At 35.7% G+C, this 72089-nt stretch overlaps 2 protein-coding genes across 7 annotated transcripts; one reads left to right on the forward strand and one right to left on the reverse strand.

Moving 5' to 3' along the window:
- Positions 1 to 6878: 6878 nt before the first annotated feature.
- On the reverse strand, positions 6879 to 26238 carry LOC112750564 (protein SRG1). 6 transcript variants are annotated; one of them, XM_025799353.3, is made up of 5 exons: positions 25986 to 26238; positions 25638 to 25902; positions 24063 to 24310; positions 7785 to 8109; positions 6879 to 7228 (listed from the first exon to the last, which is right to left on the reverse strand). In XM_025799353.3, the coding sequence occupies exons 2-5, from the start codon at positions 25866 to 25868 to the stop codon at positions 6956 to 6958; spliced, it is 1077 nt and encodes a 358-aa protein (XP_025655138.1). In that variant the 5' UTR covers positions 25869 to 25902; positions 25986 to 26238; the 3' UTR covers positions 6879 to 6955. The 6 variants fall into 6 exon arrangements, with proteins under 6 accessions (XP_025655138.1, XP_025655139.1, XP_025655141.1 ...); XM_025799354.3 differs by having other exon boundaries at positions 25638 to 25898; positions 26017 to 26166; XM_025799356.3 differs by having other exon boundaries at positions 25638 to 25891; positions 26017 to 26153.
- A 3690-nt stretch (positions 26239 to 29928) lies between these two features.
- On the forward strand, positions 29929 to 31416 carry LOC140179302 (uncharacterized). Its single transcript, XM_072218016.1, has 3 exons — positions 29929 to 30222; positions 30571 to 31036; positions 31283 to 31416. Exons 1-3 carry the CDS (start codon positions 29929 to 29931, stop codon positions 31414 to 31416), a joined length of 894 nt encoding a protein of 297 aa, XP_072074117.1.
- Positions 31417 to 72089: the final 40673 nt, after the last annotated feature.

A 72089-nucleotide genomic window follows, 5' to 3' on the forward strand; every position in this document is an offset into this window, starting at 1 on the left:
TACAGTATATATATATATATATATATATATATATATATATATGTATATATGCATTTTATTAATAGAGTTTAGGTTGAGGTGGAGCTATCTTATAACTTGTATGAATAAATTTATTCTCTGTATGTTTATATGAGGTCTTCACAACATATTGTGTTATAATTTGTTTATCTCTGTGTTTATGATTACTGCAAATTTTTACCTACTTTACTAACTCAGGTTAACATACAACAAGTCACATATTAGAAGTGTAATAGGCTCAATATTATATAACTAAATACAGAGTCTAGAGCATCACAGATTGACTGGTGAGTAACACCCGATGATTAGCAGAACCCGATGGTTAGTATTTGTCATGATAAGCTAAATATTGGGTCGTTACAAGCAAGCTAGTAGTCTTTTGTATCTTCTAGGTCTTTGTGCTCAAATTCTTCATTGACCATTAATATCTTTTCCCTTTCCGAGATTTAATGCAAAGACTTGATCTTTTTAGTAACCTCACCTAGAAGTATTGCTAGCACATATTCATGTACTTTTAATGAGTCAAAGAGTTCGTCAAGGCTTAGGATTTTTAGATTCTTTTCTTGCTTTATAGTTGTTGTCATGGGTACCTTTTCATATATAAACTTTTTAGAATGTTCTAAACCAGTCGAATATTAGTGAAGGTGTGGCCGAATCATATTCAAAATTCTAGTTGACATTTTGTTAATAATTTTACCTTCTTTTTTATTTTTTTACCTCTCTTGTTCCTTCATTTAGTATTTTAATTATGTCCCAGTTCTACTTGGTAGTATTACAAAAAATAATCTTATCATGCTTAGATTCATTGATGACATAAATTAGAAACTATTAAGCTTTGGAGTTTATTTGACTTTGGTTTTATGATTGTTAGTCCAACTTTTTCTAGAAACCACTATTTTAGTTATCTTTCCATTTTTTCTAGTGATTGTGTTAGTTGAAATGTAGTTTTCATTCTCAGATATGTCCTACATGTCAAGATTTGTGAACTCAATCAAGAGTCTCATCTTGTCTTTACAATAGGGACAACTATCACCATTAAACAATGGTGGTCTATTAAGACTTGTGAGCAATAAAAGAGATTTAGTCGGATACAATTTAAAAAATTTAGATTTAGTTTTAAACTATTTATGAGGTCTATGGCAAAAAATAAAGATAAGCTCTTGTTCAAATAAACAACTTCTATGGTTCTAAATAGATATAGAAAATGAAAAGAAAAAAAAGGTTCAAAAGACTGGACATCATCAAGTATGTTAGTTTGGCTAATAATGTCTATGTCTAGATCTCAATAAAAATTTATTTAAAAAATTTTACTATTGAATAAGTGTTTGCAACATATTTTTTTCTCAAATTTTATTTGACTAATACTGACTTAGATTATCAAGAATCTAAGAATTTTAGATACTATTACTCAAATCTTATAAAGCTTAATTTTGATCTGGACAGGATCTAAGAATTTTAGATATTCTTATTTCAAGTCTTCTCAACTTATAATTAATGTCTACAACATTAAAGTACAAAGAGTATAATAAATATGCGTACGAGATAGATACACAAAATATGATATTCTTGTTCTAATAAAATATAAAATGTAAGAACTACTCAAATATGTGTTTACTAATCTGGTATGAGATATAAAAAGTGTAACCTAGATTACTCTAATGTAAGAAGACTATATAAAAAATGAAAGAAAATAAAAAAAATAAAAATTAAATAACTTACAATTAACACTTGTAGAAAATATTAAGTAATACATTCAATCTTTTTTTTGTATGGTCCCCTAACTTGTATTACTACTACATACTTGACTTTTACTAATATTTAGAAAATGTTGCCAAATCATATTAAAATGTTATCTATGTATATTAGTAACATTTTAACAAATATTAAACATACTCTATGTCACTAAAGAGTTTTACTAATATTTTTCTTAAGATTTAATAATATTCAATAAAAATATTACAAAAGATATTCTATAGTAATATTATGAGAAATATTACAATAGACTATTCATGGTAACACTTAGAGAAATGTTATAAAAGATATTTTTGTAACACTTAAAAAAATGTTACTATAGACAATTTTGTAACACTTAAAAAATAGGTTTAATTACTCTGTTGGTCCCTATAGTTTCACAAAATTTTCAATTAGGTCCCTATACTTTTTTTCTTCTTTTTAATTGAGTCCTTGCACTAAATTTTTTTTAATTGGTCCATACACTTTTTTTTCTTTTATTTAGGTCCCTGCACCAATTTTTTTTTTAGTTAGGTCCCTATAAAATTAAGCCGATTACTGCTAAGAGGGACTTAATTGAAAAAAAATTAGTGCAGGGACCCAATTAAAAGGAAAAAAAGTATAGAGACCTAATTGAAAATTTCGCAAAACTATAGGGACCAATAGAGTAATTAAACCTAAAAAATATTACTATAGATATTTTTTGTAACATTTTAAAAAATATTACCATAGATATTTTCTGTAACACTTAGAAAAATGTTACTATAAATATTTTTTGTAACATTTAGAAAATGTTACCATAGATCTTCTATAACAATACTCTAATAAATGTTACAAAAGATTTTCTTTGCTAACAATAAAAAAAATATTACAATAGATCTTTAGTAACATTTAAATGCACAAAATATTGAATTAATTTTTTTTTCTTCAACTACATATTCTACATCCACTTTACAAATTAAGCCCAAGATATTTAAACATTAAAATTGGTCCAATAAGTCAATTTTTCTATTTCTTCAATATGCTTACATGATTAAATACAAAATTAAAATGTGAAAATGGCCTATTACAGTAAAACAAATGTAAAAATTGCCTAATTTCTTTGAGATCTAGAATGTATTGATTGTCAACAAATTCAATGTAACTCCAGTCGATCTCCTCCTTCTTGTTCCACTTTGAAAACATGCTCGAGAACAAATATTTGAGACCATGAGTACATGTTTAAATTGAAGCAGAACAAAAATAGATTTAAGAACTAAACTTTTTCCAAGAGAACATATTATCAATCCATAATTTCCATCGCTTTCAGTTTTAGTAAATAAGCAGACTATTTGCCGTATGATAGCTATGAACCAACAAAATATCCTTTCAGTTTTGAAGATACAATACAACATTATTTGGATTGACTTCACATTAAATCTTATGAATTCTCAAGGGTAAACACTGATACTATTCGTTTCTTTAAAGAAAGACAATAGTATCACATAAGAGAAAGGGACAGATTATGGTATTGAATTAGTAAATGATAAAAGTGAAGAAAGTGAACTCTTTATATAGAATTACAGAAATCCATAAAAAATTATTGAATTTATATTTCAGAGTCAAAATTAAGCTACATAAAATAAGATAACATAAAGCCAATAGGGTGTTCCACATGACACTTTTGGAATAGCTCAATAATATGCCCAAAAATGTTATTTCTAGCAACAATTAATTAACACAACCTCAAATATAATTCCTGGCAACACACAAAATATAAACTTTCTCTTGCTCTCCTAGCAGGTAAGAATTTACTTACACTACATATTAAGCAACTGAAGTCTTGTGTTTAGGAACAAAAGTCCTACAACTAACTAGCTATTATCCATGTTAATGGAAAATTAACACATATCAAATCATAATACCCATACTAGTAATACATACAATACAATATCTTAAACACACGACCAAAAATAACAACTGATTAGCAAATAAACTCACTTCAGTGCACATTGGGTGCTTGTGCAACGTTAAAGGAGGATGCATCTTCCCACAAGACTAGTATTTGAATTACAAGTAGCTACTCCAAATTATTTTAGAAATTGCGATGCATGATGCTAGCAATAACTACCATATATTTAGGAACCAAATCATCAAAATAGAAAATATACATTTAATCAGTGAGCAGAAAAAAGATAACTGCAGGGAACCAAATTAAATTATACATAGACGCAATCATTTTCATAGGCTTAAGGATGTAAAGGCCATAACAAAAAACTGAGTGTAAACTTTTGTTTAGAAAATGTGATGAGATCTACAATTATAGTAACTTAACAGTAGACAATTATATTATTTATCCAGATCACAGACCTACCTAGAGAAAGAAGCATATTTTAGTTTAAGATGTGAAATCAATAATGCCTTGAGCTGATAGGTGACTTACTAAAATATTTTCAAGTAACTATATGTATGCTATAGGTTATTATCTAACAGATCTTAGTAACTTTATGTGCATGCTAACATCAACAGTAGGACATGAATCCCCTATGGGTAAAATTAGAATAAAGGAGACCTGTGTAGTGGTGCTCTTTCATCAAGGATTGATTACAACTACCTTAGTGGCACTGGAACCCTCATTAAAGGTGCAAGAATCCCACATTCTCATTATATATAAAGAAAACTTGCTAACAGAAATGCTAAAGTTTGGGGAAGATTAATCACCAAATTCCAGGATCATCCATCATTTGGTATGTAAATTCACATTATGTAAATATATGTGCATCGACTAAAACTAATAGTTGAATTGTTGTTAATGGTGTGTCTATATTATTCTTAGGAATCATTTGCGCAATATAAGTCTTAAACTCGTCAATCAGAAGAGTTGTGAGTTTTAACCCCATAGTTTGATAACCTTCTATAGGAGGATTTATTTAGAAAGATAATCAATAATTTAATTAGAAATAGAATAAATTTCCAAAAAATGCAACAAACAAGTATCGCATTCTGCAACCTATGAGTAATAGTATATGAAACATGAAGGCTTTTCAAAAACAGAATCGGTGTAAAATCAGAACTTATGTGGTAAAAATTGAAAAGGAGTAACTGAAATTAAATACTAGAACTGTTATAGTCAAATGGAAAAATAGAATGAATAATAATTAAAAAGATAGTGTAACTAAACTAATTTATACCTAAATTCAAATAAACAACTTAATTAAAACCTAAATTCAAAACCTAACTACTAAGTAAGCAATTAAAAACCTAAATTAACTAATAATTATACATCAAATTAATTATAGATTAATTATCAAGTAAAGATTAAGGAGGATTGAAGGAGCAAGATAACTGAACAAGAGAACTGGAACTCACCAAGCCTTGGGATGAGCAAATGATAGAACTGGCAAGAAGACAATTGCGCAGGGAGAACACGATGGCGCAAGCGAGAAGAGGACAGCGCAACGACAGTGCATGCGACAAGAAGATGAACTAGAGGCGAGAAATTACATATGCACGATTCAGATCTGAATCAAAATCAGTAAGAGAAGAAAGAACACGAAAGGAGGTTCTTCTTCTCCTCCATTAGACTCACCTCAAAACAAAAAATAACAAACCCAACCCTAGAATTTGTTGAAATGAGAGAGAGATTCAAGGAGCGGAGAAGCACGATCGAGAGCGCCAATGAGATTGAAAGCAAGAGTGCGAAGGAGAACAACATTTGGAGTGAGATTGAGAGTGCTAGCAGGTTCCCCGATCTTTCTTCTGTCCCAACCATTAGGTTAGGTCTCTGATTTGATTTCCAGTGTTTTAGGAATAGGTAATATTTTTAAAGTTTTTTAAAAAAATTATATATATTTACTAACATTTGATTATAAATGTTACTTTATATATAAATTTATAATAATCACTAACACTTACCAAATGTTCAAAATGTAGTAATGTATATAATGTGAGAGTGTATTAACAATGTTAGAAACATTTTCTTCTTTCAGTATGTGCTTAGTTCCTTAAAAGAATGCAAGATGTACACACGATTTTCTCTAGTACAATATTTTTAACATAAATGAAGTAACACCTTATACTTGTTGTAGTACAATGAAAATAGTTTGTTTTTCAAATAGTTTGAATTGATCTACATATTCATATTTTGAAACCAAAAGATATTCATTACTTTTGAATGCTTATCTAAGGTCTTGTAAGGATATGGAAAATAAATTTTTGTAGTTTTTGAGATGGATTAGTAACTTAGAATTACATTCTGAGATGCGTTCACAATAAATGTGTCAATTTCAAGTCTTATATATGATTTTAATTTGCAATAAATGACTTAAATAATACTTCTCTAATGTTTTATAAATTGAGCATAAGAGAAATAATAAAATTTTTAAATTATGAAAAGATCAATTAAATAAAAATTTCTAAATTAAAGTACCTTTGTTTGGTATTAAACTTAAACTGAATAGTTAAATTATTCAATTATTCGTAAAAATATAACTTAATCTCTTAGCTAATATATAAAGTTAGCTATAAAGGTAACATAACATAGTCAATTATTATTTTCAATAAAAAATAAACATGCTTAAATTAGACATTTCTGTTTGTACTACTTTAAATATATCGACTCAGTATCGTGAGGCCTAAATTGAATGCTAGTTGTTTTTGAATAAAATTCACATGTAAAAGTAAATAAATATATAATTGATGAAGAAAAGCAACTTAAACATTAGTAGAAAACAAGTTACTTCATTTGAGGTATTTTAGAATCCTTTTTGTATCTTAAAATTCTAAAGTGACAAAGTTTAAAGCTTAATTCTCACTTTGTCACCTAATATGACAAGTGAAGTAGCTAACTACTTGATAAATTCTTTGAAAGACTTCGATAGATTATATGAAAATAAAAGTAGACACTTTCTTTTATATCCGTGATTTTTTTCTTTCTTTTTTCTTAAATAAAAAGTACATATATATTACACAACGTTTCTCTAGCACAAATAAGCCAAGTAGCTAGTTCAAGTATTTCAAATTCATGACACAAATTTGCTACTTATTACTTAATACATTATATATATATATATATATATATATATATATATATATATATATATATATATATATATATATATATATATATATCATGTCTTTGACCCAAAGTCTTGAACAAATGAGCATATACTTATTGCTAGTTATTGATGAACATAATTATTATTAATTGTTTTGTTCTTATTCTATCCTATAAAATCTTGTGAACACAACTATTACTTTTGATCCTGACATCATTGAGTACTGATTTTTCTTGGAGTTGGCGTGAGAAGTATTTTTTGTAGTAATCTGCTACGTTGATTCTCCTAAACAGTGCAGGTCTTTCGGAGGTAACCAAGCTTTCTATTGGGCTTATAACTTTGTTCATTTGAGGTTTGTGAAATGTAGCAATAGAAATTCTTTCTTTCTTTGAGTTAACTGTTACACGGTGTTCGATGCTCCGATAAATTTCATTGGTCAGTATCTGCAATAAAATCATAATTAAAGAAGACAAAAAAAATTTCTCAAAGAAAAATATTTTAAAGGTTTACATAGTGTACTAATAAGACACTTTTTGAGATTCCAAAAAGTGTAAATATAATATTTTTGTTAACTTTAGAATGATCAGTGTCGAGTATGTTAAAAGATTTTAAGGATTTCACTAATATATAAACATTCAGTAGTGTCCTTAGGTATTCATGTTGGATCGAGTTGATTCGAGTTGATTGCTAAAAAAATAAAAACATGTCACACATAGACTATAATTATTGATGGCTAGGTGACAATGACCTAAGCAATATATATTCTATGGATTCAAGTTATTTGTTTTATTGTAAACCAAAAAGAGACACTTTTAAGCTTGTGCTCTACTCTCTAAATTGATAAAGTTACTCTATCTATTTTTATGACTTATTGTTGTTGATTTTCTCCAAATCTTTAGTGCATATTAACTTTTATGTTGTGATTATTTTCTTACAATATGTTATTTGTTGTTCTTCATGTAGCTTAGCATGAGAAAAAAAATAATTTTCTCAAATTACCTCCAATATGTCTCCAACATTAATGATGAATGCATTAGAGACTAGTATAATAGGCATCCACATTCCATCTTTTCTTATTTGCAAGCCATCTACTTCATTTGCTTGGAGAAGAATGGTAAGGGAACCAGCATCAGAATGAGGCTTCAGTCCAATTACATTTTCTGGTTGGGGACATGGAGGATAATAATTTAATCTCATTGATTGACTTACATCTTCAAATAAATTTAACAGTTCATTTGGTTTGGTTTTGAGAGCCATTTCCATATACCTAATGATTTCCATGAAAAGTTTTTCGAGTTGCAAGGAATAATTATCAAGATTGTCTCTGCATTGATACAGGAGATGTTAGAATTTCCTAGTTGCATTTATTATCACATAATGTGATTATTTTATAATGATGAATACTTTACTTCATTTGATGAGTTCTACAAAAAAAAATTATATATTAATGGGCAATTTTTCATACACCATGAAAGTAGAAAGGCACAAATACAACAATAGATACAAAATAGAGAGCACATGCTGAAAATTTATTCGGTTATTTATGATTACATATTATGGAATATCATGTAGTTTGATGACTAATATGAGATTAATAATATGAAAATTTATGTAGTTTAAGCCATCTCGTTAAGTATGGACTTGTTATATATGTCTAGATATCATATGGCTTAGTTATTATGAATGAATTTAATGATGAGTTGAAATAGAAACTAAGGTTACATAATAGAGTTATAGTCCCAAAAGTATGTATATGCCTCATATTTCCTAATATAGTGAAGCTACTGCATAGAACACCTTCGTTGCTCCATTTAAATAAGAGTGCTTGGTATATTTGACCTCAAAATTCTCATTTTTTGAAAATGTAAATAGTTATAAATTTTGGAAGAATAAAAAAAGTAGTTATTATGATGAAGGAGAGTAAGACTTTTATAATACTCTTTTTTAAGCATTAATCTTCAATGTGCGATTCTTTTTCAAGTATTGATTCCTCCAGAATCATAATATAGCATTCCCTTTAAGAGTTAGCATCTCAATAGCTCCATTCCAATCTTAGGAACATCAATCCACCTTTTACTGTAATATCCTCACTATGTGGCCTATAATGCTTAAGTCACAGTAGATTGATAACAAAAGTATTATAACATATCCTAACATGTCACCACACTATCATACATGTAACTAATGATAATATTTGCATGAATAAGAGCCTGTAAATATCCACGCAAGTAATCATAGAGTGAATGACACAAGTGAGAGAAAGTCGAATTCTTGTCATCGATCTCATGATTAGCATTAATGTAACAAAGAAAATCTTAAGGTTGGTTACAAGTTTAATTCATCTACAAATGATTATCTCTAAAAGGAGAGGAACATGACTAGCCTAGTTAAAACAACCAATGTATTGACATAAATCCTCCATATGTGACTCCATCTATCCATACAATCCACTATGATCCGTATTAGAAAAAATGTTAAAAGCAATGGATGAAAACCTAATAATGGTTTCTAGTATGATAAAAAAAAAGGATAAATATTATATAAAGATGCTTAAATTTGTAAGAGTCTCTAATTTCTACACCAAGTCTCAATTTTCTAAAGTTTAATTAATCTATAAATCAAGTATATTTCTTCTGTCACAACCCAGATCAATAGCCTAGGATTTTACTAACATCTGACATTACCCATTACCTTTAATACCTACACAGGTTAAGACAATCATGAATAAGGCATACATTTCAATAACAACAAAATCACAATTATTTCAAACATAATTATCACATGAATAATCAAGTAGAAAATTATGAACAATTATACACATCTATGAATCAAACAATTCATACGACAAATGCTTATTCTATTGGTCATAAGCTCACATGTCAGTTATCTGCCAGAATCAACACATCTAGTATCTAACACTAGACATAGTCTTCTAGTCGTCCTTCTCATAAGGGATGTAATAGAACTTTCCAGAAGCATGTAAGAATCAGGAAAATTTTTCTGTCACTTTTTCTTAGAGAAAAACTATCTAAGGATTGTATACTCGAATACCCTTACGATCTAGAATAAAATCATATACAATCCAAATATTATATATCCCAAAATATCTATAATAAAAATGTCCAAATTATCGTATAAGTAGGATGAAAACACCATTGCCAAGTCTGAAACCATAAATCAAGCAAGCAGCATAAAACTCTCTCCCTTGCTAAAATCATTAACCATAATCACTATCATAAACCTCAAATTAATATCCTCTTATAGTACCACTTCCATTCTACTCATAAATTGAAGATCATATAACATGTTGTATCATATCACAATCATAAACACATTCTTACTTTCCTAATCTCTCATTTAAGATCCAACGGGATTTGGCTTAAGCAATTCTATGGGCTTGCAAGTCAAAGGCCTCTATAAACAATTTTGCTAGACCTAAGGTAGAGGTTTCAAATTACTTTAAAACTTGCAAAAATAACTTTCTCCTGTGTTTGTGGACTTTCATTCATTGCCCTACTCATTGTGTACATGAACACCTGCCTCAAAAGTAGTTTAATTCTTAGTTCAATTCCACGTGTATTGAGAAGTGAAATTCTTGCTAGTGGTATCGCATACACGAACTCGCTTCGCATACGCAAAGGTACATTCATTGTTGAGTTCCCTTCACTTCTTCTTTCAACATCCCAATGTAAAAAAGAAAAAGAAAAAATCATAACTTACTCTATAAAACTTGTAGTTAGCCTTCACTCTTTGAAATCATAAAATTAGACACATAAAACTTTCTAATATAACAAACTCCACCTTAATCAATACACTAAAGGTCATGTTCTTGCCGTTCAAACTTTGCCTATTTTCTGAAGAATTTTGCTTTTCCTCCTCCCATTCTCTTCTTTTCTTCCCTAATACATACCCCAATTCATAGAACTTAAAATCAACTCTTTCATTCACATTTACACTACAAACATCCACCTTAAATCCTCCAATCATATACCTCAAAACATCAAACCTTCAATTAACCAAAATTATACAGACAACTTAAGAATCTTAATATCATAATACTTTAATATTTGACCTAATCAAAATCTCATAACCATATATCTCAATCCAAAATGCACACCAACATAAAACATCATCCAGCATCATTTTCTATTTAATCCATATGTTCATAACAAAAAATCCATCAACACAAATTATATGTGTGTCCATCACCATATATAAACCTAGGTTCCCCAATAAACATAATCATCACAAAATTAATTTTCAACCAATATATAACTAATTAACTTTTCACGTATCAATTCAACATCAACAATATTATTCAGTAAACCCTCAAATCCCAATTTGTCAGAGCCTCTAACTCAGGATTTGATAAACCCCAATTTTGTAATTTATCTTGTTTTGAATTTAGTGGATTTTATCAACTTTTCTCACATTTATTCAATGAAATAGCATGGTTTTGTGAATTTCTCCTAAATTGTGCTTAAGAGTGAAAACATGCTTTTTAGGCCTTAACATTGTTAAATTTAATTCACTTTAATTCCATTCGATGTCTTGATATGTTTGTTGAGGGATTCCAGGTTTATAAGGCAAGGATTGGATTGAAGAAGTGAAGAAAAAGCATGCAAAGTGGAGAATTCATAAAGAAATGAGGATTTGTGAAAATTATAGCGACGCGCACACGTGACCCATGCATATGCGTGACCAAGAAATTTTGCCAAGCGACGCGCACGCGTCAGCCACGCGTACGTGTGACACTGGTCACGTGACCTCATTAAAGGAATATGCTGGGGGCAATTTCTGAGCTGCTACAGGCCCAAATCTAACTCATTTCTGAAGTATTTGAGGCCAAAATCAAGAAGGAACAAGGGGAGAGCAATTAGGATAGTTTAGTAACATGCTTTAGGTCATATTTTAGAGAGAGAAGCTCTCTCTTCTCTCTAGAATTAGGGTAGATTAGGTTAGATTTCTCTTGGGTTTAGGCTTTAATTCTTGTTTAATTTAGTTTTTCTTTCAATCTCTTATTCTTATATCTTGGTTCTCTTAATTTCATTTGTTATTTCCTTTATTTTGTTGCTTTTATGTTATTGAACTCTTGTTTATTTTAAATTCTATTTAATGCAATTTTGATGTTTCTTTGTTTATTATTGCTTAATTGAGTTGCTATTATTGTTATTTTGTATTTTGTAGTTGTAGATTTTATATTTCTTGCTAATTTATTATGCCTTCCTTTTATATCTTTTAAGTGTTTGATAAAATACTTGGTTATGTTTTAGAGTAGAATTTCATACTCTTGGCTTGTGATTGAGGATTTAGGTCTCTTAAGATCATTGATGTCCAGTTTTATTGGTGATTTAGGGTTATTAGTTGGTTCTAGGACCAATTATGTCTACTTGACTTACCTCTCCGATGTTAGAGGACAACTAAGTGGAATTAATCCTTTGTAATCACCATGTTGTGGTCAATGGTCCAAGATAGAAAATCTTGACTATTGATTCTTGCCATGAGTATATTTTAGTATTTATAATTTCTTTCTTTGATATTTAATTTCTTGTTTATCCAACACAAAACCCCCCCCCCAAAATATACCCCATAACCAATAATATGCACACTTCCTTGCAATTTCTTTGAAAGACGACCCGATGTTTAAAAACTCTCGGTTTTTATTGAGTTTGACTTAAGTGACGAACAAATTAAACTTTGATTGAGGGTTGTCTATCGTTTGGATCTATACTTCGACGGAATTATTTTGTAAAAATTCCTAACCGACGATTTCCTTATATCAGGATTTAATATGAAATTAAAAAATATTTATCAAAGAACAAACATGTACCTTAACTTTTTCAAAGTTCTTTAAAGCTCTAAATCTACAAATCAATTGCCAAGAACTCCTAACAATACACAATATTTACCCAAGAATAATCATTTAGCTCCAGGGTTTAGGAACTTTAAATTTCTTAAAACTTTGGGATTTTGATCATAGGCACCTTAAATCTCAAAAATCAAGCTTTCTAACAATATCAAACTAAGAAATATAATTTTCTTAAATTTCTCTATGAAACTAGAAAATACTTAGAGAAGGAGAGGAAAAAATTCTTTATAATCATCTAGTGAAACTGATATGGTTGCATAGATGGAAAGGAGAAAAACCTTTTAATTGGAGAGAAGTTTTTATTAGAGATCCAAATAGTGCTTTAGGGTTTCTTTCTTTTCCCTCTCTCTTTATGTTTTTCTTCTTTGAGAAAAGAAGAAATTTAAAATTGAACAGAGATAAGGACCATATGTAAATCCCACGAAATTAATACATAATTAGCCAACAAATTAATTATTATCCAACAAAATTAGGAAAATAAATTATTATAATTCAAAGAAGTAGAAATATTGTTTTTTTATTTGGTCATGAGAAGTAGAAATATTTAAAATACAAATTTTAACACTAATTTTAAAGATTTTGGCCCAAAACCGGTCCAACGGACCGAGCCGATTAGACCAGGTCCAAACCAGATCCAAAGGCCCTTTATATAAATTATGAGACGCAGCCATTTCACGCTGAGACTTGGGGGGTGAGGGGACCAACAAGAACCAAAACCTTATCTCAAACTTCAATTCCACATATCTCTCAATCCGCCACGCGACCACTGCGCCAAGCTCTACAAAACCATCTGAACAAAGTGGTAAAAAATTTACAATTTCTCACTCATCCTTCCTCTCCTCATTTTTGAAAGTTTTGGGTTTGGATTTTGAGATATTATGGGATTTTGATGTTCTAGGATTGAATTAGCTTGAGGAAATTGTTGGGTTGTGTCAAATTGATTCGTGGGTAAGGTAAGAATCCTCAAATACTTTGTGAATTGATTGATTAGTGAGCCCTTATATTGATTTTAGTGATATTTTGTGGAATTAGACTAAATTATGTGTTTTGAAGACAAATTGGTTATATTGGAGGCTTGACATTGGACTTTGGTAGCTGGAAATCCATTTTTGGTGTGGTCTTGGAGAGGTGAAAGCTTGAGAAATGGTGGAATTTGAGGGGTTCCGGGCTTAGGGAGGAATCGACCAATGTATGATTTTGTTTTCTCGTAGTTAATGTATAATGTCATGTGAAAACTTAGGCTAGTTGACCATAGAATAAGTTGAATTATATGAATTATTGAGGATTAATGATTATTGTTGGTTATTGTAAATAGTTTGAATGGTTAGAATGAGGAACTTAATGTATACATATTCATATAGGTGATATTGTGTTGAATGAGTTAATGTATCAAGTGGTTGGAATGTTGATTATGTAAGTAAATGAATGTTTGATACAGAGTAGGAATGATTGTGTTGGTTTGGATATGACTTGGTTGATTTTGGATTGAGGTTTTGGAAAGAATAAGGTTTTGAACTCTTTGGTAAAAACTTATTTTTGACCAACTTCAGCAAGCCATTACTTGGCTTCCGGAATCCAAATTTTGTAAAAGTTATTTTGAATGAAAATTGGATCTGTGAAGTTTATACCATTCGAAGAACAGACAAAATATGAATTTCAACAAAAATATTATGCGCGTTCGAAATTGGGTGTGTAAAACTGATTTTCTGGAAACTTAGCAGCTTTTTGCAAATTCTGATGGGCATGCGTGCACAAACATGCATGCGATGCAGACCCTGGGCTCTGCCCAGATGTCCTGCGTATGCGGGCATGGTTTGCGTACGCGAATATGTCAAAAATTCACTCATGTGTATGCAGGGGCGTGCGTGCGTACGCGAAAATGTTATATTTACACTCACGCATACGTGACTAAAGGTCTGCGTATACTGGGACCCCATTTTGTTTCATGAGCTCGCATATGTGGACAGTTCTCACATACGCGACTTTGGCATTTTTACACCCATGCGTACGAGAGCATGGGCATGGGTATGAATGACCCCTGTGTTTCTAAAAAGTGTGTTTTTAAGTTTTTTAAACCTATTCTCTAGCTTTCCAAATGTCTTTAACATCTGTTTAAGGTCGCTTACCGAGTCTTTAAGCTTTAGAACAAGGGTGAATGTGTTGAATGAGTTAGATAGAGAATTGAGGAAGAGATTGATGAGTGAATGGTCAAATTGTTGAAGCGACGAAGTGGTGAATGAAACATGATATGTAACTGATAATGATGATGATGATAATAATGATGATTTAGAGATGGAATGAGACGTGAATTCATGATAACAATGAAAATGATAAATAACGAATTAAAAAGCTTAACTTGACTTGTATAATTGAGACAAATTATTGATCCTCTGTACGTAAGATGTGACCAAGCACTTTAACTCCCCGAGTTCCCCATGGACATGCATATATATATGAATTTTTGCTTGGGGTATCCCCCCATGTATAAATTTGAGCTTGGAGTTTTGTCTCCCCTATGGATGAGCTTGGGATTTTTTCCATAGATATTATTGAGCTTGGGAATCTGCGTACAGAGAGACCGTCCAAGGTCTACTAGGACATGTCGGGTTGGCTGTATAATCGATAGTTGAGCTCAACAGCCGTAGGACAGGCATACATCATATGCATTTGAATGCTTTGCTTGGGTTTATACTTGTTTTGGTTTGTCTAACTATTTTACCATGTTTATCTGCTACTTGTTTACTTGCAGTATCTGAATTTTATCTGTGTTTTTTTTTGTTTGACTTGTTTGCGTATGTACCTAATAGACCCCTCTTTTGATAGAGGAGTGATGAACGTTGTTCCACTGGTGTTTAGGAGGTTTTTTTGAGGCAGGAGATGTAGAGTTAGACTAGGCTAGAATCCCTTAGACAGATTACCGATAATATGGATTTAGAATCAATTTTAAGATTAATTTGAATGTCAAAGTCCTAGGAATGCCTCTGCTTTTCCGGGACCTTATATATTACTTATGTGGACACCATTAACATAATAAGAACCCTCAGTTCCCATTCCATACATATTTTTGCTATTTTTTAGATGCAAGTCGAGATGCACCTTGGTTAGCGTCTGGAGGTCTCTTTGCAAATGAAGATATCACTTTGGGATGTTATATTTTGGTTTTAGGCTATATACTCATGTATATAGATTCTCCGTAAGTGTATCTTATATATCATCCCTCTTAGAGGTTGCTTTTGGAGAAACATGAGTTTTGTTTATATTTTGGGAAAACTTTGGGTTGTATATTTATGTATATATGTATACTTTGGCTGCCCTTGGCTTTGCAGATCGAGTATGGAGCTTGATATCTGTATTTTGGAACTTTGATCCATATTTATCTATATATATATATTAGTTTTCTTACGATCTTACGTATTCGTCTGTGTTTATCTTTCATGAGTGATGCTTTTTTTGTTTCGATTTTGTTTAGCTTCTTCTTCAAGGACCTCGTTATGATTTTCTTTCAACTATATTTATATGTACATCTTTTCTTTTAGAGGTCATAATACCATGCCACCTCTGCTTTACGACTTAAGTGTAAGGCTTTGTGTGGTAGGGTGTTACATTATGGTATCAGAGCATTTCGTTCTTGTAGTGCCTGAGGGATGGACTGACTATGCTTCTGGACATACTCTAGGTTTTTGTAAATGCTAATTAGGATATATAACTGATATATGTGGCATACTTGTTCATGAGCATACATTTGGGACTTTGAATCACTAGACTTGAGATATTGAGACTAATCACCTTGATATCACTTGTTTGGTGTGAACAAGGACCAGATGACGTCTCCTGGACGCACTCGTGGTTGAGGGTGAGGTCAGAATAGTAATGCAAAATCTGAAACAACTGCAAATGATCCCGTGAACTTCATGAATGCCCTGGAAAATATGGCGGCTGCTATGCAGGCAACGACTGAGGTCCTTGGTCAGCAAATTAACAATGGAAACGAGGGTAATGTCAAAATGGGCCGATGACCTTAGCGATCTTCATGAAGATAAATCCACCGATCTTTTGAGGAACCACAAATCTCACAGAGGCTGATAATTGGTTTCAGACGATAGAACGAGCTTTGCAAGCACAGCAAGTGCCTGAGGACTAGTGTGTTGAGTTTGCCACTTACAAGATGGTGGGTGAAGCCCAGCATTAGTGGCAGGAAACCCGACGCCTTTTGCTTTTCAATATGAGTTTTATAAGAAGTATTTTCCTAATTCAGTCAGGACGACGAAGGAGCTTGAGTTGTTACCGTTGAAGCAGGGTCTTATGTCAGTAGCGGAGTACACCAGTCGGTTTGAGGAACTATGCCGGTTCTCTAGAATTTGTCAGGGTGATCCAGAGTATTTTGAAGAGTGGAACTGCATAAAGTGTGGGGGTGGTCTATAGAGTTACATTTTGAGCACTATGGGCCCAATGGAGATCAGAACCTTCTCTAAGCACTGGCTAAGCTTAAGGCTCAGCTGGAGGAATTAATGAGTAAGAACTTCATTCGTCCAAGTGTTTCTCCATGGGGAGCACCAGTGTTGGTGAAAAAGAAGGATGGAAGTATGAGACTATACATAGATTACAGACAACTAAATAAAGTAACTGTAAAGAATAAATATCTATTGCCGAGAGTTGATGATCCGATGGACCAATTGCTGGGAGCTGGTGTCATTTCCAAGATTTTGAGGTCTAGTTACCACCAAATAAGGGTGAGAGATGAAGATATCCCAAAAACCACTTTTAGAACTCGTTACGGCCACTACGAGTATACTGTAATGACCTTTGGGTTAACCAACGCCCTCGTGGTGTTTATGGATTATATGAACCGGATATTCCATCCTTTCTTGGACAAATTTGTCGTCGTCTTCATTGATGACATCCTAATCTACTCTAAGACCGAGGAGGAACACGCGAAAAACTTATGGATCGTGCTGCAGATTTTGAAAGAGAGGAAGTTGTACGCTAAAATTTCTAATTGTGAATTCTTGAAGAATGAAGTGAAATTTCTAGGTCACATGGTAAGTCAGCAAGGAATAGTTGTAGATCCTTCTAAAGTTGAGGCAGTGATGGATTAGGGACGGCCAACATCAGTAACGGAAATCAGGAGCTTCTTAGCTTTGGAGGGATATTATCGGAGGTTTATCAAGGGTTTTTCATAAATTGCGTTGCCTTTGACAAAGTTAACTCAGAAGAATGCGCCGTTTGTTTGGACATCAGAATGTGAGGAGAGCTTTCAAGCCTTGAAGTAGAAACTGACTGCAGCACATGTACTTGTGTTACCCGAACCTAATGAACCTTTTGAGGTGTATTGCGATGCTTCGTTGAAGGGATTAGTGTGTGTGTTGAAGCAACCCGCAATATCGTGGCGTATGCTTCTCGATAATTTATACCTCACGAAGTAAATTACCCAACTCACGACCTGAAACTCACTGTGATTGTGTTTGCGCTAAAGGTCTGGAGACATTACCTGTATGGGGTTAAATTACAAGTTTTCTCTAATCACAAGAGTTTCAAATATCTCTTTGATCAGAAGGAACTGAATATGCGCCAGAGGAGGTGGATGGAGTTGCTGAAGGACTATGATTTCAAATTGAGTTACCATTCAAGAAAAGCTAATGTCGTGGTAGATACGTTGAGCCGAAATCATTATACGTTGCTTGGATGATGGTTAAGGAAGAGGAGCTATTAAGAGAGTTTGAGAACCTCAATTTGGGCGTCAAAGAAGTAGCAGCCAATATGGTTTTGAACCAGTTGCATGTCTCTAGTGATTTTAAAGCTGAGATTCAGAAGGCTTAGCGGAATGATCAGGAGCTACAGAAAATGCTACAAGTAACTGAAAAAAAAAAAGAAATAAGGAGAGGTTACCCAGGACAGAAAGGAAGTTTGGAGGTACAAGGGAAGGATTTGTGTACCGAATGTGGGAGACTTAAGGCAAGATATGTTAACTGAAGCTCACCGAAGTAAGTTTTCAATTCATCCAGGAAGTACTAAAATGTATCATGACCTGAAGATGATGTTCTGGTGGCCAGGAATGAAGAACAATGTGGCATTGCACATTTCAAAGTGCTTAACCTATCAAAAGGTAAAAATTGAGCACCAAAGATCGTTCGGGACCCTGCAACTGATGCATAGTATCATTTACTTTAATTTCTTAGTGAATTCTTGTTAGAAATAAGCAATTCTTGACCTACATTGCTTGATATTGAAGAAATTATAGATATTGTGAGGACACTACTTTGAGTACTTTAATTTCGTGAATTGCAGAAAAAGGGACACAAAAAGTAGCACAAATGAGATAAGGGTTATTGGTGTGTCCCCAACGTGCTATTGGCGTGTCTCCAAGCTTGGCATGCCATTGGCGTGCCTTCAAAGTGGCACGCTGGGCCAATGACACAGAGATCTCTTTAATCAAACTCAAGCCTGGTGTGCCTTGGGCGTGTGGTTGGCGTACCAAAATCCACATGCCCTCAAGCTTTCAAAATGGGCATGCCTTTGGCGTGTGGTTGGCGTGCCAAAACCACACGCCCTCAAAGATGCAACCTTGGCGTGGATAGGGCATGCCTAGGAAGTGGCACGCTGGGTCAATGGCACAGAGATATCTTCAATCAAGCTCAAAAGTGGTGTGGCATTGGCGCTTCATTGGTGTGCCCTTAGCGTGTGGTTGGCGTGCCAAAATCACACGCCCCCAAGCTCAGAAGTTGGCGTGGCATTGGCGCTTTATTGGCGTGTGGTTGGCGTGTGATAAACCACTATTTTATGATTCATCTTGTGCTCAATTGAGTCTTTTTATCAATTCTTCACCCACTTATTCATATAATTTGCATGGTTTTACAATTCCTTCCTTATTATGTGATACATATGAAAACATGTTTCCTAAGCCTTAAAAATGTTAATTTTAATTATCCTTTATTACTATTCGATGCCGTGATCTATGTGTTAAGTATTTTCAGGCTTCATAGGGCAGGAATGGCTTAGAGGACAGAAAGGAAACATGCAAAAATGGAAGGAACGCACAAAATGAAGTTTTGAAGAAAATGGCAGCGACGCGCACGCATGGATGACGCGGACGCGTGCCTAGCATAGAGCACGAGCGACGCGTACGCGTGACTGACGTGTACGTGTGACAAAGAAAATCTCCATATGACGCGCACGCGTGACCTACGCGTACGCGTGACTGGTGCCATGTGCAGAAAGTTGCAGAAGTCGCCCCCAGCGATTTCTGGGCTCCTTTTCGGCCCAAATACAAGCCCAGAAACACAGAATAGGGGCTGGAGAATGAGGGAATCAAATGATTATCAATCATTCAGACAATTTTAAGTTTTAAATGTAGTTTTTCTAGAGAGAGAGGCTCTCTCCTCTCTCTTAGATTTTAGGATTAGGATTTCTTCGTTTTCTCAATTCCAGGTTCAATGTTCCTTAAATTTAATTTCTCTTCTAATTTTATTCATTCTATTACTTTAGTTGTTTATTTTTCCAAATTGGTTTATGGATTCCTATGTTTAATTTGATTTTCTATTTAATACAATTCGAGATATTTCAGATTTATGGTTGCTTTCTTCTATTTATGATATAAATAATTTGGATTTTTCCCCTTTTGGCTTTGGTTGAGTAATTGGTGACACTTGAGTTGTCAAACTCAGCTGTTGATTGAAAATTAGAAATTGCTGATTGATTTGGATCCCTCTAAAGCTAGTCTTTCCATAGGAGTTGACTAGGACTTGAGGAATCAAATTGATTAGTCCACTTGACTTTCCTTTATTTAGTAAGGGTTAACTAAGTGGGAGCAATAACAACTCTCATCACACCTGATAAGGATAACTAGGATGAGATTTCCAGTTCTCATACCTTGCCAAGAGTTTTTCTAGTTATAGTTAGTTTGTTTCTATTGCCATTTACTATTGTTGCTTCTTATCTTTAAAAAACCCAAAAAGATACTTTTTTCATAACCAATAACAAACACACCTCCCTGCAATTCCTTGAGAGACGACCCGAGGTTTAAATACTTCGGTTATAAATTTTATTGGGTTTGCTTAAGTGACAACTAAAACTTTTGTACGAAAGGATTCTCTGTTGGTTTAGAAACTATACTTACAACGGGAATATATTTGTGAAAATTCTTTATTAATAGAAAATCCAGTTCGTCAGCGTGCCAAAACCACACGACCTCAAGCTTCAGCCCTTGGCGTGTCATGGGCGTGCCTGGGAAGTGGCACGCTGGGCCAACTTCCCAAAAGATGCCTCAAAGAGCAAAAGTTGGCGTGGCAAAGGCGTGTCTCAGGTGTGGGAAGAGAGACACGCCCTCGAAGCTTCATTCTTCTCCAAGTGGGCATGGGAGCTGGCGTGTCTCGGAAGTGGCACGTTGGGCCAACTTTCTAGGGAGCATAATACCCCTCTTGGCGTGAACTATGGCGTGTGGTTGACGTGTCAACCACCACGCACCCTCACAACTTGGAACAATTACATAATGGGCGTGCCAAGGGTGTGGCACGCTGAACCACCTTCACAAAACCTTCAATATTGGGTGTGCCACCAAAGTGGCACTTGCATGACATGCCATTCAATCTCAAGGCAATTTACCATCTTAGGCTCACAATCTTTGAAGAAAGAAGACTCAACTACAAGCAAGAGGACCATAAGTTGGATAGAATTGTAATTGTAGTGATTTGAATTGGATCTGGAGTGGCATTTTGGGAGTTGAGAGTAGTATATAACCCCAAGTGAACACTTAAGAAAGGGGACTTTTACTTTTGGATCTTAATTTTTACTTACCTTTACTTCTTTTTGAACTCTTCTTTTTGTACTTTTCACTTTTGATTCTTTTCTGAAAGTCATGAGTGGCTAATTCCCATTCATTGGAGTAAAGAGCTCTATTGTAATTTGATGGATCAATAATAATTTTATTTTTATCTTCAATTATTCTTTTATTAATTCTTTAGGGAGAATCTTCGTTATTCATTGCAATGATTCAATTATCTTGAGAAAGAAATTGAATCTAATTGAATTCTATGAGGAATTGAGAAAGGAATCATAGAATTAATGCTTGAAGTTCTTCCTCCCAATTGATGTGAATTTGGATTTGAGATTGATATGGTGACATATAATCAATCCATGATTTGATTCATGAAATTTTGTGGCTCTAAATCAGAGACTAACCTTCAACTCTTCTCATGAGCAATTAGATCAAGAGATTGGCAATTGATCAAGTTAAGAGAAATCAAATCACCAAGAGATTGGGGTTTGATTACTTATGATTTGCCAAGAAGTCAATAATTGAATGATTGAAGTAGAAATGAAACCCATTTTGATCCAGAGAATTCAATATTTCTAAACCCCCAATGATCCCCCTCTCATCCTCTTAATTCCCCTTCTTTGCTTTCATTTACTTAATGCTCTTTTACATTGTTGTGTTTATAATCTTGCAATTTACTATTCCTCCAATTTAGATTTCCAGCTTTTATATTTTGTCATCTTTACTTTCTAGTCTTTTAATTTCCAGCAATCTATCTTTTCAGTCATTTACTTTCTGCTTTTTACATTCAAAGTCATTTACAGCTTTTGATTGCTTTTTCTTCAAGTCATTTTACATTTCATGCTTATTTCATTACTTGTCCATCATCAAACTATGAATTGTCTAACCAGATTTCTCAATCAATCATTGTTTGCTTAATTCCTTAATCCTTGTGGGATCGACACTCACTCACCGTGAGTTTTACTACTTGATATGACCTGGTGCACTTGCCGGTAGTTCTACATAATAGTGAATTGTTTGTCAATTCTGTATCAGCAACCTTTGGAAATTTCGCAATGGAAATGGGAAAGCGTCGCAATGGACTTCATGTTTGGATTGCTGAGGATTCGGGCAGGATTTGATGCAGTTTGGATGATTGTGGATCGGTTGACGAAGTCAACTCACTTCTTGCCCGTCCGGATGAACTATACTTTGGAGGACCTGGCAGGCTTGTACATTAAGGAGATTGTATGGCTGTATAGTGTCCCTACCACCATAGTTTCTGACAGAGATCCTCATTTCACTTCGAGATTTTGGGGAGCTTTTCAGACAGCATTCGAAACTCAATTGAACTTAAGCACTGCATACCATTCTTAAATCGATGGTCAATCAGAGAGGACGATACAAACCCTAGAAAATATGCTGAGGGCTTGTGTGCTGGATTAACCGCTTAGGAAGATTCAACTTTTTCTTATGTCTAGAGGAAACTTATCTTGACAATGGAGGCATTCATCTATCTCAACAAAAGTTTGTTATGACACAACCAGACTTGTCATATTCTGTGAACAGAGTTTCTCAATTCATGCAGGATCTTACTTTAAATCATTGGAAGGTTGTAAAGCATATCCTAAGGTACTTGGTTGGCACAGTAAGTCATGGAATTACATTTTCTAAACGCACTAATTTTGGATTTTCTGGTTTTGCTGATGCAGATTGGGCAAGTGATCTAGATGATCGTCGCTTCATTACTAAATGGGGAGTAACTTGATTTTGTGAAAATGTCACAAGCAAACCAAAGTGAGTCATAGTAGTACAGAGGTAGAGTATCAAGCTTTAGCTTCAGTCGAAGAAGAATTAGTGTCAATTTGGCACTTATTGAGCGAGCTTCAATCTCTTAGTCTATAGCACCCACAATATATTGTGATAATCGGTCTGCAAGCATGCTTGCAGCTAATCCAGTGTTACACAATCACTGTAAACATTTGAAATTTGACTTACATTCGCTAAGAAAAATGGTAAACAGTCGACAACTGTATGTGGTGCATATCCCGGCAAGAGACTAAATCGCAGATGCCTTAACTAAACCTTAATCATTCAATATGTTCAACATCCTTCAGGACAAACTTAGGGTCAGTCCTAATCTTCCTTACCCTAAGAATGAAGAGGGGTTTATGAAAAGTGTACAAAGTGATAAAGGGTAGAGATATGGGAAACAGAGGGAGAGTAAGTTATTTTTCCTCCAAATTCTGTTACCTTTCTCTTTCTATTCTGTCAGGCTATTAGTGTATAAATACCATAATTCTCTCTCAATGTACTGGTACAATAACAAGCTTAATATTATGCATACGTTTAATCACAAACACTACTATTCTTTCATCTTCTTCATAGTGATAAATATAATATTTGTTCTTGGCATTTTGATTTGTGAAGTTTGGAAATTGTAGCTTCGTTTGTCTTGTGGTTGAATCAGTTTGAGTTTGTTTGTCTTTATTTTGGTAATATTGTCTTGATTCAAATTCTTTTTCAAGACATATAAAACCTACATTTATCAATTCAGTTTTAAGTCCTTCACCCGTATTTTAGTGTTAAAAATTATATATATATATATATATATATATAAAATGTGCGGTAGCAAACACTTGCAAAGAAAAAGTAAGACCTGAATGGTTGAGGAATATTGAGAAACAAGTTGAGATCCCTTGCATACGATGGAAGTGTGTTAATGATGAAAACATCTGCCCATTCTAATTTTTGTTTCTCAGACACCACAAACAATTGACCAAACCCTTCTATGTCGCCAGGTTTTTGCCATAATTTCTTTTTCTCTTCTATTGGAAGATTGAAGAAGTCTTGAAAGCCTAACTTCACACTTTCAATCAACGAAGGGTCGACTCCATGATTAATCAACTGCAGATAATTATGACATTATAAAATTTATAAAACAATAATATGTCTCACCAACCATAATCATAACTTATCATATTTTTCTTTTTAGGGAGTTAGGTATGTATTTTATGTGAAGTACTAAATTTAATACTCTTTTAATTTTGTTTCACTTCCAAATCTTTAATCCAAGACCCCTGATTAAGAAAAGTTAATATATACGCATAATATATATTTATCTTAAAATTTTATTCTTATTTAAAATTTTAAATTTAAGCTACATTATATGTAGAAAATAAATATTGTAAAGTCAAAATTAAAAGTCAAAGTATATATGCAAAACATATCGATCTAGCTATTTGTAATATTAACTAGTTATTATATGATTATATAAATAAAATATTGTTATATGTCATCAACAGTATAATTATTTTCTTAGTAAACTGCCTTTTAAGTTAGTAACATTTACCCAAAAAAATTGATGATTCATTGAAAGGCTTCCTTGCAATAATCAAATATCTATCTAATAATTTATTATTTACAACACTTAGTTAGTTTTTTTATAAATTAGGTCATGCCACAGTTTTAGTTATTTTTTTTTATAAAATTAGGTCATGCCACAGTTTTAAATGGCGTGATTTGTTACTGTGGTACCTATAATAATAATTAAACTCAAAAGCACTTGCATGATTGAAACTGATCACATCCCTTCTCTTAGGCCATTATAGTCATGCTGAGATAGTGTTCGTTTATTTTTATATTCTAAATGTTTCTAATGTATTTTATATTTTTATAGTTAAAATTCCTACTTATATATTAACAAAAGATAAATAGGTCCTTGATCTTTTACTCTGGAAATATTTAAGTATTCGAAAATTTAAAAATATATTTAAAATTTTTGACCTTTTCAAAACATAGACATATTGATCTCTCATGTTTACCTGGCTACTCAACGAAAAAATTCCTACTTATATATTAACAAAAGATAAATAGGTCCTTGATCTTTTAGTCTGGAGATATTTAAGTCTTCGAAAATTTAAAATATATTTAAAATTCTTGACCTTTTCAAAACATAGACATATTGATCTCTCATGTTTACCTGGCTATTCAACAGAAAAATCAAATGTGACTCCTGTTGTATTGATTTGGTTGATACAGATGTACACTTGGGAGAGTTTTTAAAATCAGACAAATTAAACTTAGAGATCGATATATCCAAATTTTGAAAAGGTCGGAGATTTAAATGTATTTTTAAATCTTTAAAGACTTAAATGTCCATGTTAATTACACCCAAATTCTTAAAAAATCAGTTAGCAAAAGGTCTTTAAGCTAGTGAAATTAAATTTGGAACCTGGAAAAATCCCCATTCTTTGCATGCATGGTCCAACTTGTGAAGCTCAAATGCATCTTCAGATAGCAGCTTGTTTAAGTCGATGATAGGGAATTGTAGAAAAGAAGATGTCTTAGGTATTATAAGAGTGTCTTGTTTTGGAACAAGATAGCGATCAGGAACTTGGGTGATGGATTGCTTTGCTAGCTCCTGAACAGAAGGCACCAATAGAGAGCTTCCAATCTTGGACATTATTTTTTCTTTAATTTATGCACCTATTAGCTAGCTTGATCAGAAAAAAGATTCAATAAAGACTGAAGATTCAACAGAAGAAAAGATCGATTGATATCATAAATGAAATAATTTTACCTTTTCTGGTAGCAACTATAAGAGCGTATACCTTTGAAGTGAAGAAGATGCAACTGAGAAACGGCCGGATGAAGGCAATAAAATTTGCTGCTGATTATTGGACCAACGTTCTGCCTAAATAAATCTGGTAAAGATATATGTGGGACCGGCATCCATATAAAATTATAAATTGGCACTAGATATTTTTTTTTGAAATGTTGTGTCGTACTTATAGGATGGATGAGTTAGATTGATATATGGATAAGGAAAATTCGCTCGTGCTTATTTCATTTGTTAGCATTATATATTGTCATTTTGTGTCACAAAGAGTGGACACGCGTGGAGGGGCAGGTAGGGTCTGTACGTATAGTGCAACAAGTCTCGTTCGATTTACCAGCTTGATTAGGGTCATGTTTAGTGGTTGATTTTAATGTAGATGTAACATAATTTTTGTTTAATAAAAAAATTGTGATGCGAATAGAGGTTCTGATCGATTGGATAATACAGGCCGAAAATAAAGGAGTTATAAGGGTGACATTCTTTTTTGTAGAAATAGATCACAAAATTCTATAGCAGAAACAAAGCCACAAAGGAAGCGCTGGAATTGTAATGACCCAAATGAATAGAAAAAAAAAAAATAGAAAAATAAGGGAACACTGTAACACACGTTCATGGTAATAGTATTAGAATTAGGATTAGAAGATAAATATGTGAAATTGAATGTGCTTTGTGATATGACTCTGTAGGATTAGGATTATATAAACATCTTTAGGGAATAGGAAATGATTTAAATATCTCTAGGAATTAGGTTATAACTAGCTGTTTTATTATCTAGCATGATTACCTAATGTATAGAATTTATTAGAAATATATCTTAGAATTAAACAATAAATGAAGTTATTTTATTTATTAATTTATGAGAAAAAAATTTTACCTGCGAGATGTTTAAATCACACTCTCTTCTATTTTATTTTTAAAATATACACTTCTCTATATACAAGAGTTAAATAACATACATTTTAATCTATTTGACTACAGTACTTTTAATAATTATTATTATAATTATATATTAGTAATAAAAATATAAAATATATATTTATTATTAATATAATAAATAGAAATTATTTTTAATACTTTAACTTGTTACAAAAAAATTAAATTTAAATTTTTTATATATTTCATAATTAATGATAAAATAAAAAATAAATAGAATATATAATAATAAATATATTTCATGTTATTAATTTTACTACTATAATAATATTAATAATATAAAATATATATTACTATTGAGGTAAAAAATTTTAATATTTTATTAATGATAAAATATATAAAAAAGTTTGAATTAAATATTTTATAACAAGTTAAAATATTAAAGATAAATAAAAATTATTACAATAATAATAAGTATATATTATGTATTATTATTTCTATTTTTGAAACATTAATATAATTATGACTAATTTATATGTAAAAATAATTATAAATGAGTATTTTAATCAAATCGGTTATTTAACTCTTGCAATAAAAAAAATTGTACGTTTTATAAATTAAAAAAAAAGAAAGTATCATTTTTTTTCTTTTCGATTTTTAGGAGAGTTTTCTTTCTTTAATTACTTGTTGGAAAAAAAAAACGGGTTAATTCATGCATTTTGGTTTTCAGCTAGTCATTTTGGTGATTTTTTGGGCCTATTTTTTATTTTTCATTACCCTTGGCCAACTTCACATGGGCCACTAACTTTCAGTCCATTATCCAACAATCCATAATTTGTGATTAACTGTTATTTAATCATTCTCCATCAAACAATCAAAACGGAAGCAACGAAACCATAACACGAATCCATTACCCCCTATTTAACCTCAGCTTGGCCGAGGCATTGTACCAATGGCCAATATATTGGCCTCATAGAAGCCATATCCCAGGTTTAAAACCTCAGCTTGTACGTGTCACTCTCTTAACCTGACACCACATGAAAACATGGGATGCTGACAATCACGATCAGCATCATAGAATCTCCCGATAGATAATTAATTGCTTGCAAGACAAAATAATTGAGGGGTTTACGACGCTTAAATTGGTGTTTAACTCAAATATAGTATGTGTTCAAGAATATTTTAATTTTGGCATTACGAGATAAGAGATGAACAAATTATAGAAAGATTGGGTTAGAGACGTAAAATTGTCATGATCTTCTTATTTCGAGTTTTTAATGTTTCGAAGTTGTTATTCTCATGATTGGAGTGAACTAGAAATCATACTTTAGTACTTATTTTTAGAATTAATTTCGTTAGATAATTAACAAAAATTTAACAACAAATCATCAAGTATTTTTGAACTGTACTTTATACTAATTAATTGTCATTAATTAATGATTATTTAAAATTTATTTTTAAAATTATAAAATTAATAATTATTAATTACTTGTTTATCTATACTTTTTCCTTTTAGAATAGTGCATATGTCTCAAAATTATGACGTGAGTTTTTTTTAAGGTGATTACGAGATTATGAGAGATTTTTTAAGTATAGTTGATAAGATATAGAGAATTTCTTTGATCATAAAATTATGAGAAAATATTCAATTTGGTTCTTGAAGTTACACTCGAGTCTCAATTTAGTCCTTGACGTTTCAATTACTTCTATTTAGTCCCTAAACTTTATAAATTTTAATCACCTTAGTTCCTGCAGTGATTTCCGCCACGAAGTCATTACCGAAGAGATGATGTGTACAACAGAATGCCACGCTAGACTCCACTAAAACGGCGTCGTTTTTGTTTAGCGCTCAAACAGCCCAAAACGACGTCGTATCATGTTATATGAGATGGCAAACGTTTTAGTTAAACAAGCACTACACCATATTCTCCCCCATAATAGGATTGTTCTTCTTCTTTCTCTTCTCTTCAATGGCGCTGCGAGTCTGACTTATCAGATTCGTTGAAGTTGCGATTCTCTTCTCTTCAACCACTTCATATTGCATCGGTCGTCTTCTCTTCACCTACGACTAAGTTTGAGGTAAGCAAAATAGTGAATAAAAAAACTTCTATACCCATGATGATGCTTTGTTTTTTTGCTTCACTTTTGGTTCCTCCTCTTTTTCCTTTTTATGCATTCTAGCTAAATGCATTTTGTTTTGCATGTTAGTATATGTTAGTTTTTGTGCTTATTCTCTGTTAGGGTTTATGCTTTCAGTGAATATTATTTAATTTCTTGGCTTATTAGTTAGATGTTTGATCATTCCCTGTTTCTGTACCATTAATTTGATTTTGAATAATTTAGGGGAATTTTTTTTGGGTTAGGGTTTTAACATGGGTGTGTTTGTCTGATAATCAATGGATTAAGAAATAAAAAGATGGAATTAGATTGTCGTATGTAATATGTTACATTTAATTCTTCCTCTATTTTATTTAGAAGAAAGGTGCAGTTTCATCAAAGTCTTAATCTCATTAAGTCAATTGCTTATTGCATCTTGTAACATGGAGTAATTGATCTGATTTTCTAAATGAACTCGTTTTGGTCTGTTGTTCTCATAACAACAATGCAATTTATGTTTTAGCAAGTCTAACTGAAGAGAGAAAAAATATTTTGAGGGTAACCTTATGTACTCGTTATATATTCTGTATGTACTCCTATTATAATTAATTATCATCAATATTAAACTAATAAAAAAAATAATCTAAGTAACACTAACCTCGTCAAGATATAGTAAAGAGTAGTCAAATTACATTATTTTGCTTTATTGCATCTCTCTTTCTTCAATTCAATTGAATCATTGAATAAACATTGAGGTGAATTTTGTTAGTTTCTTACATTTACAATTGAAATTATAGTGGTGGAATGAACTGAGAATTCTACTTAGTTACACTAACATAAGAACTTATATATATATATATATATATATATATATCAACCATACTAGTTCTTGTTGTTGTTGTTGTTGATGATATTTTTTAATTTTTCTGTGCAGATGAGAGATCAATTCATTAAAATTATAAATCACCATAGAGGATCATTTGTAAGAAATGAATATGGAAGCTTGACATACTGCAAGGAGCGAATTTCAGAGTTATCTGGATTAGATACAGACACATTGGATGTTTTTTCAGTCAGAGACTACTACAAACACCTTGGCTTTGATAAGGTCGAGCAATGCAGGTGGTTGGTTCCTAACATGCCCTTGACAACTGGTTTGAGGACCTTGACTCATGATGATGAGATGCAAAAATGTGCTTCTATGCTGGGAGAAACATCGGAGTTGCTCGTGTATTATGAGCATGGAGTCTCTGAACTGGATTATGTTGAGGAACAATAACCATTTACGGGAAAAGAATTGATGTATTCGGATGAGTCGAATCCTCCACCGAAATATCCACCCCTGCCACAAGTACCCACCCCTGTCCCAAATCTAACTCCCACACAAATACTCACCTCTACTCCGAAGCCAACTCCCATCCTAATACCCCCTTGCCCCAAGTCCAACACCCACCTCTTCTCCAAAATTAATTCCTACCCCAATATCCAATTTGAGTTCATTAAAATTAGTTCAGGGACCTTTTAGAGGCTCGAGAGTAACTACATTTTGTGGTTTTTTTTTTTTAACTTTGTACAGGGGCTGATTCCAGCACTTCGGGAAGTCATTCCAAATGCCCATCACAGATTTTGTGTATGGCATCTGTGGAAAAATTTTAACAAGCAATGGAAGGACAATGAACTTAGAGGATTATTGTGGGAATATGCAAGGTCAACAACACAAGAAGGGTGGATTGAGGGAATGAGAAGAATTAAGAGGCTCAATGAAGAGGCATGGTCATACTTGAGCAAGTGGCCAAAGAATGCATGGAGTAGAGCTTTTTTTAGTAATGTACCCAATATGGACAATATTTGCAACAATGCCTTTGAGATTTTTAACTCACAAATTAAGGGGGCCAGAGCCAAACCCATTATCACACTATTGGAAGAAGTTAGAATGTATGCTATGAGGACAATTAGGAATAAGGTAAAACTTAGGAGCCACATTGGAATTTTACCCCCAATACAGCATAGTTGGTTGGAGAAGATAAGGAAGGAATCAAAGAGTTAGAATCCTGTATGGTCTGGAGACGAAAAGTATGAAAGGTTTGAAGTCATTGGCCACCCAACCAATATGGTAGTTGATTTAGGAGAGAGGCTATGTTCATGTGGTTTTTGGCAACTAAGTGATAGTTAATGAATTCTTGTTTGTTACATGATCAAGATTCATCTTATATGATACTATGTTTTGGTTTTCTGATACAAATATATTTAATTATTGTTGGTTGTATCTATTATAATTCTGTTTGCAGGGATGCCTTGTGTCCATGCTTGTGCTGCGTTGGCTAGGGTCGGCAAACGTCCTGATGAATTTTGCCACAAGTGGTTGACAATGGATGCATATAATGAAACATATGCATTCCATTTAAATCCTATTCCTGGTTAACCAATGTGGGAGAAGTCTCCATACAATAGACCACAAGTTCCGAAATTCAAAAAGATGCCAGGGGTACCCAAGAAAAAATGTAGAAAGGATGCTAACGAGGACCCTGATGGAAGCGACAAGCAAAATACCAAGATGAAGAGGATTTATAAAGAAGATTCCAATTGCTATTGTGGGGAAAAAGCCCACACCAAGAGAAACTGCCCAGAAAGAAAGGATGAAGAAACGGCAGCTGGTATAGCAGCTGCAGCTGCTGCTGCTAAAAGTGGTAATTCCAATCCTATTGTTCCTACCATTGCTACTCCAGTTGTGAACCCTGCCCATGCTATTCCACCTGCTGATGTACCATCTCAAGTTGGTGCACATCAAGAAATTCAGCATCAAGGCCAAGCTGAGGTTGAACTTGGCATGAGCCAACTAATTATGTCTCAAAATGAAGATTCTCTACAAGTAATGGTATATTTTAAATTATACCTTAAATTTAACCACTATGCCAATTTATTTTTTGTTCAAATTTCACTAACTTCACACTTTTTATAGATGGATACTAGTGTAGTGCAACATAATGCAAGGCCCCCAAAGCTTGCAACCAAAAGAATGGTGTCCCAACCATCTAGTACTCCACCAGCAACCAATGTACTAGTTGATCCAATGCAAGATGCATCTTCAGGGACAGCCACACGACTAGCTAGTTTCATGAAATTTGTCCCTACTCCTGGATTCAAACCTCTAAGAAAAAAGAATTGAATTGTTGATCATTCTGTCTTTGGGAGCTTTATATGTAATAGGGCATTATACTTTTGGATTAGTTACCTTTTGGATTAGTTATCTTGTTTCTCTAAGTTTGGATAACTCTGTAATGATGGCTTTTGGTTAGTAATACTTGGAATGGTTCCTTTTGGATAATTTACTGTGTTTTGTTTGTGTGTTGCATCACACTAAATTTTTTAGTTGTGTTTGAATTCAATATCGATGTGGATGTTTCATTAATGAATTATAAATAAATTGGATGATATTTCTTATCTAAAATTATTGTTTTATTTTGTGTTGTTTGATTCATATTAACATAGGTGCAATTTTTATTCATTGAGACTTAAAATAAAAATAGATACAACAATACATATAACAACATACGTTAATTTTTCTTCAAAATATTCCTGCAATTTGAATCAAAATCATCAAAATTTGGCTATTTACCAAAAAACATCAGGCCAATCTTCACCATTTTCATAATAACATAGCAACTACAAGCAAATTTATTGAAACCAACAAAGCCCCTCCCAATTTCAAAGCCCTAACATCAGATTCCAAACTTTCAATCTTCCAAGAAAAGTTCATCCTCCATTCTTCATCATTTTTATTTTTCGGTACTACTCTGCCTCTTGATTCTCCTTCTTTATGAAATTCATTAGCCCAAATAAACAACCTACACCACCTCTTACCAACACTTTGCAAACAGATTCAATGGAGATGGAGAAAGAATTAGATACTATAAGCTTTATAAAAATTTAAGAATAATCTTGCACTTATATTGTAGTTTGGACACTCAAAAAAGGGTCTCCCTGGATTTGCATCTATTCCTGACCATCTCAGAACGGGTCTACACCCACACCCACACCACTCTGAAAATAGTTCTTCTCTGCTTCGAGTAGTTCTCCAACCTCTATTAGAGCGTTGATTGCTGGAACTCCCAACGTATTTATTGCCGCTACCCATCATGGACTTCATAAAAACGTCTCCCAAAAGAGGAGTAAGAATCAACAAAGAAGTTAAGGGGCTTCAGATGGATTTGGGGATTAGGGATTTAAATAGTTCCTAGGGACTAAATTGATGCAAAAGTTTCAAATGCCACGTAATATATCCGTTAGACGTCCAACGTGGGATTCTGTTGTACACGTCATCTCTCCGGTAATGACTCTGTGGTGGAAACCACGTAGGGACTAAGGTGTTTAAAATTTATAAAGTCTAGGGACTAAATAGAGGCAATTAAAACGTCAATGACTAAATTAAGGCTCGAGTGTAACTTCAGGGACCAAATTGAGTATTTTCTCTAAAATTATCTTTTCATGAGATAATATTCTTTTTTTTATATGTTAAGTCTCATTTCCATAATACATATATAATTAATATTGTAATGTTCTCTTTAATAAGAGAATGACGATTATTGATGAGGAGCTATTATTTTTTTTATAATCTTATTTCGAAATCGAGACAACTCCCAATCAACAAACTGGATTTTGGAGACTTTAGATACTTATGAATCTAATTCTCTGTATTCTATGACATGCCCCCAACTCATATTCAAGGTTAAAACATCGAGTTCTGAGTTCCGAGTTCTAGGGTATCAAGTTCCAAATTACCGAGATCTCCGAATCAAATTATTTCTGCGCAGAATGAATGATGGGTTGGGTGCAAAAACGGTGAGGCAATGATAGCTTTGCATATTCTTGAAGTTAGGCAGTGGTGCTCTCTCCTTTTTGCACTTTGTTAATAAGGAACAATTACCCTTTTGTCCCTAGCATTTCAAATTTTTAACGTATAGGATAGTTTAAAAACCATTTGCTTTCCATAACTATTCATTTGATTCTTTTTTGTCACCTTTTAACTGTCCCTTCTTCTCATTCTCTGCTCCACTTTGCATCCCATCACGATGTCCTAGTTTGCAGCACCTGAAAGTTGATCGTCTCCATCTTTTCCATCATCTCTTCAACACCCTTATTCATTTGGTTGGTTCTTCTTTCTCTTTTTTTTTTTGTTTCTTGTTGCCACAAACCTGGATTTTGTAGTTACACCATTTGCATGCTTGCTTCTTATTTTTATTTGTTCGTTTCATGTCCCAACTTATGGGTCATCTAGTGCTCCTTGTTTCTTTGGGGGCAATACCTTCGGAGACTCTTATTTTTTGGACTTAGCTTCCTTAGGGTGCCACTATTCATAAGCATTTAGGTTTCTTGTAACTTATGTTTTTTGGTATGTAGTGTTACTATTGGAACTTGAACTAAATCCATAGACAATTAACCTGCATAAGCTTATGAAAGAAAGACGATAAGTTGAAAAATCCAAGGAGAAAAATATATAAAATGAACCACCTAGGAAATAATGTCTGCTTAGCCAAAGTAAAGCTAAAGTTAGGAAGAGTCTAATATGATCGATCGACATCAACAAGAGAGGATAGCAGTTAATAGAGTTTATTAAATAGACATTATCCTAAAACAAAAATTACTATAAAAAAATGCTAAGTATTGTCAGATTTATTGTTGGATTTAGCGTCGTAGAGTAGCCGCGGCTTTATTAGCAGATTTACTGACAAATTAGGCATCAAATTTGTCAGGTCAAATTATTTTCGGCGAATTTACAATTCCGACAGTAAAATCGCCGATAATTATTGGAGGAAAAATTAAAAAAAAAATAGCGCGTCCTTTAGGGGTCGGATTTACCGGCAAAAAAATTTAATGGTAAACCCACTTAGTGAAATACTTCCTTTTGGAAACCCGCAATATATTACCGTCGGTTTTTTCCGATTGTAAAACCGACGGTAACTGTGCCATAAATTTAAAGCGCGAACACTCTTCCCTCTCATTTGAATTTGTCTCTCTCTCTAACTCTCTCATCTCCCACACTCTCTCTACCCCCTCTCATCTCTCTGACAACCCCCTCCTCTCCGGGAGCCATTCCTTATCGTTTTCGCCATCACTGTTGTAGCGATCAGATTCTGAACGACTTGCTACCGTTGCTATCATTGCCACCAACGTCGCCGCTTCTGCTGCTGTCTACGCCGCTACTACCGACGCTACGCCGCTGCCATCTATGTCGCTTCTTCTTCTCAGCTCTGGTGCTCTTCTTCAGGTAATGCTTCTAGACTTAAGGTTTTCTAAAATTCTGATTAGTTGATATAATTTATAAGGTTTATTTGTTGTTTTGAGACTTTTGATTATTATTGATTATTTTGTTCTGAATTTAGGGTACTGAACTTGTTTTGAACTTAGGGTTTTCTAAAATTCTAAACTTAGGGTATTGAACTTATTTAATTTCAATTTTAATTAGAACATGTTTTGATTTGTGTTCCTTATTTAATTCTGAACTTAGGATACTAAACTTGTTTTGAACTTAGAGTTTTCTAAAATTTTTAATTTAGGGTACTGAACTTGTTTAGTTTTAATTTTAATTAGAACATGTTCTAAGTTCTGTTTCTTATTTAGTTCTGAATTTAGGATACTGAACTTGTTTTGAACTTAGGATTTTCTAAAATTATGAATTTAGGGTACTGAACTTGTTTAGTTTCAATTTTAATTAGAACATGTTCCGATTTGTGTTCCTTATTTAGCTTTGATTTATTTTTATTCTAATTAAAATATGTTTTGATTACTGTTGATTTGTTCTAAACTAGTTATTATAATTTATAAGGTTGATTTGTTTTAAATTTCTGATTATTGTTGATTTGTATTGATTATTGTTGGTTTGTTCTCTTAATAAATTAAAAAAAAATCAAACATGAGATCATTTTAAATGATTTATTGATGACTTTTATTTGCATACTGATAAACCCCTATTTTATGATTCATCTTGTACTCAAATTGAGTGTTTTTATCAAATCTTCACCCACTTATTCATATGAATTGCATGGTTTTACTTTTCCTTCCTTATTTTATGATATATATGAAAACATGTTTCCTATGCTTTAAAAATATTAAATTTAATTATCCTTCATTACCATTCGATGCCGTGATCTGTGTGTTAAGCATTTTCGGACTTCATAAGGCATAAATGGCTTAGAAGACAGAAAAGAAACATACAAAGATGGAAGGAAAGCACAAAAATGGAGTTTTGAAGAAAAGACTGCGACGCGTACGCATGGACGACGCAGACGCGTGCCTTGAGCAGAACGCAAATGACGTGTACGCGTGACAAGAAAAACTCCCAGATGACGCGAACGCGTGACCCACGCGAACGCGTGACCCACGCGAACGCGTGACCCACGCGAACGCGTAACAGACACCACGTGCAGGAATCTGCAGAAAACGCCTTCAGCAATTTCTGGACCCCTTTTTGGCCCAGATTCAAGCCCAGAAACATAGAATAGAAACCAGAGAATGGAGGAATCAAAGAGAAGAAGGAATCATACATTCAGAACATACAATTTGAGGTTTTAGATGTAGTTTTTAGAGAGAGAGGCTCTCTCCTCTCTCTTAGGTCTTAGAATTAAGATTTCTCCTATTTTATGGTTATTTCCTCATATCAGGTTCAATGTTTCCAACTTTAATTTATGTTTCTATTCTACTTTTATTTATTCTAATGATTTTACTTGTATCTGATTTATGTTGCCAAATTGGCTTATGAACCTTTTCATGTTAAGATTTGAATATTCTATTTAATGCAATTTGAGGTATTTCAGATTAATGATTGTTTTATTCTATTTATGATGCTTTCAATTTAATTTAGATTTTTTTTCTTTTGGTTTTGGTTAAGTAATTGGTAACACTTGAGTTATCAGACTCAACAGTTGATTGAAAATTGGGATTGCTGATTGATTTGGATCTCTCTAAGCTAGTCTTTCTATAGAAATTGACTAAGACTTGAGAATCAAGTTAATTAGTCCACTTGACTTTCCTTTATTTAGTAAGGGTTGACTAAGTGGGAGCAACGGACAATTCTCATCACAATTGATAAGGATAACTAGGATAGGATTTCCAGTTCTCATATCTTGCCAAGAGATTTCTTTATAATTATTAATTTATTTTTCTTGCTATTTAAATTACTGGTTCCCTATTTCAAAAACCAAAAAATATACCTTTTTCCATAACCAATAATAAATCATACTTCCCTGCAATTCCTTGAGAGACGACCCAAGGTTTAAATACTTCGGTTATAAATTTTATTGGGTTTTGTTACTTGTGACAACCAAACTTTTGTACGAAAGGATTCTCTGTTGGTTTAGAAACTATACTTACAATGCAATTATTTTTATAAAATTTTTTATCGACAGAAATACGATCGTCACATACGGAAAAAATTATACATGTAGTAATATCTATTGCTAAATGTTTGTGAAGTTGGAATGTGCACTTACCTCTTTTGTTTTATTTAATTTCAACGGATAATATATTTATTTAACTAAGTTTAACGTAGTTTATTTTGATTAAGCATTTTGAATGATGTTGTGAATATCTTTAGCAAATTTTTAATTGATATGCTCTTTGCACACATGACGACAGGTAGAGGTGTTGTGGATTAGCCTAGTGGTCGTGGTAGAGGGAGGGTTTCTGCCAGAATCCCTAGGAATTCTGGATCTTTTCCCTCTACTCCGACTACCCCGGTGACGTCACAAGTTACAAGTGCATCGGACTGGCCGTTCATCATGGTCTCTAAATCCAACTACGTTCCTGCGCCTACGACAGTGACGCTGATGACAAGTCATCTTATGCTAGCTTTTCAAGCATTTTTCACTTGTTTCATTAGGTTTTATGCACTTTCTTGCATCATAAGTAAGTGATTTGGAGTGAATTTGCATCGCTATGTCAATTCAATTAACCATCATTCATTTGGCACAAAATCACATGGTTTAAGCTATAATTAGCTGGTTTTTGAATAAATTAGACATTTTGTGAATTTGGTGATACTTTGATTGGTTGTTTTGATTACTTGTAGGTGAAGAAATGATGAAAAAAAGAAAAAAGAACCTTAGAGCACGCTTTGGACCTTAGGCCACGCTTTGAAAAGCGTGACCCAAGGCACAAAAGCGTCACGCACCAAAGAAGCAAAGGCCAACCAAGGCCATAGTGCTCAAAGATTGAGCGCTGCGCTCTCTAATTGAGCGCCCAAACCAAATGCCCAGCACCAAAGTGACAAGGCCAAAGAAGCAAAAGCATAGCGCTAAGTTGGAGCACATAACGGAGCGCTCAAGAGAATCAAAGAAAGCAATAGCGCTCCGTTAACTATCCTACCTTTTTTGTGGCTCCCCCCATGAAGAAATCAAAGCACAATGTCAAGAAAAGGTGGAGCCAAGGTTCGAAATGGGGACCTTGTGCTAAGAATGAAGAAGCGCTACTTCACAAGGAAATTGGCTCAAAAGGGGCAGCCAGGGATCGAAGAGGGAGGCGCGCACAAACAAAGAAGGGTGCTACATTATGTGTTTTCACTGAGCACTAGTGTACAAGGCTTGGCATAAAAGAAATTGGCACAAATGCATCCACCGTGGTTCAAAGGGGGAGTCCCACCCAAAGCTAGTAGCGCTACGTTACTAACATTCACTGAGCGCCACTTTGCTGAAGAAATTGGCCAAATTGCAATGGCCAAGGCTCGAAAGTGGGAGCCTTACTCAAGCAAATGAAGCGCTACGTTATCTAAGTAAACTGAGCGCTATGAAGAATGCTTGTCACACATCAAATGAGCCAAGGCACAAAGCAAAGGGAGCGCTACGTTTGGTTACTTCACTGAGCGCTCCCCTGGAAGGTGTCCCCATGTTCCAATTTTAAATCAAGAACCAATTTGGATCCATTTCTTCACCAACTTAAAAAGCCCACTTCAAATTCTAAAATAAAAAATTAGAAAGTGTATAAATAGGACTTAGTTTGATTTAGAGAGGACCTTCTTTCATTTTTTTTAGTTTTACCTTTTACTTGAATTTTAGTTTTTACTAGAGCTTTCAATTTTGAACTTGGGAAATGGGATTGAGATCTGAGTTCTCTTTCTCTTTGTTCTTACTTCTACATTTCTTAATTTCTGTTTCTAAGTTTTGGATTGAGATTGAAGGAATTCTATTTCAATTCTTGATCTGAAATTCCTTTTTGTTCTTCTTCTGCATAATTCTGAGATTTGAAGAATTTGATCCAACTTTCATCCACTGCTTTCATCTACATTTCTTCTACAAATTGTTTACTGTTTGATCAAGGAAGGAATTGATATCTAGATCTATTTTCTAGTCTCTTTGATCCCCTGAAATCTTCAATTTTTTTCTACATTTCACAATTGAGCTGAGTTTACTTTTGGTTTTGTTTTTCAAGCAATTTTACTTTTTTGTTTAGATCTTCAGCAACTTAGTTCATCTTCTACTTCTCTGCTTAATCTCTCTTTACATTCTCTTTGTTAAATTCTAAATCCCAGCTCCCACATCCCTTTACTATTCAATCAATTTATATTTCTTGCATTCTAAGCTTCAGCTATTTATATTTCTTGTAATCTAAGCTTTAGTCATTTACATTACTTGCTCTTTAAGATTCAGCTCGTTTACTTTCTTGCAATTTAAGTTTCATGCAATTTACTCTTCTGCACTTTACTTTTCTGTCAATTTCCCCTCTTCCTTATATTTTCATGCAATTTAGCTTCTGCTATTCAAGTTTCACTCAAATCATCAACTGTTTGCTTAACTAAATTAACCACCTAACTAAAATTGCTCAATCTATCAATCCCTGTGGGATCAACCTCACTCTTGTGAGTAATTACTACTTGATGTGACCCGGTACACTTGCTGGTAAGTTTAGGTGTTGGAATCCATTTTCAACCCATCAAGTTTTTGGCACCATTGCCGGGGATTGATCTAGATTGACAATGATTAAGTAAGGTGGTGGTCTAGATTAAGCACTTTTTCCTTTTATTTTTACTAAGCACATTAACTGTTTGAATTTTTGCTTAAGCTAACACTAACTTCACTCTACCAGTGAGTGGATTGTTTTTGTTCCTGGTTCTGTGTTTGTTTTTCTTGCTGTTGTATGTCAGAAGCAAGGAGAGAGATCCATACCTTTTGTGACCAAGACAAAAGGACTCTTAGAAGATTAAGAAGAGAAGCAAGATGAAAGGAAATTGTTGGAGAAGAAGAGCCTTTTGAAGAAGAATTTCAAGAAATGGAGGAAAATTCAATAAATCCAACAGTGGGAGTGGCCAACAACAATGGCCAACCCCAGAGGAGAGTTTTTGCTTCATATACGTTTGCTAATCCAAGGCATTGTGGGAGTAGCATCCTTACCCCCAAATGTCAATGCAAACAACTTTGAATTGAAGCCCCAACTCATCACTTTGGTACAGAACAATTGCTCATATGGAGGAAGCCCTCTAGAAGATCCAAATCAGCATTTATCTACTTTCTTGAGGATCTGTGACACAGTGAAGTCTAATGGTGTGCATCTAGACATATACAAATTGTTGCTGTTTCCATTCTCATTGAGGGACAAGGCTGTTCAATGGCTTGAATCCTTCCCACAAGGAAGCATCACTAGCTGGGAGGATCTAGTGAATAAGTTCTCATAAACCACTATTTTATGGTTTATCTTGTGCTCATTTGAGTGGTTTTTATCAAGTCCTTACCCACTTATTCATACTATTTGCATGGTTTTACATTTGCCTTCCTAATTATGTGCTTTGATTGAAAACATGCTTCTTTGGCCTTAAGTTCCCTATGTTTAAATCCTCTCTTATTACCATTAGATGCCTTGATATGTGTGTTAAGTGATTTCAGATATCACAGGGCAAGAATGGCTCAGAGGATGGAAAGGAAGCATGCAAAAGTGGAAGGAATACAAGAAGTTGGAGAAATTGCTAAGCTGTTTAGCCTGACCTCTTCGCACTCAAACCGCTATAACTTTAGCTATAGAGGTCCAAACGATGCGGTTTCAGTTGCGTTTGAAAGCTAACGTTTGGGACTTCGATTTGATATATAATATGCCATAGTTTCCCAGACGCTAGGTGACACGAACGCGTGCTCCACGTGGACGCGTCGTAGTTCCGAAAATCAGCGTGGCAGATTTCTTCTCCAGCGATTTCTGGGCTGTTTTCGACCCAGTTTACGGCCTAGAAAACACAGATTAGAGGCTATAAAGTGGGGGAATGCATCCATACATAAAGAAGCTTTTAATATTCACAATTTGAGGATTTAGATGTAGTTTTTAGAGAGAGAGGTTCTCTCCTCTCTCTTAGGATTAGGATTTAGAATTTCTCTTAGTTTTAGGAGTGCCTCTCAATCCCAGGTTCAATGTTCTTTTTATTTATTTTCCTAATTTAATTTATGAACTCTTCCATGTTACATTTGATATCTTTATTAGTGCTAATTGAGGTAATTCAGAATTATGATTGCTTTCTTTTATTTATTATATAAATAATTTGAATTTTTCCCTTTTGGCTTTGGTTGAGTCATTGGAGACACTTGAGTTATCAAACTCATTGTTGACTGAAAATTGGAATTCTTCAAGAATTAATTCGAGTTCCAATAACTCTAGCCTTTCCCAAGGAAAGACTAGGACCTGAGGAATAAAAATTAATTCATCCACTTAACTTACCTTCATAGTTAGAGGTTAACAAAGTGGGAGAAAAATCCAATTCTCATCACAATTGATAAGGATAACCAGGATAGGACTTCCAATTCTTATACCTTGCCAAGAGCTTCGTTATTTATTATTTTAACGACTTGTTATCTTACATTACTTGCTCCTTCTTTCCAAAACCCCCAATTTATAAGACTCATAACCAATAATAAGAACACCTCCCTGCAATTCCTTGAGAAGACGACCCGAGGTTTGAATACTTCGGTTATCAATTTATTTAGGGGTTTGTTACTTGTGACAACCAAAACGTTTGTATGAAAGGACTTTTGAAGGTTTAGAAACTATACTTGCAACGAGGATTTATCCGCAAATTTCTAGACCACGCAAAAGTTCTCTCATCAAAATGGCGCCGTTGCCGGGGAATTGCAAACGTATACCTTATTATTGGTTATTATAAATATTTGCTTTTTGCTTGTTTATTTGTTTTTATTTTTGCTTTTTCATAAATTAAGAGGTTATTGTTTTTTATTTAGTTATTAAAAATTTTTTTCAAAAAAATTTGTTCTTGGTGTTCATCTTGATCATCAAGTTGTTCTTCGTGTTTATCTTGACCTTCAAGTTGTTCTTAGTTGTTTTCTTCGTTTTGATCTAAAAATTTTAAGTTTAGTGTCATTTTATTGTTTTTCTCTTTTCTCATTAAATTCAAAAAATTCAAAATTTAAAACTCAAATTTCAAATTTCAAATTTCAATTTTCAAAATTCAAATTAAAAAAAATTAAAATTAAAATTTCAAATTTCAAAATTTAAATTTAAAAATTTTAAAAATCAAACCTTTTTCAAAATTTAAATCTTTTTTCAAAACTTTATCTTATATTGTTGACTTTTACAAAAGTTTCAAATTTTAAAATTCAGAATTCAAATTTCAAAATTCAAAAATTCAAATTTCAAAAATTTAAAATTTAAATTCAAAATTTAATTTTCAAATTCAAAATTTAAATAACCTTTTAATTTAAATTTATTTTTATTTTTGTTTTTAATTTTTATTTGCTACTATGAACTCTCACCCCTTTGGCTATGAGTCTGGTTACCATTATATTTCAGGAAGAGGAAATTACAATGAGAACAGGAATCAAGGTTGGAACAATCAAAGATGGGAGGAGCCACAAGGATTTAATCAACCCTCATGGCAACAACCACCTCCAATGAACTATCAACAACCACCATCATATGCCTATAAACCCTCTCCTCAACATGACTTTGGACCACCAAACTCACAAGCCCCTTTACACCATTTACCTCCATATGACCCTAACCCACATCCACCATACCAACCACCCTATGAACCAAATGAACCATACATAGATCCACCCCAACCTCCATTGGATAACAATACACCCATCTCTAACATCATTGGTCTCACCTCTACACTCCAAAATCTTATATCCCGCATGAACCAACCCTCTACCTCCAATATTCAACCCTCAAGCTCTAGTGCACTTCCTTTTCAACCACATAATGATCTTTTCATCCCATCACCATCCTCCATGGGAGAGCACCAACATCCATCAATCCAAGAGCAAGATGATCCCAATTATGCTATTGATATAGAACAGGAAAGAAGGAGTCATCTTCGCGAATCCATACTTCATAAGGAGATAGAGGAGGCCCTACGGGTAAAGGTAAGAGAGACCCTTGAAGATGAAAGAGTAGTTGAAAGGAGCTGTCATGGAAAGAAAATCATCGAGGATGAGTACGATTTTATACTTAAACAACTGGACAAAGCAGGAATTATTAAAAAGGAAGAAGTGGTTGCAGACTTAGGAGATGCTGAACCTCCATGGGAAAGTCAAGACATAGAACCTCCTTCTAAGACGGTTGCATTTGATATTGAGGAGGGTGTACAACCTCAAAGGCATATCATAGTTGAAGACTTGGAAGAGGTTGGTCAAGAGATGGAGATTAAAGAAGAAGAAGCACAACCTCCCATGCCCTTGGTAAGTAATGAAGAAGAGATTGAATTGGAAGAAAGCTACCAAGAGGAAGAGGTTGAAATTGAAGAAGCTTACAAAGAGGTGGAAGCTGTCAAAGAGTACAAGGGAGTGGAGCTTGAAATTACCTTGCCAAAGTTATTGGAGACCACTCCCCCTAAGTTGCCATCATCCTTCACAACATTCAAGTGGGTAAAATTCATACCCCTTAGCTTTCTAATTCCACTTGAATATGGGCTACTGGAGACGGATGGTCAACTTAGAGCTCTTTGTGGCATTAAGAGTAAGAGGAAGATGGTCAGTGGTAAGAATTGTCCTGCAAGGTTCATTATGGTTGGAAGCTTTAAGTTTAAACGCAAAGGTTGGTGTAAAGCTCAATTGAATGGGTCTAGGAAGCTGTTTGGTAGCTGCAGTGAGAATTCAAATTACTTATCACCCGGCTGGAAAAATACAGATCCTGACAAAAATGGGTGTAAAAGCAAGATTTGGGATCCTAGAATCTGCTCTGACATTTGTCACCCCGGGAGCCTAAGAATCTGTTTGAAGCTTCTTAAGGGCTTTACATGCCTAGTTTGGGACCCGGGAGGTTATTGGAATTACAAACATTGGTGGAGATTCCTGGATGAATATAAGCATAAGCCACCATAACAGGGAGCTCACCAAATGTCCAATTTAAGGACTTTAACTAAAAGTGCTAGGTGGGAGACAACCCACCATGGTATGATCGTTCCTTTTTCAGTTTTCATTCTACTCTGTTTTGTTTGTTTTTAAGTTTTATTTTATTTCATTGGACCTGGAATCATGCATAACATTCATATTAGCATTGCATTCTGCATACTGCATTATTAAAAAAAAAAGAAGCACGCACGCGACACGGCAGTGTCACTGACGCGTCCGCATCGCCAGTGCATTGGGAAGAAAACAATTGAACAAAGAGTCACGCGATAGCGTGGCTGGAGGCGTGCCTTTGGCACAAATTGATCCACGCAACCGCGTTGCTGACGCGTCCGCGTCATGTGGAAACTTTGGTCTCCCACGCGACCGCGTCACCCACGCGGCCGCGTGCCCTGAAAATCGACGTAAAAAGGCTGCATGGCAGAGAGTTGAGCTGGAGTTGGGCTGGACTCGTGCTAGAAGCCCAAGTCCTCCCACACGAACACGTCACCCACGCGTCCGCGTCATATTGAAAATAAGGCCATCCACGCGATCGCGTCAACCACGCGACCGCGTCAACCACGCGACCGCGTCACCCCAAATTTTGGCAATAAGCAAACTGAATAGAGAGTTGCGTGAACGCGAGGCTGCACTCGCGCCAATCGCACAAATCAGGCCACGTGATCGCATGACCCACGCGTCCGCGTCACCTGACTTTATCGCGCACCACGCGACCGTGTCACTCACGCGTCCGCGTCACATGCAGCGCACAGATTATCCCCATTAGCCAAAATATCTTATCTTTTCTTCCCCAAATCCTTATTTTTGTTTTCCCTTATTATTATTTCTTTCTTTTCTCTTCTTTCCCTTCTCATTCTTCTTATCTGTTATTTTATTTATTTGCATATTTCATTCACTGCATCTTAACTTTATGCATATTTTTATTTTTCTTTTCTAAATTTCTTATTTCACCATTGGTGTTAAATGCTCTTATTCAACTGTTGTATCTTGAATTATTTTGGTGCTTAGTGACTTGTTTTACACTGTGGGATGATATTAATTATCTGCCAATGCCAATCTTTTATGATATTTTCACTTCAATTGCATTGACATGAACTTATATTGATACTTCATTACCCACACTCCTCCCCTTTGTTGCATATTCTGCACCACTGGTATGCCATGGCTTCTATTGTTTTCTCACGTACATGTTGAAGCTTCCATGTAAATGAGACCCTTTTCATTTGGCATTAACCCACCCATACTTCATTTATTTTCTTATCTCTATTACTGGGTTACCTTTCTTCCCTTTTTCTTTCAGGATGGCCACCCGGAAGGGAAGCGGAAGACGTTTACATGGGGAGACAGACAAGTCCATCTGCACAATCCTTAGAGAAAAGCAACAGTTGAAACAACCCGTCCACCTGCACATCTCAGCATGCACCGAGGACGGTGTAATCTTTAAGTGTGGGGAGGTCGATACCGATCTCCATGGGTTAGTTACCTTCTTTTTAACACCAATAATCTTATTTTCTTTATTTGTTCATTGTTGCATCTGCATATTTGATTGCATGTTTATTTGATTTTGTGCATTTAGTTACTACTTGGTTAAAGTAATAAATTTCTTTTTAGGACTCTATTTTTTGAAAAATTTCACAAATTTAAATTGAAAAATTTTTTAAACTTGTTTGGAAGTTGTATTTGGAACATGGTTTTTGAGCTAAAAGAACATACAACCTGTGAGATTTGAGCTTATTTATATGGTTACATTATTTAACCATAAATATTTTATTCCTGTGTGTTTCCTTCTCTATGATTGTAATCTATATTTTGTTCCAATCTATATGTCCAATATTTAGTGTATTTACATGTTTGCATATGATTGAGGCCATTATTTGATTTTAGCTTACTTATCCCAAATGAACCTACCCTTTACATCACCCTTGTTAGCCACTTTGAGCTTTTTAATCCCCATTTGTTCTATATTTTACAACATCACTAGCCTTAAGCGGAAAAACAAGTAATCACCCCAATTGAATCTTTGGTTAGCTTAAGATAGTGTGTTAATTAAGTGTGGAGAAACTGTGAGAACATGGGTTAATAAGAAAATGTGTTATATTTTTAATTTGATAAAATATTTGGAATTTGGGTACCTACTCATGTGAGACTAGAAAAATTAAAAATCTATGTGCATTGATAAGTTATGTTTATTTTTCTATTTAAAAAAAAAAGAGAAAGAGAAAAAGAAAAAAAAAAGAGCAAATTAAATAAGGGGACAAAATTACCCCAATGTTAAGTTAATAAAAGATCAATGCATATGTGATAAAATTAAAGAAAAATTGATACATGAGTATGTAATGCAAAAGTGAAGAACTTTGAGTAGCTAGGCATGAATTAGAATTATATAGAGAATATGTATGTTAGGTGAAAGCTTAGGTTAATTAAAGATTCAATTTATAGCTCACTTAACCATATATATATACCCTCACCCTTACCTTAGCCCCATTATAACCTTGAAAAGACCTCATGATGTTTGCATTGGTACATTAAATATTTGTTGATTGGTTAGATGAAGAACAAAGTTTAGAAAGCATGACTAGAGAAGAGTAGAGTGATTGACCCTAGACACTTGAGAGTTAGAGTGATATACACTACCAGTAAGGGTTCAGTGCTTAATTCTATGTTCCCTGCTTTCATGAGCTATCTTCTTACAAGTTTATTTGCTCTTTATTGTATGATTTGAATTAGTAAAATCTGATTTATGTTTGTCTTGAAGAGCTTATTTACTTTTAACCAAGTAGGTAGAAATATTTTGTATGTAGTTGCATTCATAGGTTGCATTCCATATATTCTATCATTCCTCTTCATTCTTTATAGCTTCTCTTGAGCTTAGCATGAGGACATGCTATTTTATGGTTTATCCTGTGCTCATTTGAGTGGTTTTTATCAAGTCCTTACCCACTTATTCATACTATTTGCATGGTTTTACATTTGCCTTCCTAATTATGTGCTTTGATTGAAAACATGCTTCTTTGGCCTTAAGTTTCCTATGTTTAAATCCTCTCTTATTACCATTAGATGCCTTGATATGTATGTTAAGTGATTTTAGAGATCACAGGATAGGAATGGCTCAGAGGATGGAAAGGAAGCATGCAAAAGTGGAAGGAATACAAGAAGTTGGAGAAATTGCTAAGCTGTCCAGCCTGACCTCTTCGCACTCAAATGGCTATAACTTTAGCTACAGAGGTTCAAACGACGCGGTTCCAGTTGCGTTGGAAAGCTAACTTCCGCGGCTTCAATTTAATATATAATATTCCATAGTTTCTCTGACTCTAGGTGATGCGAACGTGTGCTCCATGCGAACGCGTCGCAGTTCCGAAAATCAGCGTGACAGATTTCTTCTCCAGCGATTTCTGGGCTGTTTTCGACCCAGTTTGCGGCCCAGAAAACACAGATTAGAGGCTATAAAGTGGAGAAATGTATCCATACATAAAGAAGCTTTCAATATTCACAATTTGAAGATTTAGATGTAGTTTTTAGAGAGAGAGGTTCTCTCCTCTCTCTTAGGATTAGGATTTAGAATTTCTCTTAGTTTTATGAGTGCCTCTCAATCCTAGGTTCAATGTTCCTTTTATTTATTTTCCTAATTTAATTTATGAACTCTTCCATGTTACATTTGATATCTTTATTAGTGCTAATTGAGGTAATTCAGAATTATGATTGCTTTCTTTTATTTATTATATAAATAATTTGAATTTTTCCCTTTTGGCTTTGGTTGAGTCATTGGAGACACTTGAGTTATCAAACTCATTGTTGACTAAAAATTGGAATTCTTCAAGAATTAATTCGAGTTCCAATAACTCTAGCCTTTCCCAAGGAAAGACTAGGACCTGAGGAATAAAAGTTAATTCATCCACTTAACTTACCTTCATAGTTAGAGGTTAACAAAGTGGGAAAAAAATCCAATTCTCATCACAATTGATAAGGATAACCAGGATAGGACTTCCAGTTCTTATACCTTACCAAGAGCTTTGTTATTTATTATTTTAATGACTTGTTATCTTACATTACTTGCTCCTTCTTTCCAAAACCCCCAATTTACAAGACTCATAACTAATAATAAGAACACCTCCCTGCAATTCCTTGAGAAGACGACCCGAGGTTTGAATACTTCGGTTATCAATTTATTTAGGGGTTTGTTACTTGTGACAACCAAAACGTTTGTATGAAAGGACTTTTGAAGGTTTAGAAACTATACTTGCAACGAGAATTTATCCGCAAATTTCTAGACCACGCAAAAGTTCTCTCATCAAGTTCCTAGCCAAGTTCTACCCACCTCAAAGGATTATCAGATTGAAGACAGAGGTGCAAACCTTCACACAAATGGATGCAGAATCCCTCTATGAGGCTTGGGAGAGATACAAGGCCTTGATTAGAAAATGTCCCCCTAAAATGTTCAATGAATGGGACATCCTTCAAAACTTCTATGAAGGATTAATACTGAAGGCTCAGGAAGCACTAGACCATTCAGCAGGAGGCTCATTGCAATTAATGAAGACTATAGAGGAAGCCCAGAACCTCATAGATATGGTGGCAAACAATCAATACTTCTATGCTCATCAAAGACAACACCAACCAGCTCAAAGAAAGGGAGTACTGGAGTTGGAAGGAATGGACACTATCCTAGCTCAACACAAGGTGATGCAGCAACAAATCCAGTAACAATTTGAGCAAATGGCTAAGAGGATTGATAGCTTACAAGTTGCATCAGTGAATATCACCAATCAACCACTCATAAACCCCAATTTTATGGTTTATCTTGTGCTTAATTTGGGAGATTTTATCACCTTTTCCCACATTTATTCAATGAAATAGCATGGTTTTGTAATTCTCCCTGAATTTGTACTTAAGTGTGAAAACATGCTTTTTAGGCCTTAAAATAGCTAAATTTAATCCACTTTAATTCCATTCGATGCCTTGATATATTTGTTGAGTGATTTCAGGTTTATAAGGCAAGTATTGGATGCAAGAAGTGAGGAGAAAAGCATGCAAAGTGGGAGAACTCATGAAGAAATGAAGGAACTGCAAAGCTGTCAAGCCTGACCTCTTTGCACTTAATCGGCCATAACTTGAGCTACAAAGGTCCAAATGAGGCGGTTCTAGTGGCATTTGAAAGCTAACATCCGGGGCTTCGAAATGATATATAATTTTTCATATGTTGCTTCACGTTTAGGGGCGCACACACGCACTGTACGCGTGCATGCAGATGCTGCACGTGGCCCACTAAAGGTGAAATCACTGGGGGCAATTTCTGAAGTATTTTGGGCCCAATTCAACTCATTTCTGATGCTATTTCATGCAGAATTCAAGTTTGGGCAAGGGGGGAGAAATTGTTTGTAGTTTTGGCATCATGTAGGTTAGTTTCTAGAGAGAAGAATTATGTTAGGTTAATCTCTCTTAGATTTAGGTTCAATTACATGTTTTTATCTTGTTCTCTTTACAATTTCTTGCTTCTACTCTTTCATTCTCATGATTTGTAGTGTTAATTTCCCTTTTGTTCTCCTTTGTGATGATGAACTCATGTTGGATTTGGATCTTTTCTTTAATGCAATTTAAGCTTTGATGTTCTTTTAATTGTTGATTTGAGTTGTGATCTTACTTTCTTTGCAATTGGTAGTTGGTAGATTTTATTGGTTCTTGCAATTTATGATGTTTACTTTTCTTGCATTCTAGGTGTTTGATAAAATGTTTTCTTTAGTTTTTGAGTAGTTTTCTTTACTCTTGGTCTAGGCTAAGGGAATTGAGTGACCTTGAGTCATTGGGTCTCATTGAATTGGTGATTTGAGAACCCTTAGTAATCAATTTGATACCCATTGACACTAACCCACTACTAATCTAATTAGTAGATAGGTTGGGACTTATGGGTTGATGTGATCAAAGCCATTTGACATACTTCAAGTCTAGGAGTATATATTACGTACTTAAGGCTTTTGGAGGTAGACTTAAAGGGCTTGGTCCCTCATAATTATCAATGTATGGTTTGTTGACAAGGATGGTGATCTCAATTACCTATGTCTAGCCAAGAGTACTTTTTATTTCTTTTATTAGTTAATTGTTCATTTACTTTTCTTGCCATTTATTTTATTGCCCTTCTATCAACCAAACCCCTTATTCTTCATAGCCAATAATTGACCACTTCATTGCAATTCCTTGTGAGACGACCCGGAGTCTAAATACTTCGGTTAATTTTCATTGGGATTTGTACATGTGACAGCTCAAATTTTTGATTGGGAGGATTGTTTGTTGGTGTAGAACTATACTTGCAACGAGAATTCATTCATTTGAGGAAATTCTATACCGATACGACAATTTTCTTAAATCAAAATGGCGCCGTTGCCGGGGAGTTGCAATGGTGTTATGTTGTTGGCTATTATGAATATTGTGAATATGTTTGCCTTTTACTTATTTGTTAGTTTTTGTTAGCTTTTGGACTTTGTTGCTTATTTTTGTTAGCTTTTGTTTTTATTTGCTATTATGAATTCTCAACACTTTGGCTATGAGTTTGGCTCAAATTATGTTGTAGGTAATGGGAACTACAATGAGGATGTGCATTAAGGATGTAATAATTAAAGATGGGAGGAGCCTTAAGGGATTGATCAACCTTATTGGCAACAACCCCCTCCGGTTTCTTATGGGTATAATTCTAATCCTAATGCATATCAATCTAATGGATGTGGTGACCCTTATTGTGATTGTCAACAACCACCACCACATACCTATGAACCACTCCCTAAACATGACTTTGAACCACTTTACTCACAAGCCCCTTACCACCAAACACCTCCATATGACCCTAATCCTTACCCACCATACCAACCACCTTATGAACCATATGAAGAACCACCCCAATTCAACCCCCAATACCATCAAGAACCACCACCTCCATACTATTACCAAGATGAACCACCGCCAATGTATGAGAACTTTCAACCACAAGATGAATCACCTCCCATATTTGAAAAAATCACGGCTCAATTTGCTAACATTACCACTATCTTGGAATCATTGGACTCATGCAACAATCAAAGCATCTCCACGGATGAATGTGAGAAATCAACCGAAGAAAGGAGCATGAAGGAGATTTTAGAATCTCAACAAGAGGACAAGGAGATGGGATATATCTTGCAACAAGTGGAGAGTGAAAAGATTGTTAATGAAGAAGAAGTGGTTGAAGAGCTAAGAAAAGTTGAACAAGAGGTGGATTCCAAGTTTGAGAACATTTCCACATCAAGTGGTGTTGTTAATGACTTTGTGGAAGTTGTTGAACCTTCTTCCAATGAGCTTGAATTTGATATTAAGGAGGGTGCGCAACCTCCTAAGCATATAATGAATGATGAAGAATTGGAAGAAGGTGAGCAAGCAACAAATCTTCCTCTTGGAGATGAGCCCACACCAACACATGATCCTTTGGTATTTGAGGAATCTTCTCCTCTTGAAATTGAGGTAGATGTTGAGATAAGTCCCACATTACCTCCAAGTTGTGACGTGAAGAGTGGGGAAGAGCTAGAAGAAGTTGGTGAAGAGGTAGTTGAATATGAAGAACTTTGTCAAGAGGAAAAGATTGAAGTTGAAGAAGCTTGCGAGGAGGTGGAGGTAATCAAGAAAGAGCACAAGGGGGTAGACCTCACATTGTCTAAGTGTGGGGAGGTCCCCCTTCCTAAGTCACCATCCAACATAACATTCAAGTGGGTAAAATTCTTATCTCTAATCTTTACTTTTCCACTTGAATATGGTTCGATTGAGAATGATGGGCAACTTAGAGCTCTTTGTGGAATTAAGAGTAAGAGGGAGATGGTTAGTGGTTGGAAACATCACTTTAAGTTCATAATGGTTGCATCCTCAAGGTTGAATAGTAATGTTTGGTGTAGAACCAAATTGCATGGGTCTAGGAGAATGTTTGGAGGTCTAATTGAGAATTCACAAGCCTTGTCACCCAAATTTAACTATGGTAGTCAACGAGAAGATGGGTGCAAGAACAAGGTTTGGGACCCCGGAATCCATTTCAACATTCAACACTCTTGGGCTTTGTCATCTACCTAAGCTTACTTGAAGGCCTTGTGCGCCTAATTTGGGATCCCGGTGGACATTGGAGATGCAAACAATGGTGGGGATTCAAGGATGAATTCAAGCATAAACCACCCTAGCAAGGACCCCCACCAAATGTCCAACTTAAGGACTTAAACTAAAAGTGCTAGGTGGGAGACACCCCACCATGGTAAACTCTTTTTATTTTTCTCTTTTGTAAATATTGGTAGAATAGGTTTGATTTCATGTTTTGTTTAGTTTGTTGAGTATATTTGGTAGTTTGATATGTTAAATAAGGTTTTAGGGTGTTTTGGTAGCTATTTGGAGGTTTAGAAGGCTTAGTTTGGTGCAAGAACTTGAAAAAAAAAAATTTTGAAAAACAGAGCACCAACCCACGCGTGTACGCACCTGGCGCGTACGCGTGCCTCAAGCATTCTCGACCATCCACACGGACGCGCCATGTACGCGTACGCGTGGATGCAAAAATTCCACCCCCAGCTAAAAACCCGAGAGTTAGGTCTGCACTGTGCGAACATTGGGCTTAAGGCACAAACCAACCCGCGCATGCGCGCACCTGGCGCGTACGCACCGTTGACTCTAATTGCGCAATGCACGCGCACGCAAGCTGTGCGCGTGCGCGCCGATAGCGCCACCTACCCCTCTGGTACAAAAACCAGAAAGTTATGCCAATTTTGTGCCTATTTCGTGCCCGCGACTAACGCGTAGGCGCACTTCACGCGTCCGCGCCGATCGCCACCTTCATCAGGCACGCGCCCGTGCACTGTGCGCGTCCGCATTGCAAAAAAAAAAAGAGTTTTTTTCTCCTCTTCCATTTTCTTTTTTCCATTGCATTCGCATACTTTTATTCTTTGCATTTTCATTTTGTTTTTATAACTTGTTTTTACCTTCTTTTTTTTGAGCTTCTTATTTGAATAATGGTGTTGAATTTTCTTACTCAATTGTTGAAGATTTCTTGGTTAATCTTGGTGCTTCTTGACTTGTTTGATATTGTTGGGTGATGAAACTTTTAAATCAATGCTTAATCTTGTATGACTCTTATATTCTTTATGCATTGATATGAACTTGCATGTCTTTCATGACCCACTCTTTCTAGTTGAACTTGATGCTTTTGAGTGCTCTTCATGCTTTGACTTTACTCTTGCATCAAGTGTTACTTAATATGCCTTAGCTTATATTGTTTTCTCACTCATATGTTGTATCTACCATGTAGTGAGAACCTTACTCTTATTTGGCATTAGCCCTCGCCTATGTTCTATTTGCCCTGATATCTTTGATGTAGGCTTAATTATCCTTCTTTCTCTTTCCTTTTAGGTTGGCCACCAAGAAGGAAAGAATTGGAAAGGCTTCTAAATGGGGCAACAAACAAGTTCACCCACACAACCTTTTGAAGGAGCTCATCAATTGTAGCAACCCGTCCACCTTGCTTTTCTTTGCATGCACCGAGGACGGTGCAAATTTTTAAGTGTGGGGAGGTCGTCCGACCGACCTCCATAGGTAACAAGTTCCTTTTTCAACACCAATTTTTAATTTTTGTCTTTGTTAGATTAGTTGTTGCACTGCATGATAGGTTGCATGTTAGTTAGAATTTGTACATATTTCACCATTTCTTTTTATGTAGGACCACTTGGTTAGGGTGATGACTTCTTTTCCAAGAAAAATTGTTTTTAGGGAACCTACCAATTTGAAAAAAAAAAATTTTGTGACAAACTTGCTTGAAGAATGTATTTTGGAACATGGTTTTTGAGCTAAGAACACAAGCATGCAAGTTTTGAGCCTTATGGTGTGGTTACATCATATAACCACTTATTTTTCATTCTTGTGTGTATTATTCTCTCTCTATGATTGTAATCTTTGATTTGTTTGATTCTTTATGTCCATTATTCCATGTATGAATGCATTTATATGATTGAGGCAATCATTTCATTTAGCTTACTTACCCAAATAGCCTACCTTTCATCAACCATTGTTAGCCAAATTTGAGCCTATTTAATCCCTTTTGTTCTTAATCTTAGCACATCGCTACCCCTAAGTGAAAAACAATAAATGTCCTTAATTTAGATCTTTGATTAGCTTAGGCTAGTGAGGGTGTGTATCATTTGAGTATGGAAAACTTGGGACATTGGTTGAGGTAAAAGTGTAATTTTTATTTTTGTTAAAAATATTGGGAATTGGGTACATATTCATGCACTATATGTAAAACCATATGCATTGATACATTTGTGTATATATATATATATATATATATATATATAATATAAGAAAAAATATATATAGAAAAAAAAGAAAAAAAATGCAATAAAAAAGGGACAAAAATGCCCCAAAGTAAAGTCCAATAAAAATCAATGCATATGGAATGTTAATTAAAGAGAATGCATGAGTATGTGGAAAAAGTGAGAATCATGGATAGCTAGGTTGTGTATTAGAATTGTATAGGTTGTCATATGTGTTTGGTGAGAGCTTAGGTTAATCAAGGATTCAAATTTCAAACTCACTTGACCATATACATCCCTACCTTTACCCTAGCCCCATTACAAACTATGAACAAGTCCTCATGATGAATGTATGCATGCATTGAATAATTGTTGATTGTTAGATGAAAAACAAATCATGCAAAGCATTATTAGAAGAGAATAGAGTGATCGAACCTATACACTTGAGCGACTAGAGCGGATACACTTCCGGTGAGGGTTCGATGCTCAATTCCTTGTTCCCGGCTTTCATGAGCTTTCTTCTTGCAAGTCTATTTGAACTTCATTTTGATATTTGAATTGGTAGAGTTTGTGAGTCGTCATATGACCTCTGCCCTACTTGCTTATATATGTTCTTGGAGATTAATTTGCTTTTAACCAAGTAGATAGAACCATTTTGCATTTAGTTCCATGCATGTAGATAGGTTTATATAGTTTCTTTGCATTGAATAAATGTTCATACCCCTTTTCTTGTCCTTCTTTATTCTTAGCATGAGGACATGCTTGGTTTAAGTGTGGGGAGATTTGATAAACCCTGATTTTGTGGTTTATCTTGTGCTTAATTCGGGGGATTTTATCACCTTTTCCCACATTTATTCAATGAAATAGCATGGTTTTGTAATTCTCCCTGAATTTGTGCTTAAGTGCGAAAACATGCTTTTTAGGCCTTAAAATAGCTAAATTTAATCCACTTTAATTCCATTCGATGCCTTGATATATTTGTTGAGTGATTTCAGGTTCATAAGGCAAGTATTGGATGGAAGAAGTGAGGAGAAAAGCATGCAAAGTGGGAGAACTCATGAAGAAATGAAGGAACCGCAAAGTTGTCAAGCCTGACCTCTTCGCACTCAATTGACGATAACTTGAGCTACAAAGGTCCAAATGAGGCGGTTTCAGTGGCATTGGAAAGCTAACATCCGGGGCTTCGAAATGATATAAAATTTGCCATATGTTGCTTCGCGTTTAGGGGCGCGCACATGCACTGTACGCGTGCGCGCTGATGTTGCACGTGGCCCACTAAAGGTGAAATCACTGGGGGAAATTTTTGAAGCACTTTGGGCCCAATCCAACTCATTTCTGATGCTATTTCATGCAGAATTCAAACTTGGGCAGGGGGAGCAATTGTTTGTACTTTTGGCATCATGCATGTTAGTTTCTAGAGAGAGAAGCTCCCTCTTCTCTCTAGAATTAGGTTAGGTTAATCTCTCTTAGATTTAGGTTTAATTACATGTTTTCATCTTGTTCTTTTTACAATTTCTTGCTTCTACTCTTTCATTCTCATGATTTGTAGTGTTAATTTCCCTTTTGTTCTCCTTTGTGATGATGAACTCATGTTGGATTTGGATCTTTTCTTTAATGTAATTTAAGCTTTGATGTTCTTTTAATTGTTGATTTGAGTTGTGATCTTACTTTCTTTGCAATTGGTAGTTGGTAGATTTTATTGGTTCTTGCAATTTATGATGTTTACTTTTCTTGCATTCTAGGTGTTTGATAAAATGTTTCCTTTAGTTTTTGAGTAGTTTTCTTTACTCTTGGTCTAGGCTAAGGGAATTGAGTGACCTTGAGTCATTGGGTCTCATTGAATTGGTGATTTGAGAACCCTTGGTAATCAATTTGATACCCATTGACACTAACCCACTACTAATCTAATTAGTAGATAGGTTGGGACTTATGGGTTGATGTGATCAAAGCCATTTGACATACTTCAAGTCTAGGAGTATATATTACGTACTTAAGGCTTTTGGAAGTAGACTTAAAGAGCTTGGTCCCTCATAATTATCAATGTATGGTTTGTTGACAAGGATGGTGATCTCAATTACCTATGTCTAGCCAAGAGTACTTTTCATTTCTTTTATTAGTTAATTGTTCATTTACTTTTTTTGCCATTTATTTTGTTGCCCTTCTATCAACCAAACCCCTTGTTCTTCATAGCCAATAATTGATCACTTCATTGCAATTCCTTGTGAGACGACCCGGAGTCTAAATACTTCGATTAATTTTCATTGGGGTTTGTACATGTGACAACTCAAATTTTTGATTGGGAGGATTGTTTGTTGGTGTAGAACTATACTTGCAACGAAAATTCATTCATTTGAGAAAATTCTATACCGACACGATAATTTTCTTAAATCAACCACCAACTGGATGGGGACAAAATGCAGAAAACCAAGAAGATCAGCAGCAGGAACAAATTCAATATGTGCACAACCAAGGCTCAGGCCAAAATGAAGTTTATGGTGACACCTACAATCCATCCTGGAAGAACCATCCAAATCTCAGATGGGGAGATAACCACAATCAAAACCAACAGTCCTGGCAGAAAAATTCAACCCAAAATAACTCAAGAAACACAAACAACCACAACCAGCAAAACACTAACCACAATCCATATAGAAAATCTCAAAACAACTACTCCAATTATAGCTATTATCCACCCAATAACCCAGCCACTAACCAAAACACCTATCATCCATCTTCGACACCCCACAACTAGCCATAAATACCAGAAGATACTCAAAGAATCTCAAACCTGGAGATACTAATGGAAAAAATGATGAAGCATCAGGAGTTAACAAGCAAGAATCAAGAAGCTTCAATGAGAAACTTAGAGAGGAAAATTAGACAACTGTCCAAGCAAGCAATGATTGAAAGGCCAACAAGCTCACTCCCAAGTGATACCATTCCAAATCCTAAAGAAGAATACAAAGCCATCCAACTGAGGAGTGGAAAAACCTTGGTGAGTAACACTGAAGCCAATAAGAAGCCGATGGACAATGACAAGGCCATCAGCAAGCATGATGAGGCTAACAACAAGGAAGAGATGACAGCAAGCAAGAGGGATAAAGAAGAGCCTAAAGAGAAAGATGAGCAGCTCTAAGCTTCAAGGAAAGGGAAGCAAGTAATGGAGGAACCCTCTCAAGGACAGAAGCAGTTGGAGAAGGCTTTTACACCTCCCATGCCATATCCTTAAAGGTTCAACAAAGAAACCAAGGATCAACACTTCCCCAAGTTCCTTGAAGTCTTCAAGAAGCTGGAGATTAATATCCCACTGGCTTAAGCATTAGAGCAGATGCCTCTATATGCAAAGTTCTTGAAAGAGCTCTTCAACAAAAAGAGAAGCTGGCATGAGAAGGAAACCATTATGCTCACTGAAGAATGTAGTGCTGTGATTCAAAGGCGCCTCCCACCAAAGCTCAAGGACCCTGGGAGCTTCTTCCTACCTTGTACCATTGGTAGCCTAACCATTGATAAGGCACTATGTGACTTAGGAGCAAGCATCAATCTAATTTCCTATTCTATGATGAGAAGACTATGCATAGAGGAAGTAAAGCCCACACAAATGTCACTAGAGCTCGTAGACAAATCATTGAATATCTCCCAAAGGAGTGATTAAAAATCTCCTGGTCCAAGTAGGGACATTCATATTCCCAGTAGACTTTGTGATCCTGGATCTGGGAGAAGAAGGAAGTGACTCTATTATCTTGGGAAGACCCTTCTTGGCCACAACAAGAGCCATCATAGATGTTGAACAAGGAGAGCTGACCCTAAGAGTACATGATAAAAGCATTACTGTGAATGTCTTTCCAGAAGCACAGAACAATGATGAAAAGGAAAAATGGATGGAGGTTGACAAAGAAGACTTGCAGTGGAAGGAAGAAACCAACAAGACAATCATAAATTCTCTTCCAAAGCAAGAGACAAGCAGCAAAGCAGGACAAAAGGAGAATGAGACTCTAAAGAATAATGAGAGAAAGCAAGAAGGAAGTGAGGTGTTAGCCACTAAGAAGACAGATTCCAAAACACAACCCACTGTCAAAAGAGAAGAATCATCAAAAAAGGGGAAGAAAAGCATGAAAAAGAGTCCAAAAGGGTGGAAAAATAAAAAGATCCCAACTGAAGAATTTTCAAAGGGAGATAAAGTGCAGCTAATTTATCAGCAGTTGGGGACAAATCAACAATCTGATGATTATTACACTATCAATCGGATACTCTCACTGGAGCATGCAGAGATTGAACATCAAGGCACTGGAAGAAAGCTTACTGTGAGAGGAGACAAATTGAGACATCACAATTATCAACCACCCTAATGAGGGTCCAATGTCAAGCTAGTGACAATAAAAGAGTGCTCCATGGGAGGCAACCCATGATTTAATATTTTTGCTTTGGTTTTAATTTCAATAATCAATGGTCATTCTAGCATGAATTTGAGTTCGCATGAGTATATTTGATAATTGCATACATTGTCTTGAAGCATATGCTAGACTTCTAAGTTTGGTATGCCTGAAGGCACTCAAAAAAATAGCTTCTCAAGCTTTCTTAGGATATATGCTTACTCATTTTGATGGAGAGTATAGCCAAACATTAAGTTTGATGTTTACATATGCAGAGAATTTCAGAAAAATCAATTTTGTTCATAGGATCAAATTTATGAATAGATGGATCATACATTGCTTCATAATTTTTAGCTTATGGTATCATAGTAAGAAATAAAATGTTCTTTATAATGAATGTGCCAATTGTGACAAATACTTATTGAGTTTTACATGGATCCCTTAACAGAGAACAAGTTTGGTGTCCACCAAATCTTTGTTCAAAATCTAAGGAGCATGGTTGGTCATTTAAATAAGGAACATGTAGAATTATCTTTATTTGTTACTCACCACCACACCACCGTACCAAAGTTTACTCCAATACTTACCATTTCTTTGACTTAATTTTGTAGGACAAAGAAGATTGAGAAGAAGACAAAGAAGAGGGAGCAAGCACGGTCATGAAAAAGGAAAATGAGGGTCACATGTGCTTAGAAAAGCGTGCTCTCTTGGGAAACAAAATCTACATGCTTTGAACTCTTAGAGGCCAAACTACATGCATCCAATGGGGGAGCAATCCTTGTCAACCTTCAACTATGCATGCAAGCCATCCATGCTATAAGCTCTCCACAATATTTTGCTCAATCTTCACCCTTCATTCTAGCTTAACCAAACCCCCCCCCCACTTGTTGTTATATTTTCATGATTCATGCATTGGCTATAAATTTGCAACATCACTTCATAGCTCACATATCCTTTCTCTCCTCATACAAGACTTTCTCATCCATTTACTTTTGTTTCACTTACACCCTCACTCCAAACACGGTATAGCAACCCATTTCTGCCCAAAGATAACACAAAATATCCTACATCAACTTACCTCCGATACCATTTCCCAACAAGACCGAAGCCTACATCTTATCTTCTTCTTTCTTTTCGTTTAATTCATGGCTTCTTCAAGCTCTAGAAGAAGGAAAGGCAAGGAGCCAATGGTGACCAAACCATCAACCTATGATACAAAGAGATTCAAGTCTCAATTCCATGAATCAAGGTATCATAGGCTCATGGAGTCAAAGCATGTCATTCCAGAAATGGGCTTTAGACTAAGGGGTAGAGAGTATCCTGTCATGAGAAGAATTATCATGGAAAGGAGGTGTGAACTTTTGTGTGAACCTTTAACAGACATCAGTGCAGTTATGATAAGAGAATTCTACGCCAATGCTGTGAAGCCAAGCCAAGACAGCCCCTCTTATAAGAGCTATGTCAGAGGTGTTGAGGTAGATTTTAGTCCACCATCAGTCATGAGGGCCCTACAGTTGAGAGTAATAACCTATGGAGAGCTTAGCTTTGAGGAAAGATTGCAGGGTGAGAATGACCTTGATGAGATACTACAAGGGTTGTGTTTTGAAGACAGAGACTGGGAAAGGGACTCAGAGGGAGCTCCAAGCCACCTGAAAAGAATAGATCTCATACCTGAGGCCAAAGGGTGGTATGAGGTGGTGAGGAGGTTTATACTCCCTACTGGAAACACCTCAGAAGTTACAATCCAGCGAGCTATCCTGATTTATTGCATCTTAAAGGAAGGAGAAATCAACCTCTCACAGATCATAGCAGACAGCATTCAGAAAATGGCTAAGAATACAAGCAAATCAAGTAGGCTTGGTCATCTAAGCACTATTCTGAGGCTATGCAACAGGGCTGGAATGCTCTTTGAAGATGAAGATACAGAGAAGGTGAAAGGGGGAAGAGGAATCACTAGGCGACTAATGGAAGGTGCCACTGATGATGACAACCAAGAGGAAGGAAGAGCCCAAGGAAGAAGAAGAAGACCACAAGTGGAGGAAGAACAAGCTCCTGGTGCCATAGACATGAGCCAATTGCAAAGAGCTATTGAAGAAATATCTCAACAAAACATGAGAGCACAGGAGCAGTATTTAATGCAACAAGAGCTATACTTGCAACAACAGGAGCAGTATCTGAAAGATCGAGAGCAACAACAACTTTGGCAACAGCAAATGATGGATAAACAAGACAATTTCCAACTCCAGATGCTGGAACAACAAAGGGAATTTCAAGCTAGAGTTCTAGAGGGGCAAAGAGAACAATCAACAAACTTTCGAGAAGCATATGATAGATTGTCCTTGCTACAGGCCAAGTATGGGGAATACACTCAAAATTTGTATCAGTGGAAGAACATATATCATACCATTGGAGAACATAGGCACTATGATAGAATAGAGTATGATATAGACATCCAATCAAAGTTGGATTACTTGGTCCACAGCATGCCAGCATTGGAACCACAGATCAAGCCATTTGAGCAATGCCAAGAGCTAGTAGACCAGCAGAGAGTAAGAACCCAGAAACATACAGCACACATGCGACATGGGTTAGAGGAAGCTGGACTCTCAAGTCTTATAGACCCCATCTGGGATAGAAGGTGCCCTATTGAAGAACCTCAAGATGCAACCAAGAAGAGGAAGAAGAAAAAGAAAAGAGAATCAAGCAGGAGCAAGGAGCATGACAACTAGGAGGTGGTGGAGTTTCTTTCATGTTTCCTTTTTAAAATTAAATAAAGGATATGCATATCTGAAACATGAGATGCCTCCAAATGCTTTATGTTTTACACTTTCATGTTCTGAGTAGTTTTTCTTATTACAAGTGATCTGCATATTATACTCGTCATAACTCATCAGCTTAAATTTTGTTTTGTTTCCCCTTCTGCATAAATAAAAGAAAAATGTTTGATTTAGAAAAGAGATTGTCCAATGTTGTAGAAATTAGAATGAAATTCAGTGGTGGTACTTGTTTGATTTAATAGTTAGCTCAAATAACAAAAGCTGCATAATAACATGTCCCTTGAAGTGTGAATTAGTTTGCTGCTATAAAGTCTGTCATCAATGAATATCCTTTGAGAATGAAGCCAAATAAGAAAGAAAAAGAAGGAGAAAAGCCCAAAAATGGGCAAAGAAACAAACAATAAGGCTAGACACCAATAGCTTGAACCCTAGGACATATGCCTGTGGTATTTTTGTACTAGGATATGCTTGGACAAGTAGGTTCTAAGGAGTATTTCAAAACTTGGCCACTTGGATCAACTGATCTGGGATTGCCAACCGAAAGTCGACTATCAAGAGCAACCTAGCTACAAAACACTTAGTAATCCAAAGAGATGTTGTGCATCAATGTTCCTAGGAAGAAATTGTGAGCCATGTGTCTGTGATGAAGAAATGTTGAGCAAAATCTAGCCAAAAGGCTGCTGCAACATTTGCCACCAAGCCTTCATTAAAGAATAAGCTTTCTGAAGCAGAAGGAAGAAAGAAAAAGCTAGCAAGGGATCAAGCAAAAGCAAGGCATTATAGCAGCAACTCTAGTGAACCTTTAAGGAAACATTTCTTATCTATCAGCAAAGAATAAATGAGCTACATTTGTTTGCATAAAACCCTATGAATCAAGTTCAATTATCTGCTAAATAAGGACATGCATACTTCTCTGTTTCATTTCATTTTCTCTTATGTTGAGTGCTTGCTTGGGGACAAGCAAGATTTAAGTTTGGTGTTGTGATGACAAGTCATCTTATGCTAGCTTTTCAAGCATTTTTCACTTGTTTCATTAGGTTTTATACACTTTCTTGCATCATAAGTAAGTGATTTGGAGTGAATCTGCATAGCTATGTCAATTCAATCAACCATCATTCATTTGGCATAAAATCACATGGTTTAAGCCATAATTAGCTGGTTTTTGAACAAATTAGACATTTTGTGAATTTGGTGATGCGTTGATTGGTTGTTTTGATTACTTGTAGGTGAAGAAATGATGAAAAAAGGAAAAAGGAACCTTAGAGCACGCTTTGGACCTTAGGAAGCGTCACGCACCAAAGGAGCAAAGGACAACCAAGGCCATAGCGCTCAAAGATTGAGCACTGCGCTCTCTAATTGAGCGCCCAAACCAAGTGCCCAGCACCAAAGTGACAAGGCCAAAGAAGCAAAAGCATAGCGCTAAGTTGGAGAACATAACGGAGCGCTCAAGAGAATCAAAGAAAGTAATAGTGCTCCGTTAACTATCCTACCTTTTTCGTGGCTCCCTGGTGCACAAATTGTAAATCACACTTTTTACAACTCGTACCACTAACCAGCAAGTGTACTGGGTCGTCCAAGTAATACCTTACGTGAGTAAGGGTCGAATCCCACAGAGATTGTTGGTTTGAAGCAAGCTATGGTTATCTTATTTTTCTTAGTCAGGATACCAACAACAGTGTTTTTCAAGTTCAATTGTAAAAAGTGAAAGGGCATAAATATAAATACTTATTGTGCAATGATGGAGAATATGTTGGAGTTTTGGAGATGCTTTGTCTTCTGAATCTCTGCTTTCCTCTGTCTTCTTGTTCACGCACGCACGTTCCTCCTATGGCAAGCTGTGTGTTGGTGGGTCACCGTCGTCAATGGCTACCATCCGTCCTCTCAGTGAAAATAATCCAGGTGCACTGTCACCGCACAGCTAATCATCTGTCGGTTCTCGATCATACGGGAATAGGAATTGCTATCCTTTTGCGTCTGTCACTACGCCCAGCACTCGCGAGTTTGAAGCTCATCACAGTCATCCAATCCTGGAATCCTACTCGGAATACCACAGACAAGGTTTAGACTTTTCGGATTCTCAAGGATGCTGCCAATGGATTCTAGCTTATACCACGAAGATTCTGATTAAGAAATCTAAGAGATACTCATTCAGTCTAATGTAGAACGGAGGTGGTTGTCAGGCACGCGTTCGTAGGGGAATGATGATTATTGTCACGTTCATCACATTCGTCATAATGAAGCGCGAATGAACATCTTAGATAGGAGCAAGCGTATTTGAATAGAAAACAGAAATACTTGCATTAATTCATCGAGACACAGCAGAGCTCCTCACCCCCAACAATGGAGTTTAGAGACTCATGCCGTCAAAGAGTACAAAGTTCAGATCTAAAATGTCATGAGATGTAAAATAAATCTCTAAAAGTTGTTTAAATACTAAACTAGTAACCTAGGTTTACAGAAAATGAGTAAACTATGATAGATAGTGCAGAAATCCACTTCTGGGGCCCACTTGGTGTGTGCTGTGGCTGATATTTAAGCTTCTCACGTGCCTGGACTGTTTTGGGCATTCAACGCCAGGTTGTAACCTGTTTCTGGCGTTGAACTCCAACTTGTAACCTGTTTCTGGCGCTGGACGCCAGACTACAACATGGAACTGGCGTTGAACGCCAGTTTACGTCATCTATCCTTGAGCAAAGTATGGACTATTATATATTGCTGGAAAGCCCTGGATGTCCACTTTCCAACGCAATTCGAAGCACACCATTTGAACTCCTGTAGCTCCAGAAATTTCATTCCGAGTGCAGAGAGGTCAGAATCCAACAGCATCCGCAGTCCTTTTTCAGCCTGAATCAGATTTTTGCTCAGCTCCCTTAATTTCAGCCAGAAAATACCTGAAATTATAGAAAAACACACAAACTCATAGTAAAGTCTAGAAATATGAATTTTGCCTAGAAACTAATGAAAATAAACTAAAAACTAACTAAAACATACTAAAAACTATATGAAATTAATCCCAAAAAGCGTATAAAATATCCGCTCATCACAACACCAAACTTAAACTGTTGCTTGTCCCCAAGCAACTAGACAAATAAAATAGAATACAAATAAATCAAGAAGTAATAATATCTCAGAGTTTTTGAGTGAAGCTCAGATTCTAATTAGATGAGCGGGACTAGTAGCTTTTTGCTTCCGAACAGTTTTGGCATCTCACTTTATCCATTGAAGCTCAGAATGATTAGCATCTATAGGAACTTAGAATTCAGATAGTACTATTGATTCTCCTAGTTCAGTATTTTGATTCTTGAACACAATTACTTATTGAGTCTTGGTCGTGGCCCTAAGCACTTTGTTTTCCAGTATTACCACCGGATACATAAATGCCACAGACACATAATTGGGTGAACCCTTTCAGATTATGACCCAGCTTTGCTAAAGTCCCCAATTAGAGGTGTCCAGGGTTCTTAAGCACACTCTTCTTTTTTGCTTTAGACCTTGACTTTAACCGCTCAGTCTCAAGTTTTCACCTGACACCTTCACGCCACAAGCACATGGCTAGGGACAGCTTGGTTTAGCCGCTTAGGCCAGGATTTTATTCCTTTAGGCCCTCCTATCCACTGATGCTCAAAGCCTTGGATCCTTTTTATTACCCTTGCCTTTTGGTTTTAAGGGCTATTGGCTTTTTCTGCTTGCTTTTTCTTTTTCTTTCTCTATATATATATATTTTTTTCTGCAAGCTTTTGTATTCACTGCTTTTTCTTGCTTCAAGAATCATTTTTATGATTTTTCAGATTATCAATAACATGTCTCATGTTCATCATTCTTTCAAGAGCCAACATATTTAACATTCAAGAACATCAAATTCCAAAGACATATGCACTGTTCAAGCATTCATTCAGAAGACAGAAGGCATTGCCACCACATATAAATAATTAGAATTTTTCTTATTAAAAACTCAAAAAATATTGCCTTTTATTCTAAAGAAATTCTTCTATTTTATTCATGTTTAATGATGATGAAAAAATTAAATTATAGCTTAATTGGAGATAAAATCAAAATATAAATACTAATTACTACTCTTTATATAACTTCTAAGGTAAAACTTAAATAAGAACAGTTATCACAGGGTTAAGGCTAAGATTAGAACTCAACAACCTTGAGGTTGGGAAGTGGATGTTCCTCTAGTCTGTGGGGTGCTTGGTCCTTCGAGAGATAACTTCTGATGCTTCAGTTCCTTGAAGTCACGCCCTTGCTCTTCTTGTTCCCTGAGCAGTTTGCAGAGCATGCTGTTTTGATTTTGCTGTTCTTCTTTTATTTGGTCCATAGCTTCTTGCAACTTAGTAACAGATGCTTTAAGATGTTCCCAGTATTCAAATTGAGGGAGTTCTGGTAGAAATTCTTGCGCCCTCCTCTTGATGGGGTCATCCTGCACTTGTTGTTTTTCCATTGTGATTTTAGTGATTGGTTGCTCCACTGAGATATACTCTGTTGTTCCCATCTTTACTCCAGCATCTTTGCAGAGCATAGAGATTAAGCTTGGATAAGCCAACCTGGCATCCTTGGAGTTCTTGTTAGCAAGTATGTAAAATTCAGATGGGATCAGTTGATGAACTTCTACTTCTTTTTCTAACATAATACAATGGATCATCACTGCTCTTTTAACGGTGACTTCAGAACGGTTGCTTGTGGGCAATATAGAACGCCCAATGAAGTCCAGCCATCCTCTGGCGACTGGTTTGAGATCTTCTCTCTTGAGTTGATTTGGGACACCCTTGCTGCTGGTGGTCCACCTGGCTCCAGGGATACATATATCCTCTAGAATCTTATCCAGGCCTTTGTTTGTTCTCATCATTCTCTTATTGAAGGAGTCTGGGTCATCTTTCAGCTGAGGTAGCTTAAAGATCTCCCTGATTTTGTCAGGGTGGATGTGAACAATCTTTCCTCTGACCAAAGTCCGATAGTTATAGAGGGCAGTTTCAGATATTTTCTGCCTGTCTGTTTGCCACAGATTAGCGTAGAATTCCTGAACCATATTCCTTCCCACTTTCGTTTCAGGATTAGCTAGGACTTCCCAGTTCTTGTTTCGAATCTGCTATTGGATCTCCGGATATTCATCTTCTTTCAGATCGAACTTGACTTTTGGGATCACTGATCTTAGACCCATTATTTTGTAGTAATGGTCTGAATGTTCTTTGGTTAAGAACCTCCCTTGATTCCAAAGTGGTTTTGGAATATTCTCTTTCTTGCCTCTTGGAGTGGGTTGTTTTCCTTTAGGAGCAATGATCTTAGTGGGTATGGTTTAGTGATCACGGATAAACACACCAAACTTAGAGGTTTGCTTGTCCTCAAGCAAAAGAAAAGAAAGGAGATGGGTAGAAGAAGAGCTTGTGTCGAATGGTGGATGAGAGGAGGGAGGCCGAGTGTGGTTTTAAAAGGGAGGGGGTGGGATTTTCGAAAATATTAAAAAGATAAGATAGAAGATATGATTTAAAAAAGTATGATATGAAAAGATGTGAATGAAGATTGAAAAGATAAGAAAGATATTTGAAAAAGATAAATATGGATTTTGAAAAAGATAATGTGGAGATTTGAAAAAGATTTTAGAAGGAAAAGAGATAGATTTGTTTTGGAAAATTTGAAAAAGAGTTGGATTGGATTGAAAAAAAAAAAGAATTTGTGTTTATGGATTAAGATACATTTGATATTTTTAAAGTAGGGTTTTTAGAAATTAGGGATTTTAGAAATCAGGGTTTGTAACATGTTTATGCAAGAAATCATGAATTGAAACATGAAAATCAAAATAAAAATGAAAAATATGAAGTAAAAATGAATTTATCTCCTCCCCACCATCCTGGCGTTAAACGCCCAAACGCTGCATGTTTTGAGTGTTTAACGCCCAATTGCTGCTTCTCTTGGGCGTTCAACGCCCAGCTGCTGCTTCTTTCTGGCGTTGAACGCTAGGAGCTCCTTTGTCACTGGGCATTTTTTTGAACACCCAGGACACTGTAAATCTGGCGTTAAACGCCCAGATAGCTATCCTTATTGGCGTTCAACGCCCAGTGGATGCTTCTTTTGGGCGTTGAACGCCCAATTGTGCCTCTTACTGGCATTTTCTTGCCAGTGAGCTCTTTTTCTCTGTTTTGTGTGCTGAATCCTTCTGTAACCCTGTAAACTTATGCAATTGACTCTTTACCTTAGTATCAATGAACTTTATATAAACAAATAAAATCAAGAATAGGGCAAAATGCTAGAGGAAGTGATGCCCATGGCTGGGTTGCCTCCCAGCAAGCGCTTCTTTATTGTCTTTAGATGGACCTTGCTGAGCTTTTTAATCTAGCCTCAGCCTTGAGCATTCTTGCTCAACATTACCTTCAAGATAGTGCTTGATTCTCTGTCCATTAACAATGAACATCTTATCAGAATCAATGTCTTGAAGCTCCACATAACCATATGGTGATACACTTGTAATCACATATGGTCCCCTCCACCGGGATTTCAGTTTTCCGGGGAATAGCCTGAGCCTAGAGTTAAACAATAGAACCTTTTGTCCTGGTTCAAAGATTCTAGATGACAGCTTTCTGTCATGCCACCTTTTAGATTTCTCTTTATAAAGCTTGGCATTTTCGAAAGCAGTGAATCTGAATTCCTCTAGCTCATTCAGCTGGAGCAATCTTTTTTCTCCAGCTAGTTTGGCATCAAAGTTTAGGAATCTGGTTGCCCAGTAGGCCTTATGTTCCAGTTCCACGGGCAGGTGACAAGCCTTACCATACACAAGTTGGTACGGAGAAGTCCCTATAGGAGTCTTGAATGCTGTTCTGTAAGCCCACAGAGCATCATCCAAGCTCCGTGCCCAATCCTTTCTACGGGTACTTACAGTCCGTTCCAGGATTCTTTTTAGTTCTCTGTTAGAGACTTCAGCTTGCCTATTTGTCTGTGGATGATATGGAGTAGCCACCTTTTGGCGAATCCCATACCGGACCATGGCAGAGTAAAGCTGTTTGTTGCAGAAGTGAGTGCCCCCATCACTGATTAGTACCCTAGGGACACCAAACTGCTGAAGATATGTTTCTGGAGGAACTTCAGCACTGTTTTAGTATCATTGGTGGGTGTGGCAATGGCCTACCCATTTTAATACATAGTCAATTGCCACCAGAATATAAGTGTTTGAGTATGATGGTGGGAAAGGCCCCATGAAATCAATACCCCATACATCAAACAACTCAATTTCCAAGATTCCTTGTTGAGGCATGGCGTAACTGTGAGGCAAATTACCAGCTCTCTGGCAACTGTCACAGTTACGTACAAACTCTCGGGAATCTCTGTAAAGTGTAGGCCAGTAGAAACCACATTGGAGGACCTTGGTTGCTGTTCGCTCACCTCCGAAATGACCTCCATATTGTGACCCATGGCAATGCCATAAGATCCTTTGTGCTTCTTCCTTAGGCACACACCTACGGATTATGCCGTCTGCACATCTCTTAAAGAGATAGGGTTCATTCCACAAGTAGTACTTTGCATCAGTAATTAATTTTTTCTTTTGTTGCCTGCTGTACTCCTTGGGAATGAACCTTGCAGCTTTGTAGTTTGCAATGTCTGCAAACCATGGTGTTTCCTGAATGGCAAACAAATGCTCATCCGGAAAGTTCTCAGAGATTTCAAGAGAGGGGAAGGACGTCCCTTCTACTGGCTCAATCCGGGACAGATGATCAGCCACTTGGTTCTCTGTCCCTTTTCTATCTCTTATTTCTATATCAAACTCTTGCAGAAGTAACACCCATCTTATGAGCCTGGGTTTTGAATCCTGCTTTGTGAGTAGATATTTAAGAGCAGCATGGTCGGTATACACAATCACTTTTGATCCTACTAAGTATGATCTAAACTTGTCAATGGCATAAACCACTGCAAGTAATTCTTTTTCTGTGGTTGTGTAATTTTTCTGGGTATCATTCAAAACACGGCTAGCATAATAAATGACATGCAGAAGCTTGTCATGCCTCTGCCCCAGTACTGCACCAATGGCATGATCACTGGCATCACACATTAATTTGAATGGTAATGTCCAGTCTGGTGCAGAGATAACTGGTGCTGTGACCAGCTTAGCTTTCAGAGTTTCAAACGCCTGCAAGCACTCTGTGTCAAACACAAATGGCGTGTCAGCAGCTAGCAGGTTGCTTAGAGGTTTTGCAATTTTTGAAAAATCCTTTATAAGCCTCCTATAAAATCCTGCATGCCTCAGAAAGCTTCTGATTGCCTTAACATTGGCAGGTGGTGGTAATTTTTCAATTACCTCTATTTTAGCTTGATCCACCTCTATTCCCTTGTTCGAAATTTTATGCCCAAGGACAATTCCTTCAGTCACCATAAAGTGACATTTTTCCCAGTTTAAAACCAGGTTGGTCTCTTGGCATCTTTTCAAAACCAGTGTCAGGTGATCAAGACAGGAGCTGAATGAGTCTCCATATACTGAGAAGTCATCCATGAAGACTTCCAGAAATTTTTTCACCATATCAGAGAAAATAGAGAGCATGCATCTCGGAAAGGTTGCAGGCGCATTACACAGCCCAAAAGGCATCCTTCTGTAAGCAAATACTCCAGATGGACATGTGAATGCCGTTTTCTCTTGATCCCGGGGATCTACTGCAATTTGGTTGTAGCCTGAATAGCCATCCAAAAAGCAGTAATAATTATGACCTGCTAGTCTTTCTAGCATCTGGTCTATGAATGGTAAAGGAAAATGATCCTTTCTGGTAGCTGTATTGAGCCTTCTGTAATCAATACACATGCGCCACCCTGTAACTGTTCTTGTAGGAACCAGTTCATTTTTTTCATTATGAACTACTGTCATGCCTCCCTTTTTAGGGACAATTTGAACAGGACTCACCCAGGGGCTATCAGAAATAGGATAAATAATCCCAGCCTCCAGTAATTTAGTGACCTCTTTCTGCACCACTTTCTTCATGACTGGATTTAGCCGCCTCTGTGGTTGAACCACTGGCTTAGCATCATCCTCCAATAGGATTTTGTACATGCATCTAGCTGGGCTTATGCCCTTAAGGTCGCTTATGGACCACCCAAGAGCTGTCTTGTGTGTCCTTAGCACTTGAATTAGTGCTTCCTCTTCCTGTGGATTTAAAGCAGAGCTTATGATCACTGGAAAAGTGTCACCTTCTCCCAAAAATGCATATTTTAGGGATGGTGGTAATGGTTTGAGCTCGGGTTTAGGAGGTTTTTCCTCTCCCTGAAGAAATTTCAGAGGCTCTTTCAATTCCTCTGAATCCTCTAGATCAGGCGGAACATCTTTAAAAATGTCTTCCAGCTCTGATTCGAGACTCTCAGCCATGTTGATCTCCTCCACTAGAGAGTCAATGAGATCAACTTTCATGCAGTCTTTTGGTGTGTCTGGATGCTGCATGGAATTGACAACATTCAACTTAAACTCATCCTCATTGACTCTCAGGGTGACTTCCCCCTTTTGGATATCAATGAGAGTTCGTCCAGTTGCTAGGAAAGGTCTTCCAAGAATGAGAGTAACACTCTTGTGCTCCTCCATTTCCAGCACTACAAAGTCGGTGGGAAAGGCAAATGGCCCAACCCTGACAATCATGTCCTCAATCACGCCTGATGGGTATTTAATGGAGCCATCAGCAAGTTGGAGACATATCCGGGTCGGTTTAACTTCTTCAGTTAAACCAAGCTTTCTGATGGTGGATGCAGGTATTAGGTTGATGCTTGCCCCAAGATCGCATAGAGCTGTCCTGGTGCAATTACCCTCTAATGTGCATAGTATCAGAAAGCTTCCAGGATCTTTAAGCTTTTCTGGAAAGCTTTTCAGAATGACTGCACTGCATTCTTCAGTGAGGAGAACTCTTTCGGTTTCTCTCCAATCCTTCTTATGACTCAAGATCTCTTTCATGAACTTAGCATAAGAAGGTATTTGCTCAAGTGCCTCTGCAAACGGAATCTTTATTTCAAGAGTCCTGAGATAATCTGCAAAGCGAGCAAATTGCTTATCCTGCTCCTCTTGGCGGAGTTTTTGAGGATAAGGTATCTTGGCTTTATATTCCTCAACATTAGTTGCTACAGGTTTATTTCCTACAGAGGTGGTTGGAGGAGCCTTTTTAGAGGGTTGTTATCAGCACTTGTGTGTGTCTGATCCCTTACTGGCATCTGAGTGCCAGGGTTGGAAGCTGGAGTGACGTTAGACGCCAATGCCTCATCTGCTCCTGGCGTCTGAACGCTAGAACTGTGCTTCCTTTGGGCGTTCAACGCCAGTTCCTTGCTTGTTTCTGGCGTTGAACGCCAGTCCTGAGCATGGTTTGGGCGT

This window comes from Arachis hypogaea, chromosome 15 (genome assembly GCF_003086295.3).
Source record: "Arachis hypogaea cultivar Tifrunner chromosome 15, arahy.Tifrunner.gnm2.J5K5, whole genome shotgun sequence".
Taxonomy (NCBI): domain Eukaryota; kingdom Viridiplantae; phylum Streptophyta; class Magnoliopsida; order Fabales; family Fabaceae; genus Arachis; species Arachis hypogaea.

Bases quoted from the DNA above. Each gene is read 5' to 3' on its own strand.
- LOC140179302 (XM_072218016.1), top strand. From the start codon at position 29,929: ATGAGAGATCAATTCATTAAAATTATAAATCACCATAGAGGATCATTT. The intron at 30,223-30,570 runs GTGTATTATGAG...AACTTTGTACAG, and splicing joins GAGAAACATCGGAGTTGCTC to GGGCTGATTCCAGCACTTCG. The intron at 31,037-31,282 runs GTTAGAATCCTG...TTCTGTTTGCAG, and splicing joins GATAAGGAAGGAATCAAAGA to GGATGCCTTGTGTCCATGCT.
- LOC112750564 (XM_025799353.3), bottom strand. From the start codon at position 25,868: ATGTCCAAGATTGGAAGCTCTCTATTGGTGCCTTCTGTTCAGGAGCTA. The intron at 8,110-24,062 runs GTCTTACTTTTT...GTATCAATGCAG, and splicing joins AATATTCCTCAACCATTCAG to AGACAATCTTGATAATTATT. The intron at 7,229-7,784 runs GTAATTTGAGAA...ATTTTATTGCAG, and splicing joins ATGTTGGAGACATATTGGAG to ATACTGACCAATGAAATTTA.